General features: G+C 31.5%; 1 protein-coding gene and 1 long non-coding RNA gene across 2 annotated transcripts; one reads left to right on the top strand and one right to left on the bottom strand.

Annotated features, from left to right (window-relative positions):
- Nucleotides 1-35792: 35792 nt before the first annotated feature.
- On the bottom strand, nt 35793-38610 carry LOC139520671 (uncharacterized). The gene is made up of 2 exons (XR_011663937.1): nt 38514-38610; nt 35793-36716 (listed from the first exon to the last, which is right to left on the bottom strand). It is a non-coding gene; the product is annotated as an uncharacterized lncRNA (long non-coding RNA).
- Nucleotides 38611-41891: 3281 nt separating this feature from the next.
- On the top strand, nt 41892-65347 carry LOC139520670 (serine/threonine-protein kinase haspin-like). Its single transcript, XM_071313525.1, has 13 exons — nt 41892-41993; nt 44736-44917; nt 45562-45634; nt 46813-48000; nt 48647-48768; nt 49478-49565; nt 50223-50308; nt 51107-51169; nt 52214-52305; nt 59763-59836; nt 60564-60795; nt 62581-62683; nt 64607-65347. Exons 2-13 carry the CDS (start codon nt 44736-44738, stop codon nt 64809-64811), a joined length of 2508 nt encoding a protein of 835 aa, XP_071169626.1. The 5' UTR covers nt 41892-41993; the 3' UTR covers nt 64812-65347.
- Nucleotides 65348-66148: the final 801 nt, after the last annotated feature.

Raw genomic sequence — 66148 nt, 5'->3', positions numbered from 1 at the left:
GAATTTGATTTGCTTGTAGGAAAAACAGCTTTTGTGTTAGCCATTCTATACATTCTTAAATGTTATATTTATCATCGATACTTTGCAAAACTGTACATAAGGTTGTGGTGCTTCAAGCAGAACCCTTTATAAATAATCCGATTTTATTATCGATCGTATTCTACGATATTTTTTTTCATTTTGGGAACTTATATCACAAAAATTAAGTTTTGAATTGCATGAAAAAAAAATTTCAATGCAGAGAACCCTTGTTAATTGTGAAATGCAGAGAAACTTTTTCGATATTTTAATGTGGAGTGAACAATTTTATCAATACTAGCAATCTCATTAGTATCAAGTGTAACTGTTTCACCGCAAACCATATAAACAAAAACAATAAATGTCACCCCAAGGAATTATTCCAGTATTTCCAAGATTATGACGGAATTAACGTATTTTTATATTTTTGATTTAAAAAATAACAGAAATTTTAGGACATGCAAGATAAAAAACAAGTCATTCAAATGTTCTCAAAACAAATGATATAATATATTCCAAAAAATATGAGAAATATAGAAATAAGAAAATGTGTTACTAAGATTGCCAATGAGACAGCTATTCACCAAAGTTAGATTAAAGCGGATTTAAGCAATTATAGGCACAACTATTAAAATCAATTGAAAAGGGATTATCAAATTGGTACTGAGCACAAAAACAAATAACACACAAAACACAAAGTTAAAATCTTATGTTCAGTTTAAAATTAATTTGACACCTCCCTTGAAGGCGTGCTTCAGCTGGCCCCTAAAAAAACACGTGTACTAGTTCGGTGATGCTGAACGTCATACTAAACTACAAAACATTTTAAAAAAAATATGCGACATAAAGAGTTCGCGCATCTTAAGATGGGAAAATAACCCATTGACAAGAAATCTAGTGTTTTTTATTTGATCCAGTTTCCGTATTCGTATTGGGTCGAGATTTATTTTGATCGAAGAATATCAACAATATCATTATGAATGAAAGAAAGAAAAACTATGAGTCCATGTCATCTGTTATATGAACGCCAAGGAATATTAAGTTGGTTTTTTTTTACCAAAATAGAATTAAATCATTGACTCATCACACCTTATTCAGCAATTAGCTACGAAAAAGTGTTTTTCTTTCGTGTCTTATTTAAATCTGTGTTAGGACAAAGGGGCTGAGGGAAATATCGGTTATTTCAAACTACATTTATGCAACTGTATATATAAAGGATCGTCTTTAAAACACGTAAGACTATGATCTGAACTATTAGAGACATGTATTTCTCTATGTATAACGTTGATTCCTTGTTTGGGTTTCGCTTTACTTCGTCTTTTTTTTTTGGTTATCCAGCTCTTCACGAATTTTGGTTTTCAAATGATTTATCCTCAAACATCACTTAAGAGAAATGTGTTGTCAGAAACGCATCAGCTATACAATTTTAATTAGAAAAACGTTATAATATGTTGTATCTACCTAGGAAGTAAAAACGGGACGGCCAGATCTTGTGCTTGGAAGTTTACAAGTATAGACAGAATAGATAGATAAGTATGCTGTGCAAGATAACTCAACCATGAAATGAATCAAATGAATTGAAACAAATATATATGAACTTTGAAGGGACAATTGACCATGTTTTAATTACGTCTACAATTATTGTACAGAGGCATAGATATCTCAAACAATTATATGTATATCACATTGGTAAATGATGCGTCTATGGTAACTGAAGTATCTGTGCTAACTGAAGTATTTGATTTGCAACTCTAGATTTTTCGTCGTTATTATCTTTGGCCATGGTGCTGTCTGTTTTATTGATTAATTTAGATTCTGTCCTTGGTATATTCTCTCATTTTTTTTAATAATCACAAGGAAATATTCCCAAATAAATGACATCAATTCCTAATATCAAACAGTCAGGAAGAATTTACAGAGACATTCTTCGTCAGACGAATAGTTTGGCAATTGAAGATTAAACGCAATCGGAAGACTTGAATGAATAAATATTGACTCATAAAATTTTCTTGTCCTACAAGAAAATCTTTGGTTGAGCGATGTCTGCTCTACTGTGCTGCGTATAAATAACCATCGTTGTCTAGTCTAACAGAGGATTGCAGGGAGAGTGCTGTTCACCCTTGGTTATCAATTTTCATCAGTTTACGTAATAGAATTTAACCTTTGAAACATGAAATATCAACCTTTGGACCTCAGGCAAACAACAAAACTTAACGAATTCAAATACATGACCTTTTATTTTGAAGATATACAAAAGATATTGATGCATATGATCCCATACCCTAATAGCCTCAGGTTTTATCCTGAAATTTCTCTATATAACATATAAATTGAAAAGTAAACTGTACGACACTCTGACAATTTACTTCAAACAGCATGTATGATTAGAGCGCTCATTTCAAACAAAATTTTAATCAAGCGGATGAATACATAATATGAACTGCATTAGAAATGTAAATAAATGATATGATATCTGTAATGAGTTTAGTGACATGGCAAAACAGATAGATCATAGTTAAAGAATTTAATTTCTAGTTTAAAAACGACATATGTGTTTGCTATTTTTACACATCCGCAAAGGTTATATTTATCATCGATACATTGCATATTTGTGCATACGATTATGGTGTTTTAAGCAGAACACTGATATCAAAAGTGTTCGGATCCATTAAATCGCTAAGTCTTAAAACTATAGTGAATGAATTAACTAACACCAAATCTCAAAGAACAAAAAATTGATGTATAACGCAAAACAACTCCGAACAATACTATCACACGAACATGTTTTGGATTTGAGTTGATTTTTTTAATTCAATCCTTTTGATCTTTTGATGCATGAGGATTTGTACGATTTATTGAACAACATAGAATACATATCAAATCAGAAATTTATTTCCAATACGTTGATTCCGTGGATTCCTATTTTGTCAGTTTTTCTGGACTACCCTTTTTGAATTTGACTTCGGTATGTTTGTTATACTTTTTGTTATCCTCAATATGCATGTATTTGAAGTCATGGATTTAATTTGTAAGATTGTCCATCCTTCTTCAACGTATATTTTGTATTGCTCACTAGGTATCTCTTCACTTTTTAGAATGTCAACAAGTCCTTCTCATGTACTTCTGTTATTTTAGAACTATTCACAGTGCATTGCCATCTTGAAATTTGTCTCAGAATAATAGTTTCTGCCAGTGGCTGTTATAGTTCCAAATGTCGACTTTAATTATTTATTGGCAAATCAACATCTCTATAATTAACGTACAACGACTGTATTGGGATTGATTATAATTGCTTTGCATTTATTGTTTGTGTAATGTTAGGTGGTGAACATTCAAATTTTAAATCGCAAAAAAAATTTAGGCAATCATTTGTATTCAGGGATTGTTTGAATTATAAAAAGATTAGCAAAAATTAATAAATTTTCTGGGAGAATAAAGCTTTAGAGTCAAAGTCAAAGTTAAAGTCAAAGCTTTTTAAAGGTTACAATGCAATCGAGTGTTTTAATAATAATTAAAATACATGGCTTAATAAGGTGTTTTCCTCCATGCTTGGTACTATTTGACCCCTCAGTTCTGATTAGCAGATTACCTTAAAACAATATACATAAATCAGATTGTCAGCAATCAGTAGGGGGTATTTTAATAATATCATGATGTGAAGCAAATTTTTATCAGCCAATTAAGATACCAGTCTCTTCTTTCCGTCAGCCATTTTTTATGATACATCTAAAAACCAAAAATTATATGAGACTCAATCGTTCCAAAAAAAGTTTTAAATACCAATCATGATAGTAGTCACTTTTAACGGTGGACGCTGTTTGTTTAATAAAAAATTGTAGAACTGTCAATTTAAAATAGTGGCTGCCAGCTTGAGTCTGACCACACAAACTAAGTTTAGAATTACATGTTAAAAATATTTAATGCTGAGAAACCTTTTCAATTTCTTAATGCGGAGTGAACAATTTTATCAATACTAGCAATCTCATTAGTATCATTCCGTGTAACTATTTCCCCGCAAACTATATAAACAAAGACAATAAATGTTTCACCCCAAGGAATTGTTCCAATATTTCCAAGATTATTGAGGAATTAACGTATTTTTATTGTTTGATATAGTAAATAAAAGAAATTTTAGGACATGCAAGATTAAAATTAGTCATAAAAATGTTCCAAAAACAAATAATTTAATACTTCCACAAAATATGAGAAATATAGAAATAAGGAGACGTGTTCCTAAGCCGGACTTCTAATGAGACAAATATTCACCCGTTAGATTAAAGCGGATGGAAGCAATAGTAGGCAGCCGAACAAACTCTAAAAGTTAAAAATGGATCACCTAATTGCTTCTAAGCACTGATAAACGAATAATAACAAAAAATACAAAGTACAAATCTTATTTTCAGTCTTACACAAATTTGACACGACACAGCAAAATCCATAAGTATGATTTCAAGGACTATCAACACTAAAAATGTTTGTATACATTTTGTGTACAGAAAATGTCTAGATAAGCAAAACTTTATATGTGAAAATCTATTTTGTAAGTTCAACAATAACACTTTGTATTCTTATCAGAGGTGTATTCCATTTAACAATTTGTTCAAATATTATATGTTTTAAACCTTTTATTGAAATGATCCAACCTTTAGATACAATCACAGTAACGAGATTTCTATTCGACGAAAATAAAACATTTTTTTGAACCCGAAGGACGATAAACCAAAGACAAAAATGTACAGAAACAGAAAATTCCCAAAAGGCTATGCATATGCAGTCTGTTGATTGGTTTAGAAAGAATAAACTGTTGGATGACACCTTTGGAAGATCTTTGATGTATACCTGGTTGTTTGCCAGATCATAAAATATTGTTTTATATACCAAACCCACAAATCGTTTGTTTTTATGTTTCCCTGTTGCATAAATACGAAACAATTTGTTTTTATTCATTTCCAGAATTGTTGATTTGTTTGTTCGGAATTCGTGTGGGCAATTTCTTCCTGTATGTAGACATTAAGGCACTTGTAAAATGTCCCAAGATCAATAAGAGAAGTGAGGTAAATAACATAAAATGGCGAATACAAAAAAATATAAGTAATGGGCCGTTTTAGTGTTTCCTGTTGCTTTCAATTGTACGTGTTTGTCAAGTTTTATCGTTTCATAGTCTTTAAAAGAGGGACGAAAGATACCAAAGGGACAGTCAAACTCATAAATCTAAAACAAACTGACAACGCCATGGCTAAAAATAAAAAAGACAAACAGAAAAACAATAGTACACACGACACAACATAGAAAACTAAAGAATAAACAGCACGAACCCCACCAAAAACTAGGGGTGATCTCAGGTGCTCCGGAAGGGTAAGCAGATCCTGCTCCACATGTGGCACCCGTCGTGTTGCTTAAGTGATTACAAATCCGGTAAATAGTCTAATTCGGTAGGTCATATTCATGAAAGGGAAGGGGATTGTAGTTACGACGTAAGGAACATATCCGATATCATTTGTGAAACGGTTATTCCATAACGGTCAACCAACTCGTGATGGCGTCCGTAAAATTTACGAAGGGATGATTTCAACTTCACCATTTGGAACTCTTGGTTTAATAGCTTCCTTGTGAGCAGCAAACCTCTATCAAGAAAATCATGATAGGAAATGCAAGCACGGGAATATCGTATCAATTGGGAGATATATACCCCGTATGCAGGTGCTGCTGGAATGTTGCTACTTAGAAATGGAAAGTTCACAATTGGAAAGCTGAAATCATCTCTTTTGTCGTAAAGTTTTGTTTTCAACCGACCCTCATTGTCAATTTCTAGATGTAAGTCAAAAGCAGATCCTGCTCCACATGTGGCACCCGTCGTGTTGCTTAAGTGATTACAAATCCGGTAAATAGTCTAATTCGGTAGGTCATATTCATGAAAGGGAAGGGGATTGTAGTTACGACGTAAGGAACATATCCGATATCATTTGTGAAACGGTTATTCCATAACGGTCAACCAACTCGTGATGGCGTCCGTAAAATTTACGAAGGGATGATTTCAACTTCACCATTTGGAACTCTTGGTTTAATAGCTTCCTTGTGAGCAGCAAACCTCTATCAAGAAAATCATGATAGGAAATGCAAGCACGGGAATATCGTATCAATTGGGAGATATATACCCCGTATGCAGGTGCTGCTGGAATGTTGCTACTTAGAAATGGAAAGTTCACAATTGGAAAGCTGAAATCATCTCTTTTGTCGTAAAGTTTTGTTTTCAACCGACCCTCATTGTCAATTTCTAGATGTAAGTCAAGATATGAAGCCGACTTAACTGTATCTGTAGTATCCTTTATCTCTAGTTCGATTGGATAGATGCGTTCCACATAGTCACCAAATTTTGAATTGTTTAGTGAAAGAACATCATCTATATAGCGGAAAGTAGAGTTAAAGGATATTGCTAACTTCTTATCTTTCTTCCTAAGAAGTTCCTGCATGAAGTCAGCCTCATAATAATAAAGAAACAAGTCGGCGAGTAGAGGGGCACAGTTTGTTCCCATTGGAATGCCGACAGTCTGTTGAAAAACACGTCCCCTTTAACTGGTCTTTTGACGTTTCTTTTTGCAATTTGTTATTGACTGTAAATAAATATATCCATTTGATACTCGATTTTTCCTTCATAAATTAAGTTTTCCATTCCATGCATCTTCGTTTTAAGGATTACGTACCCTTGTGTTGATACAGTGCTAAATATAAGGAAATTTCATAAAAACACTCTTCAGCTTTTCCCTCTCCTACTCTCATATTTGGCATTTCGGTGCTTGATAGATGGAGCCTTCACGCTTAACTTTTGCGTCCACAAGCAAGGGGCTAATTTTTTTGAAAATTTCAGTTGGATTCTGTTGGCTTGTTAAGCGGAATTTTCAAGAAAAGAAATTTCACAAGCCAATATGCCGTTGGACTTGTGCTTAAGCGTGAAGACTGGCGATTATTGCATGCAGTGCTAGCAATGATTTCCTTAAAGCAAGTTCATAAATTTACACATTGGTTTAAACAAATATAAATATGAACCAATTCAAGTACATCTTTTAGGGTGCGCTCGTCTTTAGTAACCCAGCACGAAGTTTGGGGGAATTTTTCAAAAATTGTTTAGGACTTTTATAAACAATAAACGCTAGCACATCATTAAAAAACAAATGAGTAATCTATGTTTAAAATTTTGTAACATAAATCTCTGTATTAAAGTCTGTGGGTTTTCTACAAAAATCCTGGTTTTATTTGCCACAATATCCCCTTTTTCTATTAAATGCAATGATACAATAAATAATAATGCTTTGCCCTAAGTTTCCCCTAGTTTATCACACGGCCCAGCTTGTCTGGCAAAACAACCATTGGACGTCAGAGTAATCTCGGACTAAGTTTTCCCATGGTATATGTACAAAACAGTCCATCTCTATTAGTTGTTATCTTTGCTGTTTTGATACTGTTGCAGTTTGAAAATTTCGTAATTCACATGACTACAGAATGGGATATGAACCTTAAGTGATAACGTGGTTGCATAGAAAAACTGTCTGTATCACTTTACATTTTCACATGAAACTATAATTACAGTTTTGCAGAATAGTTGACAATCCTAAGCAAACAACACCTTCCTTCATAAAATGCCCGAATAAGGAGAAGTTTCCACTAAGCAATAATGTGTTATCTTAGTTGTTTTCTTTCGTACATTTTCGTACATTTTCGTACATGGGGTTCGTGTTGTTTATTCTTTAGTTTTCTATGTTGTGTCATGTGTACTATTGTTTTTCTGTTTGTCTTTTTCCCTTTTAGCCATGGCGTTGTCAGTTTGTTTTAGATTTATGAGTTTGACTGTCCCTTTGGTATCTCTCGTCCCTCTTTTTTTATTTTGTTGCTAAGACCTCGTCCGCAGTAACATTTTTGTCTTTTGTTACTTTAATGTTTGACTCATATGAAAAAATGCTTCCTCAATGTTTCCTCAATGTTTTCTTTAATTCCTAAATATATATTACAAATTTTGATTTTTCATCACTTAAAAGATGATATTTATGTCAATCGAAAGTCAAAACACGTGTTTATATAATTGTTGCCCATAGTTGTGTCTGTTAGAACTTTCTTTATCAAAGTTTCATTGCTGAGAGCTGCGTATCATTTTCCAGAATTTACAAATGGTTGCAGTTTCATTAGACATTAAACAATCTTTATTCGTCAATATCAAGTCATCTGAAAATAGTTGTTTGGTTTTTAAATTAATGTACTATAACATAAAACAACTTTTAGTAAAACAGGTTGTTGACTTCTAGATGTCGTTTTGTTTTTCGTATGTTTGGATTTCTGTTTCGTAATGTTTTTATGATTATTTTACTTCACTGTTCCTAAGTCTGAAAAAGTCGAAGATGAATTAACAGAGGATATCAAAGCTCTGCCACCATGACACATTCTCAATTAAAAGAAGGTAGTTTATATGTAAACAAGACAACCCCAATGATGTTCCCGACCTAGCACAGGTATTCCAAGTTCAATAACATAAACTTACTAAGTTGTATATGTGTTTATATTAACACTCTATAATTAACATGACAAATGTAATGTACATTTACGTTGATATAAGATAATTGCGAATGCAATTACTACAAATGCATGATTATTATAAACATCTGAAAAATGTGTTAAAATATATAAGTGACATAACTCCGTTACAAGTCAGGAGCCTGTAATTCAGTGGTTGTCGTTAGTTTCTATCTGTTATACATCTTTCTATTGTTTTTCATGAATCAGATCGTTATTTGTTTCACATTTTGTCGTTTCTTGGCTTTTTAAATCTGGCTTTACGGTATGCCTTATTGTTCATTTCTAAAAACTACAAGGTGACATATAATTGCTTCAATCCATATTAGTTTGGCTCTGTTCTATTGTTGTCTTATTGGCAATTTCTCAGATCTCATTTTTTTTTTACACAAATCATAGTTGTGCCAAACGACGTTTTTTGTGTGAACAAACACATGGTTACAGGCATTTACATTAAGCTGAAACAACTGTATCGAATCTCTTGGTAATACAGTTTATCATACTTAGTCATTTTATCAGATCTGTCTTTTCTCATTAACATTCTTATATCGACCACCTGTCAAAATCCTTTCATGTTTATCAATACCTAATTTTGTCATTATTTCAACACGAACTGGACGGTCTCCGTAATAGTCTAGATATGTTTGATCTTACTGACTCCGACTTTTTCATTAACTCTTGAGCGTGCTCGAAAGGAAGCGACGCGAACAATATACCCCGAATTACGATCGTTTTAGGTTAATTGGTATAAAATGGGAAGAGCTGATTATACTCGAACTGGAATTGATACTGATGTGATTTCAATGTCGTTTTCTAATACCGCTGATTTGACGTTAAATGCAGACGCAGTAACAATAATACAACTCGAAGTTGGCAATAAATACAATCGTTTAAAGTTTAACAACCTTAATGGTAAGATGCACCAATAACTGAACACAATTGCTTACAATTAATGAAGTGTATTATATAGATCTATAAACATTCGACAGGCAAAACAAATTTCATTTTTCTTATGGGAAAAGTAGAAACAAAATACCAATAGGAATTGAATAACAATTTGTTTTATTGGAATTTAGAGATTGAATCTAATATTGAGGTCTAATATTTTGTTCAAATTGATTGAAGTAAATGCATTTCTAATCATTCCTTCTCATATGTGATTTTATTTCTTTAATACAATTCGTATTGCAGAATATCATGTTTTAAAACTTCATTTCTAATCTCTATATTTCTATAACATTGCATTCAAGTATTCGAAAGACTTATCCCTTCATAGTACATATGAGCTCAACTGTTTTTTAAGATTCAGGTTGAAATGATTTCTTCAATGAGAATAACTTGTGAAAAGTTTAATCTCATTGCCACTGAAAAGTAAGTGCAGTGTAAAAGATACCAAAGGGACTTTCAAACGAATTAGTCGGGGAAAATATACAATGCCATGGTAAGAAAAAAAATCAAACAACAGTATACAAAACACAATATAGAAAACCAACACGAACCCCACCTCCACTTGGTCGAACAATAAGTAATTCGTCTTTGCACAAAATTCGGTGCCAGTTCCTCGAAATTCAGACTGACGATGCATGACATCATTGAAGTCATGCCATTTGTGAACGTAGATAAAAATAAACAAGAATGTGTCCATAATACACGGATGCCCCACTCGCACTATCAATTTCTATGTTTAGTGGACCGTGAAATTGGGGTAAAAACTCTAATTTGGCATTTAAATTAGAAAGATAATATCATAGGGAACATGTATGCTAAGTTTCAACTTGATCGGACTTCAACTTCATCAAAAATAACCTTGACCAAAAACTTTAACCTGAAACTTGCACTATCATTTGCTATGTTCAGTTGACCGTGAAATTGGGGTCAAAACTCTAATTAGGCATTAAAATTAGAAAGATCATATCATTGGGAACATGTGAACTAAGTTTGAAGTTGATTGGACTTCAACTTCATTAAAAACTACCTTGACCAAAAACTTTAACCTGATACGGGACGAACGGACGCACAGGCCAGAAAACATATACCCATCTACTATCGTAGGTGGGACATAATAAAAAATAGATCAACATAAAGTCATACTGGCAAAAAATCAGCGTTTGCTTCGGACTGTCTAGGTGGATATTTCCAAAGTTCTGGGATAAGACGTAGACAATATGGTTGAAGAAGAGCACATGAAAATACTTCTCTTGGATTTGTGTAGTGATGCTTCACCTTCCACTTCAAGGTTGATCTTGGGCTGATTCAGTTTGGTTTTTATCTCTGTCAACCATATGAAAATCTGCATTTTGGTTTGTGAAATTGTCGAGCTATTATTTTTATATTCTCTTGCAACCTCTATTGTCCAGGTCTTAAAAAAAAACACTTGGGGAGAAATTGTTCGTACCGGTATGTATTTAATTGAAATATTTATTTATTTATGATGAACTCTATTTGAAAAAGATTCAGACCTATGCAGTGAAGTGTACACATATAATGAAAAAAATAGGAGATATATTAGTTAAGTGATGATAAGTGTAAATATTTGTAAATAAAAAGTTTTAATTTACAAAATAGTAAGCAGTACTCCTTTACCTTTTATCTGACAAAAAAAGCCTATATCTGCTAGATAAAATTCGTTGTATCAACATTTTATCAATAAATGTATGGTCATAATGAAAAACAAAACGCTATGATAATATCATAAAAGCATCAAGTAAATTAGAACGCATTAGGAATTATATTAAAAACGTCAAGTTTCATCACCGGAAGTATAACTCCCCAGCATAGGAGATAGAATTGCTATTTTTGTAAGATATAGAATGACACCAACGGAGCTTCATGTCATCTTCCATCATATAGACAAAAGGAGATTTATACACCAATGTACATAAAAAACGCGAAATTGCTATTTTGTGAAAAACAGGAAACCTTACGGAATAGTTCTAACCTTAAATAAAAGTTATGTATGAGAACACTGCTGTGAAGGATAAACAGAACTTAGTTTTTACATTACTGACATTAATGTAATATTGAACCATAACAATATATATACTTAACAACATCAAAACATATCATAAATAAATATCAGGATTATTCTTTTTAATCAGCAGAATGGAAGATATCCTATAATAGATGTCCTTTGGGTAAACATAAGATAGAATAATCAAAAGTACATTTTAAACTTAAAATTAAAATGTAATCTCTCTGTTTTCTATGAATTTATAGTTTTTTTGTATGTATATAATATATGTTTGTACTATGTTATTGGGACAGCAGCCCAACGATACATGAAGCTAAAAGACTAAGCTTTACCAGATATATATATATAAAAAAAAGAAGCTGTGGTATGATTGCCAATGAGACAACTCTTCACAAGAGACCAAATAACACAGAAATTAACAACTATAGGTCACCGTACAGCCTTCAATAATGAGCAAAGCCCATACCGCATAGTCAGCTATAAAAGGCATCGAAATAACAATATAAAACAATTCAAACGAGAAAACTAACGGCCTAATTGAGAATGGTCTTGTTCCATTATAATAGCTTATATTATAATGGCACACTAGTAACAAATGTGTGCATAATTGATACTTTAAGTTTTGTCATATACTGGTTGTTAATATTTTTCTTTCGATCTATCAATACGAAAATTTTGTCAAATCCTGGTTGTTTGTGCTTTTCTTTCAGTCTATTGCCATTGTTGTGCAGTTCTTCATAATATATCTATTCTTCCTTTTATTCAATTGTTGTTCAGATGCAAACACAATAGACCCGTTCATAACCATATTAGTCATGTGGACCATTGGTATTTCCATTGGACATTCCAAATCGATTTTGTTATTTCAACGATTGAAAAACGATTACTACAGTAGCTAATGGAAGGTTTATCAAGGAGATTCAATTGTTATTACATAATGGAAACCAAAAATCAGTGCAAAATATATATGCATTGATGCAACCGTTCAAAACTTATTGTTGTTGTTGTTAAACATTTAAATAAATGGTGGGTTAATGTCCTAACGAAGCACATGTCAACAGTGCACATGCTACTTGTGAACATTTGTTTTTGTTTTCATTTAGATCAAAGCAATATCAATTGTGTGCATGTATGTGCTCAGAATTCAGATAACATAAAAACCCAGTTGAACCATTAAATAACCATCTTAAAATATATTACTGTTATGATATAAAGATCTTTTGGTAACAAAAATTAATCAAAAGATTATAAGAAATATGAAAGTGTGTGTTTTATTTGCCCCATTAATCCCAAAGTATGTGTAAATTCATCTAAAAAGAGGCGGGATATACCAAAAAGAGAATCACAACTCATTGGAGACCGACGGAATTTTCGCAAAAACGAAAACAGTTCATTTCCAATATATATGCACTGACCATGTTGTGCAGCAATATTAGCTGTTTATGACTTATCAAGTTAATTCGTCTAGTTTATTTAATAATTTCGATGTCTTTTCCAGAAATTACTACTATATCGGTGATCTATGTTGTAAACTATTCTGTCATTTGGTTCTTTGTGGAGAGTTGTACTTTTGGCAATCATACCACATCTTCTTACTTTTATATATCAAACATGCTTTCGATATATTATCTGAAATCAGCTTACTATTTATCAAACGGAAAAGAGCTGTTGATGACTTGTAATTATTTGTCTATTAAAATGTAGTAAAGATCCATATCATATCAATAGAAATACCTCCATATAGTTTTCCTATCATCTTTAATAAACTTGTATCTTTTATCAATGGGAACTTGACACTTTGAATCATATGAAAAGCCAGATATTCACCACCAGAAGAAGTGGTAACGATTGTTGCTAGCGTCCAATTATAACTTAATAATACATGTAAATCATTACGAGTTAATTGTGAGACTATAGATATAGGAAGATGTGGTATGAGTGCCAATGAGACAACTCTTCATCCAAGTAACAATTTATAAAAGTAAACCATTATAGGTCAAAGTAAGTCCTTTTTTATTTAAAGCAAGTAAAAATAACAAATAACACAGATTTCCGACAACACGTGCGTTTTTCTGGACTTACATTCAGCAGGTACGTTCGATGTTAAACGACTACAAAAGCAACATGTAACGTGTGAACCCCAAGGGTGACTGGGTATAGAAATATGGTCACTTGGTCTTCTCCCGACCGGCAGTAAAACGCTTGCTGAAGTGGGGCGTCCGTTTGGCTGTACGGGATGTATCAAGTTCGCAGTCACGTCCGTTAGAAGGGGACGTTAAATCCGATGCCTCGTGTAAAGAGAGTGCCACGCTCTTTGCACGTTAAGAACCCTTGCAACAACTCTTTGAGGGGTTCGTAGGTGGCCTGTTGCAAGGCAAAATTTCTGTCCCTATCCAATATACCCTCATTTTCCAGTGGCAGTCCAAATTTCCTCGACCATCATTCTAGATGGCCTCTATTACAACAACCTACCTATTGTATTTATTGTGAACTTGTTCTCGTCCTGAATATGCATTAAATATTTGCCACTGTACGTTAAGCAACCAACAATCAATCAATCAATGTAACGTGTGCAAGTATAAAACAAAAAGTACCTGTACAGAACAGCAAAAACAGTCTAAATCTATATCAATTTGTAGTCATTTCAATAGTGCAATTACATAAATATGCCAGTACCTTAGAATATTGACTTATATGTTAATTTTGTGTGCACGAAACCTGTTTCTGGAATATTCTTTACGCTGTAGATCAAAAGTTAATGGAAGGTCAATAGATGCCTGAGAGCACAATAAAACAAATTGCCAAAGCGAATTAAGATGACAAAATAAAAAAAAACCAGCTACAACAGAAAAAAAATATCAACACGTAAAAATCTCCTCCGTCTATCCCCTGCTCAAAATCTATTTTTTTGTGTGTCAAGAGCAATTAGAAATAAGTTAACTCTAAGATCGATAGTATTTTGATATGAGAAGCATCTCGTTAATCATAAGATCCCCTTTTCAGTTCCGAGAGTAAGAAGTCAGGATTACTCACACAAAACAATGCTACATTACAAAGACAAAAGCATATTCAAATGTTACCGATGATGATTTTGGACGATTTTGTTATAATCTCATCTGCTTTTCTGATATACAAGGGAATGATATCAAATAGATTATACCATACCGACTACATGTTCTAAAGTAAAAAATCAAAAAATCATTTCTGTTTTAAATGCAATTTTTTATATTGATAACGTCTGCTGATATAAAAAAAAATGCCACTATAGTAAATTGCAACAGGGGATCTTCATGTTAAATACTATATTTTCAAAGGCACGTGAAAGGAATAGAGGTTTACTGTCTGGGTTTTTTTCTTCATCGAGTATATCCTTATGTAATATAACATTTCGTAACTAAAATATATGTTCCGTTGAATAAATGACTTAATTTAATCATAACTGGTTCCATCGAAAAACTTAAATGCATACTCACTTTACAGAAAGACCAAATCTATATAAAGAAGTTGGGTTTAAATTTTAACTATGATCCACAAATTTAAAAGCTCTTTTTTAGAATATACATAAACTCATCATAGATACCAGGACTAAAGACGCGCGTTTCGTCTACAAAAGACTCATCAGTGACGCTCGAATCCAAAAGAGTTAAAAAGGCCAAATTAAGTACGAAGTTGAAGAGCATTGAGGACCAAAATTCCTAAAAGTATTACCAAATCCAGCTAAGGTAATCTATGCCAGAGGTAGAAAAGTCTTAGTATTTCAAAAATTCTAAATTTTGTAAACAGTTAATTTATACATATAACCATATCAATGATAATTCATGTCAGCACAAAAAGTGATGACTACTGGGCTGGTGATACAACCTTTGTAAGCAGAAACAAATGCATTGATTCTTACGTCAATAATTGAAAATACATTAAGCATTATGCAATAAGCATATCGCATCATTGTGTTTATAGTACAAATACCTTGATTGATTCCCTCCTATAGCAAAGTGACACTGCAGTTGAATTAAAGTATCATATTTTGTTTTTCTGTATCTACGGTTGTCTGACAACAGCAATTCCAAATACTATAAAAACGTAAACGTGACGAGAATTCTACCATTCTATTGCATACGGGATTTTTTTCCAGATGAATCTCAATCTTCCATGGTTTTTTTTCAAAATGCTGAGAATTTTATTCCTAAAACGCAATTTGCTCAAATTAAAATAGAATCTAAAAATCGCAAATTACAAATGTCTATGATCAACATTTCTTGTTGGAATGAGGAGCATGTTTTGTATATATTTTTGTTGATATTACCTCGAAGACTCACCATGTATTTAATTCGAAATTAAATGACTTTCCACCAGTGAGTAACACTTTAAAAATGACATTCTACCAGCAGGCTTATAAAAATGAAGATGTGGTATGATTGCCAATGAGACAACTCTCCACAAGAGACCAAATTACACAGAAACTAACAACTATAGGTCGCCGTAACGCCTTCAACAATGAGCAATGCCCATACCGCATAGTCAGCTATAAAAGGTCCCAAAATGACAATGTAAAATAATTCAAACGAGAAAACTAACAACCTATTTATCTTTAAAAAAATGACGGAAAAACACATCATTGAATATGAATGAATTTAAAACAAATAAAGTACTATGATTTGAAATAATTTTAAACGTGACATGCTAACGAATAAGGCTTAACCGATTCAAGAACTACCAAATCTTACTTTGGTTCAAATGTATAATTGCGATCAATTAAAGAAATGTAGCTCAATATGCACTATAGGTGTAATCGAAACACAAAAATTTCAAGTTTGCGAACTTTCTTAAGCCTACGTGCATGTCATACGTTTCTGTATTTACGATGTAAAACCAATGACGAACTCATCGCAGTGTGATCGTTTAGATTATAGCTTGTTTAGAAAATCCGAACAAATGATTGCTTTCCATTTAACCAACTTGTTACATATGTTTTTAATAGAAAAGGTAGATTTTGGACGCTATGACTACAGGTACAAGATAGCGCAGTGTTCTATATTTTTACCGTCCAATAAGCAAGCAAGCACATCTTAGTACTTGAAAATCAGACGACGCCATGGTTTTTTTTCAATTACTAGCGACGTCATAAAACCTTAGGATGTATTTGACATCAAACTTCATATAATTTTCCTGTTGTTTTCTTTGTTGAAAATGAATCGAAAGACAAATTAAATCTATATTCAAGCATTGTTAAGAATATAGACAATGTTAGTACTATTAAACTTGAGGATAAATGTTAATAAAAACACACTGACCATTGTAAACGGAAGTCAATACGATGAAACGTGTTTTTATTGAAAGGTATCATTTGAAGACTATTGTGAATATTTCACTACATCACAAATCCATTTTACTTATTTTCCCTTCGTAAATCGTCATGTTTGTCTGTCGTACAATAGTTCATCTATGTAATACGGTACTCAATTTTGGGTAATTTAAAGGATGATAAATCTTTTCTGTGATGAGACGATCAAATTGTTAGACTGCTTCTTCTGGTTTTGTATTAATGTATTGGTGTTATTACACATGTAATAAATCATTTGTTTGATCATTCGTGTTGTAAAGACGTATATAGTTATCTGTATTCTGCTTAACAAAATAAACGAAATTTTGTCGCTTCTTATACTACTGAGGTTTATTTGCATCTTGTCTTTTTTAGATGTTATTTGGTCTCTCTCTGATGGAGAGCTGTCTCATTTCCAATTAAAATAATACTTCTTATTTTGTTTATACATTATATTTTTATAGTTAAGCGGTATATTTCTTTGTTTGGTTGTATGAAACATTATATAATGTCTTACGTTTTTCATACTATTATATTATCTGTGAGACAATATCCCTTGAATATCTTGCCAAAAACCGTAAATGAATTTGGACGTGTTCACGTGTTGGCCTATCACAAAAGAACATAAAATGGGAATGTTCATTAACTAACGGAGAGATTTTTATCCAGATGTCTGTCCTGAATGTCCTTGCATTTATTTGTAATATATTCCTGTCATGTAATGGTGTTATTTTAGTGTTATATTTAACATTGCAATAAAAGTGCGAGGTTGGCTAGCCACAAAACCAGGTTCAACACATCATTTTTTCTTAAAATGTCAGGTACCAAGTCGGGAAAAAGTTGTTATCCTATAATCTATAATATAGTAGTTCGTTTCTGTTTATGTTGCATTGTCGTTTGTTTTTTGTTCACTTCAGTGTTTCTGTTTTTTCTGTGTTTTCTTTGGTTTTATTGCGTAACCAGGGTTTGGTTTTTGTCCCAATCGATTTATGACTTTCGAACAGCGGTATACTACTGTTACCTTTATTTTGCATGTCTGTCTTATGGGCATTGATCTAAAACTTCTATATTGCTCGATGCTAAGTAGAAATTTATAACAGCGCATATAAACTTTAAATTTCTGAATTTTAATTTTTTTTTCGGTTCTCTTTTTTGTAACTTTCGGAGTAATATGCAACATAACAAGGAATTTACAAGTGCATGTTAATATTATAAAATATTACGCAGAGGTTAATTTCTATCCTGGAAAAAATAAATTATCACGGGTCCCACATATTGAGCGCGATCTTCTTATCCCAAAATCCAGAACCTGGGATCACTCCTTTATTTGATAGGGTTCATCTTGTTTAGTCTCTAGTTTTCTATGTTGTGTTTTGTGTATAATTGCTTGTCTGTTTGTCTGTTTCTTTATTAACCATAGCGTTGTCCGTTAATTTTCAACTTGAGTTTGAAAGTCCCTTTTGTATCCTTCGCCTCTCTTTTATTTCATAAGTTTTCGGTTGCGATGATTATTAATTGATGGTCACAACGTGACAGAGAAATTTTTATTTTGTAATAAGTGCCTCGTGTCCATTATCTAACATATGTTCATTGGTTGCACTTCAATGCACTGCTTCAGTAAAAAGGGTAATGCATCATTTGTTAAAGCTATGAAAACAACGCCTTTAACAATTGATAATCAACAAATGGTAGAAAACCTTATTTGTTATTATGGTGTTCGAAAACAAATGTTCTCAAACAACTCTATATATAAATGTCTTCTTCTTATTACTCCCATGTTAATTTCCTTGTATCTGGATATCTTATTTTTCAAAAAGCATCGGTATACACTCTTCATACTTGTCATTACATACTTTGGAGTGTTCAAAAGGTACCGGGAGCTCAAAGACTTGTGCAAATCACAGCACATTTGCATCTGGTAGTACAAAACTGACAATGAAGATATTTTTTTTAATGTTTTTAAATAATTTAAATAGACCAAAGGTTCCTTGTTAAATTCGTATACTCTGAATATAAAGATCTTCCCAGAAACATTCATATTTTTTCTCTTCCTATTGTTGGATTAACTCATGCATAATCCTTTTTGTGATCTTTTGCAAAATAAATAATTTTTAATCTAAAACACTGGAAGTAAGCATGTCTCATCCTTGCCAAACTAACTCCCTAATTCCTTATTCCTTGGTAAATTGAGAGCATAATATTGAAACTGTCTTTAAGAGATTTTCGCATAAACGACAAAAGGTCAGTTGAATGCAATCTCATATTGTGAACGTGTAAATCATTTAGTTTTGTACAGCTTATTCAGATCATTTATGCTCTCTGAGTAACTTTTTTAAACTTAACATTTAAAATACAAAAAATAATCAGTAAAAATAAGGTAAGTAGTTAAAGTTCATAGAACGAGAAGTCGACACTAAGATGAACTGCCGTATTCATAAATAATGAACTGCTATGTTAAGTTACAAATCAAATAATCAATTGTTAATGAATCTTTCGTGCATTACATTGGTTCAGTTGTATGGCTATTCCTTTTTGTATAGCGTATAAGAAGAAAACGATAGTTAATAGGTGATTGAGAAAGATACATTTCTATGAGTTATTTGTGATTTTAAACTAGAACATAAACTTTCGGTAAATTATATTTATTAATATTGTCCTATAATTATAAAAGCGCGTCATTTAAACGGATATAAAGATTCTATCAGTTATTGGTACACGGCCAACTACGAGTAACCAAAAGAAGTAAAATCAAAAATATATAAACGGTGTAATTTGTGGGTAAAGTTTACTGCTTTTTGGTGGTTTTTTCATGTATAGAAAGCATTACACAGAACTTTCGCACAAAATTGTACCGATTAAAATTTTGAATTTACTTATTTGCGTTGATCTTGCTTGACCGAGTACCAGGATGTCCAACCACAGTGACGGTAACCTGTCGACAAAAATATAAATTCCGGAGTCAAAAGTCGGTGATATGAAAGTGGTCTATTACATACTAAGTATGCCAGTACCGAAAAGAATTGACTAATATGCCAATTGTGTGAGTGTTCGAAACATGTTTCTAGGATATCCTTCATCGGTAACGCTGGAGATTCAAAGTTATTAAAGCTCAAGAGATGCTCAAGAGCACAACGAAACAAAATGTCAAAGCCGATTAACATGCAGATGTAAATAAAAAACCCAAAATAACTCCTCCGTCTATCCCTTGCTCAAGTTCGATTTTTTTTTTTGGCAAGAGCTGCTCGAAATGTGTCTATACAATTATAAATGTGTTAACTGTAATGATGCAACAGTCATATAAGTGAGAGGTTTAGCGTTATAAAGCCAGGTTCAGTCCACCATTTTCTACATTTGAAAATGCCTGTATCAATTTAGGAATATGACAGTTGTTGTCTATTCGTTTGATGTGTTTTGTCATTTGATTTTGTCATTTGATTAGGGACTTTACTTATGATATTTTTCGTAGATCAGTATTTTTGTGATTTTTAATTATAACATGTCAATATGAGAAGCATCTCATTAATCATAAGATCCCTCTTTCGGTTCTGTTAGTATCTAATTCCATAAGGAAGTCAGAAATACTTACAAACATAATGCTATTTCAAAGACAAACTCATCTTCAAATGTTACCGATGCTGATTTTGGACGATTTTGTTATAATCCCATCTGCTTTTCTCATATACAAGGTAATGATATCAAATAGATTATATCATACCAACTACATGTTCTAAAATAAAAAATCAAAAAATCATTTCTGTTTCAAATGCAAATTTTGATATTGATAACGTCTGCTGATATAAAAAAAATAATGTTTCTATTGCAAATTGCAACAGGTGATCTTCATTCTAAATACTATATTTTCAAAGGCACGTGAAATGGATAGTGTCTGGTTTTTTTTTCTTCATTGTGTATATCGTAATGTAATATAACATTTCGTAACTAAAATATCTGTTTATACGAATAAATGACTTACAATTATACATTACTGGTTCACAAAAAGAAACTCTTTACATACTCACTATACAGAAAGTCCAAATCTATATAGTTGGATTTAAATGTTGCCATTCACAAATTTAAAAGTGTTTTGTAGAATTTAAACCTTTGTAAGCAGAAACAAATGCATGGATTTTTACGTCAATAGTTAAAAATACATTAAGCATTTGGCAATATCATATTGTACAATTGTTTTTATAGAAAAAATACCTGAATTGATTCTCTCCTTTAGTGTATTGGAATGACACTGCAGTTCGTTCTCTCCTTTAGTGTATTGTAATGACACTGCAGTTGAATTAAAGTATCTTATTTTCTTTTCCTATGTGTATGTCTGACAACAGCAAATCCGAATCCTTATTGTAAACGTGACGAGAAAACTTTTCAGGATGAATCTTAATTCTGCAGGGTTTTTTTTCAAAATGTTGAGAATTTTACACCTAAAACGTAATTTGCATAAATTGAATTAGCATTGGAAAATCGCAAATAATAATTTTTTTTATCAACTCCTCTTGTTGGAAACATGCTTAGCTATGGCTCAGCATATATTTAAAACGAAATTAAGCGACCACCCGTGAATAACACTGTAAAAATTTAATTTTACATGTACCAGCAGCTTACACCTATATATTAGTGAATTCGAAACAAAAAGATCCATTTGTACTATTTTTGAAAATGGTCTTTATCGTACAAGTGCATAGTCGAAACTGTGACATTCAAAAATGAAGACTTAGCTCAGAACTGCCAACTCTTGGTTTGGGAAGAAAGTGGCATTACTAGATATATTTTTTTGTTGTAAGTATCTAAGAAATCATGCACAAGGCATTGATAGTTGTATGGATAGTTTCAAAATTTGATAGTTTACAGAATGACGTGTTTAGAAAGACTAGACAAATATAGGTGGCCTTCCATATAACCAACTCATTACAGATGTTTTAAATAGAAATAGTAGATTATGACTAGGTACACGATAGAGTAATGTTCTAATTTAGTACCGTTTAAAAACCAAGCACATCTTAGAACTTGAAAATCAGACGACGCCATATGGCATTTCAGTTACTAGCGACATTCTGAAACCTTCAGATGTAATAGAAATCAAATTTCAAATAATTTTCCTGTTGTTTTCTTTGTAGAAAATGAATCAAAAGACAAATGAAATCTATACATATCAAACATTGTTAAGAAAATAGACAATGCTAGTGCTATCGAACTTGCGGACAGAAGAAAAATACAACACTTAACGGTGTTAGTGAGAGTCGATGTGATTTATTAAAATCATGTTTTCATTTTTAAATAGTACAAACGATGTGATGGTGAAGTTGGTATCTTTACTGAAATGTAACATTTTAAGACTATTGTGCATACTTCACTACATAACAAATTCATTTTACTTAACTTTGCTCAATATATCATGATGTTTGTCTTTACAACCATAATGGTTTGCCGTACCATAATTCATTTGTGTTGACCGGTTCTCAATTTATGATAATTTGAAGGGTAATAACTCTTTTCTGTGATAATACGATCGAATTGTTTGACTGCTTCTACTGATTTTTAATTAATGCATTTGTGTTATTATACTTGTAGTCATACATTTGTTCGATCATTCGTGTTGTTAAGACTTCTGCATTCTGCTTATTAAACTTATCGACATGTTGTCACTTTTTTTATTACAACAATCGTTTCCTATTTGTATCTTGATTTTTAAGAAAGTATGTTAACTTGTATGTTATTTTGTCTCTACGGTGGAGAGTTGTATCCTTTGCAGTTATACCACATCTTCTTATTTTTTTATTTATGTTTTATGTTTTTTAAAGTAAGTACTTTTTCTTTCCTTGGTTTTAAGAAACATAACATAATTACTTCAGTTTTTCCATATGTAATCAAGATATTGTGCTGTGAAACAATCCCTGTAATACCTTGCCTTAATAAGTAAATGAAATAGACGTGTTCACGTGTTGGCATATCACAAACTAACATAAAATAGAAATAATTATTAATTAAAGGAAAGAATTTTATTTAGATGTTTGCATGTCTGTCTTATGGGCATTCAGATTGAAAACTTCATTTCTCGATGCTAAGTAAAAATGTATTACAGCAACTATATAAATTTAATTATCTAAATGTTCGTTCATTTTCAGTTCTCTTTTTTTTTTTTGCAGCTTCCGGAGTAATCTGAAAAATTACAAGGAAGTTACATGTACATTTATAATATTATAAAATATCACGCAGAACTGAAAAATGTTCCTTTGTTGTAAAAAAAAATAGAAAGTGGTAATATGAATTAAATTATTATTATTTCACAAGTTTTCGGTCGCGATGACTAACTAATTGGTGGCCAGAGAAGTTTTTACTTCGTCATAAATCCCTCATGTCCATTATTGTTAATTTAACTGCCATATGATCATTGGTCTCTTAGCAGATCTTGTTGGACACATCTAGACGCACTCCATTTCACTGCTTCAGAATAGAGGACTATACATTCTTGTTAATATTTCCAAAGAAGAATAAATCAAACATTGTCAAAACGTCTAAAACGATGGATAATCGACAAAATGTCTAACTTTATTTTTATTTGGGTGTACGAAAACAAATATTCTCAAATGTTTGAACTTACTCAATTGCTAATTTGTTTGTATCTGAATGTCTTATTTGTCAACAGAAATTGGTATACCATGTACCTCCATACTTGTTTTGGAACTGGATCACAACGATTTGCATGTACAACGCACTGCGCACTGGGATCTGGTAGTATAAATATGACAAATGAGTAAAATAAAGTTATTTATAGAAATGTTTTTGATTATATTAAAAATACAAAAAGGTTCATTGTATATCTAGTGAATAATCTAAAAGTAGAGATCTACACAGACACATTCATCTTAAAGTAGAGATCTACACAGACACATTCATCTTAAAGTAGAGATCTACACAGACACATGCATCTTAAAGTAGAGATCTACACAGACACATTCATCTTAAAGTAGAGATCTACACAGACACATTCATCTTAAAGTAGAGATCTACACGGACACATTCATCTTAAAGTAGAGATCTACACAGACACATTCATATGTTTCTGTTCTCATTGGATCTACACAGACACATTCATATGTTTCTGTTCTCATTGGATCTGCACAGACACATTCATATGTTTCTGTTCTCATTGGATCTACACAGACACATTCATATGTTTCTGTTCTCATTGGATTTACCCAGACACATTCATATGTTTCTGTTCTCATTGGATCTACACAGACACATTCATATGTTTCTGTTCTCATTGGATCTACACAGACACATTCATATGTTTCTGTTCTCATTGGATCTACACAGACACATTCATATAGACACAGACACATTCATATAGAGATCTTCACAGACACAGTCATATGTTTCTCTTCTCATTGTTTGATTAACTTGTGTTTAATCCTATTCGTGAATTCGAAGGAAATTGAATATGTTTAAACTAAAAACACTAACAGTAATCAAGACTCACATTTGCATAACTAACTCCCTAATTCTTTGGTAAATTGAGAGCATAATATTGAAATTTTCATTAAGAGATTTGCGCATTTACGACAAAATGCTAGTAGAACTCATATTGTGAATGTTTAATTTTTTCTAAATTATTGCTATGTAGCTACATACGCTTATATTCGTACTATTTCTGCGCTGAGTAATATTTTGAAACTTAAGATTCAAAATACCAAACAAATCTGTAAAAATAAGGTAAATAGTAAATAGTTCAGTTAAAGTGCACAGAACGAGAAATCGACTTTAAGATGAACTGTATATAATCATTAAAATCTACTGATATCTTCTGTTTCGAATCACATTGCTAATCAATTGTTAATGAATCTTTCGTGCATAACATTGATTCAGTTGTGTGGCTATTCCTCATTGTATAGCGTTTAAGGAGAGCACGAGAGTTAATAGGTGATTGAAAAAGATAAACCAACATTTCTATGAGTTATTTATGATCCTAAACTATAGCATTAGCTTTCACTAAATCAAATTTATTAATAATTGTCCTATAATTATAAAAGCATGTCATTTTAAAGAATTTAAAGATTCTATCAGTTCTTCGTGAAATTGTTCCAATTTATTTACGACGTTGAGTTCATTAGGGTTTAATTCACATCGTATATAAAGTCCATAATATCCTGAGAATTAGAAACCAAATTTATTGTAAAACATTTATTCGTAAAAAATCGACGTTTTCTATTGAAAGCTAAAATGTTCTAGGTCTAATTTAAACATACTGGACTAGTTCAACTTGTTTATTCTGAATAAAAAATGAAATATGATTTATTGGTTACTGTCAAAAGAACACTGATGTACACAGTTAATTCCAAAAAATGTTTTATTGGAAATCCCACAGCTTTAATTTCTGATTTCAAAACTAAGCCAGGAAGTTCGAAGTAAAAAACTCTTAAAAGTTTATTTTAATTTTAATGGTATATTGTATATTGATTAATTGAAAGAAAAATTATATTTTTCATTAACAAAGCAACTGAGCGAAACTGTTTATTAATGTATGGCGGTCAATGTAGTGCATGTCAAATGCTTTTCTGGACTTAAGTTCATTAGAAATCCTAAATGCTTGCAGTTTATTGAAATGAAAAAATCATCAATAATACTTAAAAATAAAATCTGAGAAACCAACATAAAAAAGACCTTATAATGAATTAAAAAAAGATTTCTTAACTTAACATTGTAACACAGTTAAGATTCAAAGTATTTTGACCATACTTCGAATGATATTATATTTAACAAATGATGAAAGATATCCAACCAAACAACTTAAAAAAAAAAAAAAAAAAAAAAAAAAAAAAAAAACACTTTTTAAAAATTATGAAAAGTCGGAATAATAGTAACAGTAGATACAAACATGTTCGTAAATGTGCTATAAATTCTGTTACCATTAGTTAAGTGAGATAGATCTGAGTGAAGTGAGTTGACATCATGTAAAGCTCTAGTGAGTTCCCCATAACCTTCATTTGTCATTCAATAGTTATATGACATTATCATCCAACGATGTTTGATTGGTGTCTTCCTCCTATTCCCACTTTTTAAAAATTCTATTCCTTCTATTCCCACTTGCAAATAACAATAGATGTTTTGATAAATAATTTGTTTTTATAACAATCAGGGTTAATTAGAATTTCACCTAAGATTTACCTGTATTTTTTGTTTTAAAGCATAACATATTTGGTACACTGTTTGGGTATAATACCTTGTTTATTTGTAATATGTTTCTTTCTTCATCAAATTGATACTTAAAAATAGAGAAAAATTATGATAAATAGATTGGAGTTAGATTTATTTTTAAACTTTTGAATTTGTACTTAAAAATGAAGAAAAATTATGATAAATAGATTGGAGTCAGATTTATTTTTAAATCTTTGAATTTGTAACTTTAAAAAATTGTCTGCTTTACTAATAAATCATGATATAAATAATATTATAACCAAGTATAATCTTATATGTATATATATATATCTTTATTCTCACAAACCAAATTACAGAAAGGTATAGAGATAATTATACATATTTCAATACAATTACATAAATAAATAATGTATGAATGTAGATAGAGGCATTCACAATTGTTCACTCAGAAAAGTTCAATTTGTTATTGATCTCCTTAATAAGTTTACAAAGTTCGTTCAGTTCTGTACATTTTGGGGAATTCATGATCATTAAGGTAGTTACATGGTATACCGCCATCTTGGATTGTACAATCACAGTAAAAAGTCGGTCTAGTTATTTGCCTAAATCTGCAAATTTGGAGACAGATTTGCAATTTAAAGGTTAGACTGTTAATGATTTAAAGAAAACTTGGTAATTTTTTGTATAATTAAAAATATTTAAACAAATATCATTTTTTTTGTTTTTAGAATCATTTTTTTCAAATGGGCCATTTAAGGGAAGATAACTCTTTTAGTAAAAAATTTATACTGGACTGATAGGGAAATTTTTTCTTTTTACTTTTAGCAAGAAAACAAGTTCAGTGACACCATTTTTTCTTTTTATTTTCTTAAAATATATTACAAAAACTATCTTTTCACAATTTATTTCAAAATTCTATCTCATAGAATTTTTTTTATGCACACAAATGTGTTTTTCCATGAACAATCTAACCAAATTTAGGCAATTTTCAACGACATATAGCTTGAAAAATAGCACGGTGACCCATACTTTTTATTATATTTTTGAAAAGAGCATAGTAAAATCTTCATTTTGGCTAAGTATAAGAAAATTCTGTTTCAAAAAATATTTACTTATGATCTACCTTAAGTCATAAAACTTCAATGTGTTTGTTCTATTTCTATAATAATAATTGTAAAATATAATACATTGTTTTCTATAATTATCGAAAGCTGAACAATTAAAAATGTAATGGTATTCATCACCAATGGCATCTGAATTACACAACACACATTTTCTGTTTTCTCTTTCTATGTTTTGCCATCTTCCAGTTTCTTTTGGAGATTTCATGTTCAAAGTTCCAAATTTAAGAAATAAGGATATCTGCCGGTCATCCAAAATAAATGTTTCTCAAACTCCAAAGTAACTTTAAATAAACGATAATTTAATGCTTTTGGTGATTCCTGTTGGCTTAAGATGTGGAATAAAAGTATACTTTAAAATATAATTACTTGGACCAATAATCAAAGATGTAAAATAATGGGTGAAAACTGTTAACTTTACTTCATTATTTATCTTGTTTAAAAAAAAACCAGAATTTAAACAGATGCAAAAATAACTTATTACCTGTTCTAATAAAAAAAACCTGGTCAATTAACAGTTGATTAAAAAATGTTTGTACAGTATAATCCTTTGTTTGCACAAGTTTTCCTTCTATTCCCACATGAAATTTTACCTTTTCTTACCAGATTTATAAAAAGTGGGAATAGAGGGAATGAACCTAATTGGTCAATCTCTGTTATAAAACTGCATGTTTGCCGTGTATTAATTACTTTCGATAAAGCGAAGATAATGCAATTATACAAGCTGTACTAAATCCATAAAACAGCCGATTTTTCTGTAACTGTTTAGTCAGATTTTTTTTTTTCAGACAGGCTTCTGACGTACTCATTTTAGATGATAGAGCTAAAACAATGTGATACCTAACCAATGAACGTAGAAGTTTCATTCGTCAGTAAGATTTAAAATGGTCCCTCTGTTTACATGAAGACGAAACTGTTATGCGATTTTTTGTTATCTAACATTAACTAAATACGGTATGTGTAATTTGCCATGCAACTCTTTGGGAAATGAGGGCATCCGATGAAGTTGAATACATAACACGTGTCGTTTCATTTATTTCATTTACAGTTTTTTTTTAAATGTTTGAATAATTATCCAAATCGTTGCTATCATTGCATTTAAAAATGACATGAATTTGCTGTCGTAATTGATTTTATGCACCTTTTGAGCATGTTTTAGTGAATTTTATGCACCTTTGAGCATGCTTTAGTGAATTTTATGCACCTATTAGCATGTGTTAGTGAATTATTGTTCTAGGTCAGTAATTGACTGTACCACAACTGATGAAAACGAACATTACAAATCAATGTCAGTATAAGATAAGCATGCATGTCCGTCTTTCTTCATCCTTATGTGCAGACAGATCTTCTAATAATTTCATCAGACTTGTTATAAATAAAAGCTCGAAGTTATTTTATTTATTAACGCCAATACCTTAGAGAGGAAACTCATTTAGATTTATAGATAAAGTAATCAACTATTTGATGCGTTATATAATCATCTTCATACGGTTAACATATCAAAGCAGGAATGTTCCGTGTCAATAGCCATTGCCTTACGCCATTTATATAGAAATGTTCCGTGTCAATAGCCATTGCCTTACGCCGTTTATATTGACTTTTGATTCCCAAGACTGCTGTTATGATCTGAATATATTTTTTTCAAAACTGCCAATTAGCACTTTTCTATAGCCATTTTCATCGAATTTGTGTTTTATATAATATTCTAACAAGTTGTATTGACATTCACTCTTCATCTGAAATGATAATTGCATGCCATTAAGTAACAGCATTTCAAATGATAAACAATATCAATTAGAGCTCAAGTCTTGTTCTTTTTTATGGCGTTGTCAGTTTCTTTTCGACTTTTGAATTTTGATTGCCAGTTTGGTACCCTCTCCTCCACACACACAAATACCCACAAGAAAATAAAATAAAGGGCTGCGCTTTAGCGCATGATACGCCCGTTGCTCTTTTAACTTGTCTTTTATGCTTTAAATGAATTTATATGATCAACTAGAAATATATATACAAATCAAAAGGGATGTTACATTAATATATTCACCAACGTTTCATAAAATCCCCCTTTTTTAGGTATAAAAATTCATTACTTAAGAAAACGTAAAATCTAAAATTTATAAAAATGGAAAGGGAGCTTATGTCAATAGATATAAACAATTTATCAACGTTGCATAAACTTTTGTGAAAGTGTTAGTTATTGTCCCAAAATTCGAAAAGCCCCCCTTTTTTAAGCATAAAAATTCATAACACGGAAATGTAAAATCTGAAATTTATAAAAATTGAAAGGGAGCTTACATCAATAGATATAAACAATTCACCAAAGTTTCATGGACATTGGTGAAAGCCTTTTTGAGTTATTGTCCGAAGTGTTGAAAATCCCCCTTTTTTTATGAATAAAGCCCCATAAATCCAAAACTTAAAATCTGAAATTTATAAAAATTAAAAGGGAGCTTACATCAGTAGATATAAACAATTTTCCAAAGTTTCATGGACATTGGTGAAAGCCTTTTTGAGTTATTGTCCGAAGTGTTGAAAATCCCCCTTTTTTTTATGAATAAAGCCCCATAAATCCAAAACTTAAAATCTGAAATTTATAAAAATTGAAAGGGAGCTTACATCAATAGATATAAACAATTCACCAAAGTTTCATGGACATTGGTGAAAGCCTTTTTGAGTTATTGTCCGAAGTGTTGAAAATCCCCCTTTTTATGAATAAAGCCCCACAAATCCAAAACTTAAAAACTGAAATTTATAAAATTTGAAAGGGATCTTACATCAGTAGATATAAACAATTCACCAAAGTTTCATGGACATTGGTGAAAGCCTTTTTGAGTTATTGTCCGAAGTGTTGAAAATTCCCCCTTTTTTATGAATAAAGCCCCATAAATCAAAAACTTAAAATCTGAAATTAAAAAAAAACGAAAGGGAGCTTACGTCAATAGATATAAACAATTCACTTAAGTTTCATGGAAATTGGTGAAAGTGTTTTTGAGTTATTGTCCGAAGTGTGGACGACGGACGGACGGACGGACGGTACGACGGACGGACGGACAGACGGATGGACGGACAACGGTATACCATAATACGTCCCGTCTAAAAGACGACGGGCGTATAAAAACCCAATATACATCAGCTGAACAATGCTAATTCCAAATATCACCGTTCATATCCATGTACGATAACATATCCGGGACACTCGACACGTATTTCTTGTTAAAAATACCAATGCAGACCAAACTTTTAAGCCAAATAGGTTTTTAACACATCGACATTCTAAAATATCAACTGCAAGTCACATTATATATGACGCGGTTTGTCAAGTGAACACGCTCGGTGTAACTTAAAATATAGGATATTTTTACTAGTGTCTACAAATTGAAAATTAGCGTTGATAGAGACAAAAGATATACATTCACTTAGTCTATAATTGTGAACTATCTATTATTTATAGTATATAAAAACATTCCAGCAACTCCTGCAAAAAAGGGACGAAAGATACCAGAGGGACAGGTCAAACTCATAAATCGAAAATAAACTGACAACGCCATGGCTAAAAATGAAAAACAAAACCAACAGACAAACAATAGTACACATAACACAACATAAAAAACTAAAGAATAAGCAACACGAACCCCACCAAAAACTAGGGGTGATCTCAGGTGTTCCGGAAGGGTCAGCAGATCCTACTCCACATGTGGCACCCGTCGTGTTGCTTATGTAATAACAAATCAACACTGCAACAATACCATGCCCGTTCTCTCTCTCATTGCGACATCGTTGAATGCATGCACAACGGATGCCGCTACTACTGCAATTGGAACATTTGACCCTTCCAGTGCACAAAAAGTCACTCAAGGATTTTGATGGGGTTCGTGTTGTTCTGTCTTTGGTTATCTGTGTAGTGATTTTAACTGTTGTTTCTCTTTTTGTCGTTTTTACGTCGTGCAATGGTGATGTCTGGTTTACTTCTAAGAAGTTGTATATTTTTGGTTTATTATGAATAGTTATGAATGTAAGCTGAATAACTTTGCTTTAAAGCTCCGCGCGTATAAAAAAAGGTATAACAATAAATAAATAAATCCTGAAAGTTATAAAGCTTTTTAAAATATTGTAAATACACTAAAAGAACCTAACGAAACTATTGTCTTTACAATCTAAAAAGTGGTTCGTACTAAAACGTTCAAACTAAAACATAATTAGTCACTTAAAAAGACTACTTCTAATAGTTTGTAAAATGAAATTATTTCTACTAATGCTTATATTCTTATTTATTATCATTGCGATTCATTGTAACTCAGAAGAAACCCAATTATAAAAGCATACTAGATAAAACAATGTAAGTATCTTGGCAGTGCTGATTAACTCGGCAATAGAATAACTTCTATGACCACTTGTTCAGTAGAAATATTTTGTAATCGGTGAAAGGCAATAAATGTATAAATCCGTAACATTAATCTGTCTACCATGTCCTTCTCTATCATACTTTATGCCATAATGATATTTCTACAGGTTGATACTGCTAACTTTAATCGTCCTACCATGTTGTATTTAATCAATCTCTATTACGTAAACTGCATGTCAGTCGTGCATATATTGCTTAATATCGATAAGCAAAGAAATATTATTCCTTCTAGAATTACTGATTATTATGTATATTGGATGTAAATTGTCATTTCATATGCCACTTTAAAAGATTCAAAGGAAATTGTAAATATCATATAGTGATAATAAATGTTTATGAATTTTATTATTCTTGTGTCATCTCTGATTTTTTTTTTTGGTGCACAGTACTAATTAACAAGACTAAACATGTGTTTTAGTTGTTCATTAAAAAGTTGAAGCCTATATGCAATAGGTTATTTACGGATTGTCAGAAGCACAATTTTGTGTTTAACGTACCAGACATATAGTTGCAGCATAAATTCTGAATCATATAATAGAAAGTAGAAATTTTAAGGATGCAATGAAAACCATGGGAATATGTATTTATAAATGAATGTAGTGTATTTATGTCTTTATCGTATCTTTATATATTTGCTAATCAAGAATGCGTATTACTGCATGATTTCTCATCCGGAAACATGGATCGCCACGACCTAGATATGATTACGGGTGAATGACCTAGATCAATATAGTGTTTCGTTTGACAGTTTAGAGTTTAACCTTAAAACGAATGCACTGAAATCCATAGTAAAGTAGAAGATAATTCTGAATTATTCTGCTTCTGAAATCAAAGATACAATATGTCAGAATAAAATTGTAAACTTGTAAGTAAACAACAAGTCACAGGTTGAAAATGTATGTAGACATGATTGTCCTAGTAAGCTTCAATGCTTACATTTTCGTCATTTGAACTCTAGTTGATGAAATAATATCACATCTCCATTTTTATATTGAAGTTTTACCAGTGATTTGTAATTTTTTTCGATTATTTGTTTTTATTCATTTTCTCGTAAAGTAGTTGAAATAATGTACATGACGGCTTCGCAAAATATAAGAGTAAAAATGAAAAAAAATAACCAAATACTAGTATTAATTAAGTACTTTTATCATGCAGTAGTGAAATTGTTTACAGAAAACATAAAAACTGAACGCTGAATTATGAGACGAACATGAAATTAATGGTGAAGTTAAAATTGAAAATAAAAAGTTATCCAAAGGATGAACTTTTCTATAATGATCTCCCGTCCATTCAATTTAATTGCACTGCGGCAGATATTTCAACGAAATCTCATCATTAATGCCTTTTACCTGGCATAAACATTGTATTGTAGTATTTTATGGTAATACATTTTCTGATTCTTGTAAAAAGAACTATAGAAATCTGCTTTTTGATTTTGGATGTTTTTCCGTTGTATAAACCAAAAAAATAAGGCATCCATTACATCAAGTCTCCATGGACTGGAACATAATCAACATGTTTTTTTTATACCACAATAAAGCACTTTTTACAAATGATAATGTCATTTGTGAGCTTGTTTTATTTATTACAGCTATACCAATATCTTTCCTTTTTATAATCGAATTTCTTTTTCCAATGGGAACTGCATGTTATCAGAATTTAGAGTCACTTATATTTTTTTATGAATAGTAATTTGCATGAGTTTGAGGACCAAAAAATGAGACGTGTATTTTTATACATTCATTTCCAATTGTTCATTTATGTATTAATAACTGTATCAATATGATTGTTCGCTACCTCAGCAGTTTCCTTTATTTCCACTTCGTGATAAATTACAAGTCAAAACCTATATTTTTTTCCCATAAACTACAATTTTAAAAGATATTTTGGTGTTATGCTCGCCCAACCTCCAACATAAATCCCATCTCTGAAAATGTTGAAAAAGATTAATATATAAAGCACATGTCATTTCCAAATGTTTCCTCAAAAATGAAAATGAAGCATTTCTCAATTGACCAAGCACATTCTGTTTAGTCTTCTTTTTGGGAAGTCACACATTGTTGTTCGTATACACAGGCACTTGTCTCAGATTTGTTCCCCTTATATACCTGTTATATTAAGGTATATATGCAAATGTATATGGGGAAAAAATCTGAGACGAGTGCCTGTGTTTCTATACTATGTATTACTATGTATTGAATGACATTACAATGCTAGCCAGTGTTTTAAAGTACATGTATTCCATCGATTGCCGTTGCATGCAAGGCGATGATGTATGACATCAATTTAGTTTAAAGCTTCATCAGTTCAGAAATGACCACTTAATGTCAATATGTCATTAGGTGAATCACGCGCCTGCAGGTAAAGTACTACACGTGCATAATTAAAAACATGAATCATCGACGACACCTGAGAATAATGGTGACGTTGATTGATAGTTAAATGATTAAGCAAAATTGATTTTTCGGAATAATCATCTTGGGACGGGTCATCTTTACGTCTATAAATATGTTTTTCCATAATTGAATTGTGCACACAATGCAAATTATACTGTTGTAATAGAAATATTTAGCATCAAATTCCGAAAGATTTTTCTATTAAAACGACCAACTATCGTGTCTGTCATGCAAATGATATTGTAATTATTTTTCCTGGTATTTTCCAAGTAATGAACAAGTAAAAAAACCGGTATGACAAATGTCAAAGTCAAAAACTAGCTGAGATTTAAAGATTGGCTGAATAAGCTTAGAAAATATAAAATACGTGGGTTCATAACTAAAATTGTCAAGACTTCATAAAATATATCCACGTCCACTTGTATTTTTGTTCATCTGATTATTTAAGCCTTTTTCAACTGATTTTTATAGTTCGTTCTTATGTTGTACTGTTATACCACTGTCCCAGGTTAGGGGGATGGTTGGGATCCCGCGAACATGTTTGATTCCGCTAACATGTTTAACCCCGCCACATTATTTATGTATGTGCCTGTCCCAAGTCAGGAGCCTGTAATTCAGTGGTTGTCGTTTGTTTTTTGTGTTACATATTTGTTTTTTGTTCATTTTATTTATTTAAATAAGGCCGTTTGTTTTCTCGTTTGAATTGTTTAACATTGTCATATCGGGGCCTTTAATAGCTGACTATGCGGTATGGGCCTTGCTCATTGTTGAAGGCCGTACGGTGACCTATAGTTGTTAATGTCTGTGTCATTTTGGTCTCTTGTGGACAGTTGTCTCATTGGCAATCATACCACATCTTCTTTTTTTATATTAAAACAAGTGACCAGATGTCCATACAATAAAAATGTTCAGCGGAACAACAAGCTTTTGATAGATTGATTTCTGCATGTTTTGTCAAAGAGAACATTATCCACTATGAAGGATTCTTGGTTCTTGCCATAACAAAATTGCTTTACGTCCAGTGATAATTATTTCATGCGTATTCAAGACGAGATAAAATAATGCATGCTTTTGAAGAATGAAGACATGTTGATACATAGTTACATGTTTAAGAAATATATAAGGTGGCCAAACCAGTTCTTGAGGTGAACACTAAATAAAAAATAATAATCTGGCAGCCTGCTAGACGACTTAATTTGTTTAAAATTGGTAAGGATGAATACTGTTACATACTAATTATTGTAATGCAGTACAAGCTAATGCAAATATTTGCCACTGGATGTTAAGCAATCAACAATCAATTTATTGATTGGATGCACTCACAAAAAATACTATCAGTATCTTGTTAATTGCTGCGGACAAAAAAGACGCACAGGTCAAAAACTACCTGCAATTCCAGAGGCGTATTTAGGGGGGCAGGGGACCCGGGCCCCCCTTTGAGAAAAAATGTTGGTTGATTATATAGAGAATCACTGAAGCGTCACAGGAGCGGGCCCCTCTTAGGCAGCCAGTGGGCCCCCACTTGTGAAAAATTCTAGATCCGCCACTGAATTCAGTACGGACGTATATGCAAACAAAATCATACTGCAAAGAAATTCTCTTAAAATGATATTTCTCAACATTTTTGTTCAATAGAAAACCAAAAAAACATTTGGAATAAGACATGTTCTTAAACAGATCTGATTATCAAGTAACAATAATAATGTAACTTTCATCTCCAAAATTATACTTATTTACCGAGTGCCTCCGAATTCCTACAGATTTTCAAAGATGGAGGTGAATGTCCGACAATAATTGATACAAGAAATGCGGACGTATAAAGAAATGAAATAAAAAGAAATAGAGAATATATTTTAATCTTTTTGAAACAATTTAAATCAAACGATCAACACCAGTATCATGTACGGACAAAAATTGTATTTTTCAAGAAATGATTAACTCTCAGTGGTTATTGTTCATGTGGTAATCTAAATTGGACTTTTGATGGAATTTCTTTCCACAAAGAGAACATTGCCAAGGTGTTTCCCCACTATGAAGTCTTTCATGGTTCTTGACATGACTCAGCTGCTTAAATCTATAGTTGCAATATTTGCATTTGTAGGGTCTTTGATTGGAATGAATGCGCATATGCGCGGCCAAGTTATTCCGACCGCTAACAGAACGATAACATATTTTGCATCTAACGCGTGCTTTTTTGGTTGATGTTCCTCTCTTTTTGTCAGCTGCTGGTACACAGTATTTTTTCTTATTAGTTTCCTTCTTGTATTCAAATCTGTTTGGAACGTCCATATCTTTTTGTTGATTCTGTTTAAGCCCAGATTCTGATTTTATATTTAGGATTTGACTATTTTCGGAGTCCTCTGTTACATTTTCCTTTGACACACAATTGACGTCTTCATTTTTGTTCCCAATGACAAATGCAGGTCTGGTGATTGCTCGATGGCCATGCGATTCCTGAATAGCAGAAAAATAGGTATGGAACGATGTATGACGACAAAACACTGACCAGCGATTAAATAATTCTCCGCAGATTGGACATGAAAACATTTCAAGTTTCCTGGTGGTCACATTAACACGTGGTTTGTCATCATTGTTATTCATGTCCTTGCAGTTGGTCAAAGTCATACATAGTTTATGATTGTACAGATCGGCACGTCTAGAGAAACCTCGTTTACAAAATGGACAGCTCAGAATGTATTGTCCAAGACGGATGTGCATTATTTCTTCTTTTGTTTCCATCTTTTATCTTAAAATATGTTCGATTCTAAAACAAAATACATTCTGTTATTACAAAAAAAATTATGGCACCACACCATGTGTTGTGTACAATAAAGCTATACCTACTATATACGATAGTATACATTCAGTTGAATCTAATGGAAGTTATTTGGGTTTAGTTTTAAAGTTACAACTTTGTATTAAACTAAATTAATTATGAACCAGATATCTGTTAAATTGTGAGTTCATTGGACCTTCTTATAGGTAAAAAATGATAAATCAGTGCCTAATTTTTCAAAAATAAATCACAAATTGAATATCTAATTTTCAAAATCTTTTAATAAGTTAAATATGTTTCCCGTTTAAATTAGAAATGTCCAGAGATAAATATGTAAAGTTTGTCGTTTGGTTGCTCATTTGAGTTATTCCTTTCTGATAAATATTTGCCTAGTACCATATAATTTAATATGCCTCAAAGAAAGATTCAACTATTGTATTCTATTACATTACAATTACATAATATTTTCTGTAAGAACAATAATCTTTAATAATTTAATAATGTATGAATTAGGATTACATAGTTGCTTTATTGGATGGATGGGCTGACTGTTTTGGGATAGATCACACAATGTTCAATGGTAATTTGTGTTGTGATTTCTTTCCTTTAACAATATTAAATTTCAGTTGCAAGAATATTTACGTTCTGCAAGAGATTGGCATCATGTTTACTTCTATATGCATAACTTGAGGTGTAAACTGCTGCCCTTAGAGTGTGTAAGACTCGTTTGGCGTTTTAAACATAACTAAAAGTTTACGTAATGTGCAAAAACTTACTCTTGGAAAATTAAAAAATTGTGTGCGTGATTGAGGGTAAGAGAAAAAAAAGCAAAACATGGTTACATATGTATTTTCGATACTGAAATAAAAATATAACTTTTTTTTCAATTCTGTTGAATGCTTATGTACAAACAGATTATTTCAATTCATTTTAATGACTTTGAAGGATCGAACTCCTTTTATATATACTCAATGCAATGCAATTAAGGTTCATCATAACCTTTTTCGTAAATTTGGCCGTATTTACACCACAAATTTTATTCCCGAGTACAGACACATTTTTTTGTGTGCACCTCGAAATTTGAGCATGGCTGGACCTCGATAAATGAAATTCAAATACATTTAAGAATATTTAAAATTTAACTAGATTTTGTTTTTTCTTTTCATTCCTGCAAATAAAGTAAGTTGAGAAAGGGGTTCGAGAAGCACGTCTCATAACATGGATATTGCTTTAGTTTAAATGGACGATAGATGGACAATATACAACTCCAAACAATGAAATTGTGTGTTATCTTATTTTGCCATCTTCTTCAAACTGAAAAAAAATGCACGTCAAAATCCAGGTACATTTTTAAAGTTAACTTTTTTATATCTAGGTCCAGCTATGCTTTAAAACTTTCACAGATTTTACAGGTTGTCTGTACTCAGAATAGAACACGACAATATTTGTTAATTCTTTCAGATGAACCTTGCTTCATCTATTCTTGAATTTTCACTTGTTTGTGCTTTAAAGATGTATAATCTTGTGTGTTCCTGCGTTTTGCGTTTATCTTGTAATGTTTGGTTGTATGGTGAAACAATATGTGGTATTTGTGTCAATAATGTGTGTGTTTGAAAAAAGATCCAATACAGAAATTTCATTACAAACAGCTAGTATGTACAAAACATAACTGATATATCTAAATTAAACTATGTTTCTCTCTATTTAGGAGTCAACATATCATTAAGTTCGTTGCTGGTGCAGGTTTTTTAATTAAAGTAGTTCAATAAATTACATTATACATACCAGTTATCACGTACGAAATGTCAACTGAAATCAAAACAGGGTCAACTCGATTAAGTTTACTGTCAAAGTCAACAAAATGTTTTAATATATAAAAAAATAGGTTTCCTGTTTTCTATTCAGCTTCACAAGGACTCGGTTAGCAGATTAAAAATTTGTTTATCAATGGGTTTTTTAAAGATTTTTTACGATACGGATATGGATAGTAAACTGCACATAGCTAGAAAACAAAGAAATATTTATACCAATGTTAAAAACGTTAATAATTTAATGAGGCCCCTCATGGGGGGGGGGGGGGGTCCTAGTAATCACATAATCACAATTTTTTTGACAATATAATCACATAATCATTAAATATTTGCTTATCTTTAGTAATCAAATAATCATAAACTAAAAATACAGCCCTAGGTAATCAAATAATCATGAAATATATGGCTTAATAATCAAATAATCATTAAAAAAACGGCCAAGTAATCACATAATCAAAAACCCCATGAGGGCCCTCTTTAATACAAATAGACAGGTATTATACGGAAAAAACAACAACATTGTCAGATAAGCAAATTTTAATCTGCTAAACGAGTCCTTGTGTTCAGCGTTTTTATATTGTTTTTAGTTTTGCTTTTTATAGATGGCTGAATTCAATAAAAAAAGAAAAAGAAAAATGTCGAAACTCAAAAAGACAATGCGAATTCGTTTGTTATAGGAATACGCCCTTGCTATCTATTCCATCAAAAGATATATTGTTAAGGGACGATATATATATATTGTTATTCAATTTGCATCTACAGTTTGTTCAAACTTGAAGCCATTTAAACATCTGTCAAAAGCATACCTAGCTATCCTAGCTTAGGACAGAGTCTCTGCTTAGGATTGCCTAAAGTAAAACAATAGTACAAAATAGAATGAATAACCATTTCAAGTGCGGTAATTTTTTTATCTCTTTTTACAGAAATGCTGAATTATTTACTTAACATGTAGAGACTGTGATAACGAGACTTCTGTTTTATCCCATTCCATTGCTGATTTGTCTCTCAGAAGGGAAAATAACAAACCTGGAAACTTAGTAGTAAACTGATAATAATTTAGTAACTCCTATAATAAGTTTGGTGCATATTAAACAATATTGTATAAAGATAATATCAACTTATTGCATAATGCGAAGAAATTGAAATTGTAGAGCTCTTCAACAGTTTTATGCCAGATGCAAAAAAAAACCGGTTGATTATTTATGAAATACTGATCTAATATTGTATTTATACTGCAGAAGTTATGTATAAGTCTACGATTACTCGTATACTTGTTTTACATTCCCTTTTCCTCGTGATGAACATGAAATTGGTAGTTCCAGCTGCACGATAGGAATGGATGAATTTTCACACTGTTCAAAGGGAAATAACTTTAGAACTTCTTTTTATAAAAGAATACAATAAACTACTTTAATATTAAGACCACAACACAAACTCAAGCTCGTGTTTTATTGATTCCCTTGGGTGTTGTTTTGTATAGATAATAAACTATGAAACAATGAAAATAGATCAGCAAGAAAATGAACTCTCTGTCAGCAGGAAAATGAACTATATGTGCTTTAATTAACAGTACAATAGAGGACGAAATGGTGAGCTTATAAAATATATAAAAGACATATGTACCCTTGAAAGTGTTTCTGTCAAAATTTGTATCTGTAATCTTAATGTCGAAAATAAACGAACTACCAAACACAAGCATATATACATGAATATATATAGTATTTGGATTAGATGTAAGATATTTTGAGCAAACGTGCAGCGAAAAATATTTCAAGATAAATATAGATATAAGATGTGCATGTGGAACTGATTTGCTATATGTGTAGTGCGTTAAGCTTATCTATCAGTCTGGTATTCGAAGCGTTACTAAATAGTTTTCTAAAGAATTCATTGGGACACAAATGACAATAATAGACAATCAAGTAGTAGAGAAGATAGTCGAGCAGTCTATTAACAAGGCTGGTAGTGAGATTTGTCAAGGTTATTGTAAATTGGGTGTAATATACTTAAATAAGTTTAACGCACTACACAGAGCAAATCATTTGTCGCCGTTGCAAACTAAATGATGGAGTGTGGCCCAGCATTGGAATGTTTAGGTAATTACAACATCATGCTTATAATTTTGCCGCATATATAGCTATTATTTTTTCAAACTAGCTAAAATTATCCGTTTAGGAATATACAGAGAGACGTTTGGTACACGTCAATGATGGACAGCAACCACCGGTAAACATAATACATTGCTGCGGTTTAAGCAAAACATGAAAGACACATGTATCGTCTTTATTAAAAGGCAAGACAATCAACAATTTTTTGTCTTCAGTTTTCATTGAGAGTACACTACACAATATATATCGCGGTAATTGAAGCTAACGCTAATTATTATTAATTATTAAAATTGAAACCAACACAATTGAAGGAGAACTTCTTTACTTAAATGGCTTTTTTGGAACTTTCCGATAGAAGTTCGAACGTAGAGAATGGTTAAGACTTTAAGAAATGTTGTTCTCCATCATTATAATTGCAATAGTCAAAATACCGTTAGCTTTAAAACATGTTTAGTATTTTCATTCAACATTCACTGTTACGCCACGGTGTAGTTAGTGCGTTGAATATAAAAATCACAGGTTATTGCGAAATTATCCAGCAGAGGGGCACCACATATAAAGTTTAGAAACAGCTTCGAAAGTATGATTATATTAGTTTTGTTTCAAACAAATATATAAATATTGAATAAGACGGGAAGACGCGAAAATTATAAGAAAGGAATCATTGACTAAACTATATCTGTAACAAATCGGGACAAGTCCTGGAACGTCTGTGGGACCATTCACTTAAATCAGAGACATGTAGTACAATAATTGTATTATTTCATGTCTCTGCTTAGATGGACGAGGCCCATCTTTACTATGTACAGTTACCGGGACTGTGCGTGCAGTCATATATATTTCTTTTTAATAAAATATAAAAACCGTTGAAGTACTTATAGACAAAATTAATATCAATGTGAACATATATTATGCACAAAAATTAAAGATTGATTAATCGACCGAATAGAAAATCATTGGCAGATGAAATTGATAATAGAAAAATGAAAAAAAACTAAAAATGCTGAAAGCGAATAATTTTAAAACCGGGTGATTAATATAAAGAAACTGACTTTTGTTTTAAATAAAGAATAATAGCAAAAATTAATAACTGAGAAATAATTTTCTATTTTGTATTATTTATTCTACTTCACTGTTGTTTTTCCGCAGTCAATGCATAACATTTATTTGATAAAAACGCTGATTAAATTCCGGAAACAAATGCGGTCTCCGGTCTTGATTTTCATAATAGAAAATAGTAGCCAATCGCAATCAACTTTACATCGGGTTTGAAGCATAGGGCGCCATATTTGATATTTACAATTTGAAATTTTACAGAAAAATGGAAAGATTTATGATTTAAAAATGTAAATTGTACAAGAAAAACTTTAAATTGTGTTAAACAACTTACATTATAAAAAGAAAATGACAATAAGACACATTCAAAACCATAAAAATGAAGAAAAAAAAACCCCAGCAAAAATGATTTCGTTACAAAATTATGACTGAATGTTAAATACATGTGTAGGGACATGTCATCCTCGATTTAGAAAAACTAGGACGAGGCAATATCTAATCTTGCTTTAGACAATGTTATACATGTAATATAATTTTAATATTTCTTTCATAAGCATATAAGATTTATAATTTTCAAAATTTAAGTAACATCAGTAGCTTTCGGGTCGATCCGGCCCCACGTCGATCCGGCCCACGTCGATCCGGCCCAAGTCGATCCGTCCCACGTCGAACCGGCCCCACGTCAATCCGGCCCACATGTAAAGTCGATCCGGCCCCAATAAGAAAAAATATTTCTAAGGAATAAAAATAAATATATATATTAATTGTAATTCAGAAATGTTTATTATTTTTATTATAATGTTAAAGATGTACGGTAAAAAAAGTAAAAAAGGCCTTTGAAAAATATGTTCTTTAGATGAGTATAAAACAAATAGGTTGATTATGTCTTTATTACAAGTTTTCAAGATAATTGGGTATAATTATATTAAAGCGTATATAAAAGAATTCAGGCATCAACATTAATCAGCAGTAATTAGCATTTTCTTGTTGAAAAACAGATTACGTAACTTTTATTAATCAGCATTGGACTGAATTAAGTGATTACGAGTGGCATTACCTTAGTTCACAATCATCAGACAATTGTTGAATAAACAAACCAATTATAGACTTATGATTTGATTAAATAAGTCATTATTATGCGTTAAATTTTATAAGTTCCATTGGACTGTAAATATTTATTTAGCTATTCTGTGTGTGAACTTAATAAATTAAAATCGCCATGAAATTCAAAGTAAAAGTTATCAGTGAAAATAACTTCATAATTTAAAAATGTAGAAACTGCGATACAACCAGACACAATAACACTAATTTTCGTATGGATTTAAAATAGTTCGTTAATTGGTACTCCAATACTTCACTGACCTGTTGTCACCATCATCGATCGGACACTTTTTTCAAATTCCATTTATACTGTTAAAGTTTGTGACAAATTCCTCCAAAATCTAGTTAATTCATATTTTATTATGGGGCCGGATCGACTTGGGGACGGATCGACGTGGGCCGGATCGACTTGGGCCGGATCGACTTTGGGCCGGATTGACTTGGGGCCGGATCGGTTTGGGGCCGGAACGACCGGATACCACATCAGTACATCATGTACATTTACTCCAAATGGTTGATTTCTAGTGACATAAAGTTCACATTCCAGACTAGACCTTCCAAATAAAAAAAATGGTCTAAATGACAGTGTTTGGTTGACTGATATATACTTTCATTTCTTTTTGCTATAGAAATAAATGCTCTATATTGTAATTGATAGCTATTGTACATAAAACCAGTTATGAGGGTAGGCATAAACAAATATAAACATGATAAAGGCATATAGAAATATAGTTCCTATGGAAAACGTATCATACATGTGATGGACTGTAAAATTCAGATCAGGAGATTTGGAAATTTTGGTCAGGAGATTGGACCTCAGATCAGGAGGTTTTTTATCGACATATTTTTCGTCGTAAAACTAACCGTATGATGTTTTTTTTTCTTCAATCTTCCTTGTGAATGGCATTAGTTAAAGTCTGCATATATTAAGGAATAATTGAGAAGAATCTTTTTTTCTTTTATTTTACGATGAGAATATTTTTTTCTTTTGTTTTACATTGTCGATTGCTGATGAGAATATTTTTTTCTTTTGTTTTACATTGTTGATTGCTGATGAGAATCTTTTTTTATTTGTTTTTCATTGGCATTGGCTTGAGATATAAGAGAGATTTATGCTATACATTTATTACATAATAAATAAATAATAAATTAACAAACATTGTTGATCTTTGTCAAATATTTCTGTTGTTTTGAAACTGGTGTCTTTGAAGACGGAGATAACTGTCGTTTTGGCATTTTGAACACATAATGGTGTACAAAATAATGAATTTGCTTATATAATTTTTCAGTCAGCTTGTGTAGCAAACAGCTCACATTGAGCTGAAACCATTCCTTTTTCCAGTATTTTCATCTCGAGATTTTCATATACAATAAGTGTTTTTCTTGGCATCAAAAAACTTCCGATAAATTTTTGGACAACAACATTCCATTTTCCATCAATGCCGGTATTTATCGGTATTTGCCTTTAATCATCCTTGGCGTGTGCCATAAACAGAAGCCACATCGAGTAATTGATATACAAACACCTTATGATTGTTCAATCAAACTATTATCACTTGTTAATTAGCCTTTAGCGAGAAATAAAATCTCCACATGTTGCGTAATCAGGTAATGTCAGTTACACCGGATACGTTCGATAAACCTCCTGTTTTTACGACTTAAAAAATCTCGGGTTTTTACGATCTCAATGATAAATTTTGTAAACAAAATAGTAAAAATGGCGACTGAAAATTATCATTCATGAAATTTTTTCTACACGGGATTTTTTTCTCTTCGACGGGAGGACGGGAGGGGACCCCTGAAAACGGGAGTTTTGTACTCCCGTCGGGAGGTTCACATGTATGACGTATGCTTTTTAAAATTTTTTTTTGCCTTGTAATGATGGTTAACGTTCAGGTTGTAGCTTTATATTTGTTCATTTCATTATTCAGATGGGACGGGAAAGAAAAGTAAAGACCTACAGTAGACATCATGGGAGCAGAGTGGTTACAGTTGACAAAGAATTATGGGAATCATCAGGAGACGAACAGCAGAAGCATTTGTTTAGTTTGAGCTCCTCTAGTATCAACACATCAGACAGTTTTAAAAAAGCAGGGGTTTCTAAAAGGAACAGGTATTGTTGTAAAAGATCTTGATTGATTTTGGAACAGTCACAACAAAATAAAAGATGAATTTGTGTTTGTTTTCTAAGCTTTATAGCAACAACTTTAAAACAATTACAGACTTTGCATACAGATATTTTCAACAGAAAAAGTTTAACAGGTGTATTGATATTCATTTGCATGAGGTGGGTATCTATCTGATGCAACTCATATACATGTTGTCACCTGCAGCAGCAGGGAAATGAAGACAAGTCTTACAAGAATACTGGGTGTCACTCCATTCATGTTATGGGTCTCACAGGTTCAATTCTTGACATACTGTACTTCATTAAAAGTTTACATCGGTTATTTTTCAGATGAGTTTAAAAGCAGTGCTGATCAATTATTTGAAAAGAAATAGCAAATATGGATTGTATGAAAAATTACAAAGTGAGCACTCCAGAGTCATGAAAGTCATAATTGTTATTGAATTTAAACGAATATCTTAGACATGTTAAAAAATCAGTGCAGATAAATAAATATTTATAACCTAGATCATTGGAAAAGTACTGGTCAGTAGTTCACTAAATAGAAGTTCTCTAAAGAAGAAAATAAAAAAAAATAGAACAATATACATTATCTGTGATAACAGTTAATTTTGATCTTTTTTTTTAAGCTCGAATAAAGAAAATGGATATACCAGACAAAAGAGAAGAATTTTGCCAAGAAAGCGATATGGATCAGAAATGGTATTTATGTCTACATTTATTAGTTGTTTTCCCTGTGATTTAAACTGGAAAATTATCTGTTTTTATGACAATTTACTTTGCTAGTCAATGGTCATGATGGTATAACAGCTTGTATGTCTGCATGCTGATGCAGTCTTTGGCTGAATGCTATCCGTTTGGTGTTTTACAATATGAAAATTCATCAGCAAGTTCAAAGCATAAAACATAGATGATATGTGTTTTTATATGAAATAGATATGCAAAAAGACAAAATGTCTCTAGCTTTTTATGTCCTGCCTGCAGTGGAGGTGGCAATAAGTTTGACCCTTGTCAGTATTTATGCCTATCTGTATGTCCAAAATTAGTTTCCGTGCTATCAGACTTTTACACAATGCTAATTACCACCAAAATCAAGTTTGAATTCAGGTGGCATCAAATTCACTGTTCTTCATTTATGTCCCTTTTTTAATGGAAAATTGGAAAATTTGCAACTTCCGCAACTTAGCTTTATTTTCTGCAAGACTGCAACCAAATGAATACGAAATGCTTATAACCACCTGACACAGATCAAGATCAAATTTTAATGGCAATTATTTTTGTTGTTGTTGAGTTATTTCCCATTTTCAATTGAAAAATTGCAGAATCTGTTTTATATTTAAACCTGCACTGTCCCATGGACACAGTAACCGACACACATTCTCCATTTTTATGCCCCACCTACGATAGTAGAGGGGCATTAAGTTTTCTGGTCTGTGGGTCCGTCTGTTTGTTTGTCTGTTCGTCCTTCCGTTCGTTCGTCCCGCTCCAGGTTAAAGTTAGGTAGTTTTTGATGAAGTTGAAGTCTAATCAACTTGAAACTTAGTACACATGTTCCCTATGATATGATCTTTCTAATTTTAATGCCAAACTTTTACCCCAATTTCACGGTCCACTGAACATAGAAAACGATAGTGTGAGTGGGGCATCCATATACTTGGGACACATTCTTGTTTTTACAATGTCCATGCTCTTAGTGTTAATTTTTGCAGCTTTCCTAAATTGCTCACAAATAGCAGCATTCTTTAAGTTAGATGTTTATTATGTCATGTTCTTGAATTTTTCATTTTGTTTACATACATTTATGACCAAATATATTCGCTAAAACAATTGTAAAAAAATATGATGTATTAATGTGCCTATTGCAAAAACTTTCATTGCAGGATAGTACTGGGAGTACAGGAAATGAAAGTTTATTCAAGACACACAGACCAAAAAGAGCCCTCAGAGATCGTAGTAATCTGAATTATAATGATAATCAGAAAAGTAATGCTGTAACAGGAAAAAGAAAAAGACAACCTAAATCGCCTGCTGTTACCAAAACAGTTGTTCAAAAACCAGATTTTTCATGTAATTTTAGTGAATTTGATGATTATAGTTTATGTATTTCTGGTTCTCCACCAAGAGGAACTAATAAGGATAAATCAGTACCAAATCATAGCTCAATTAATCAAACAAATAATAAGAGCTCAAACATTATTGAAACAAGTACACCATTAGCTAAACGAACTAGGTCTTATGTCTCATTTTCAAAAGAAGATACAGGTTCTTGTACTGATATTTCATATATAGATGCTATTGAGGACAGTCCATCCTCTTGCTCAGAATTAGAAATATCTAGTATGATAGATAGTCCTGTTTCAGTGCAATCAGCTAAAAATTTAAAATCTGAGAAACTGAAATCAGATAGAGATGATAAAATCAGTCCTGTGGTTGATTGTCAAATTCAGTTAAAAAAATTACGGACTAGTCTTTTGTTAATGCATATATCAGGGCGCAGGGGAAGAAAATCAATTTCAATCAGTAATAATTTTGATCACTCTGCAAGTCTTTTCAGTGATATATCTGACATTAAGCAAGATAAGAGTGTAAAAGATGATATTGATAGTATCGATGAAGAGGCTTCTGAATATTTACCTGAGGAGGAAGATGAAGATGAAAGTGACACGAGTAATGAAGAAAGTGAAAATTTAAGTGATATTGATGAAGATGAAGAAGGTGTTGATGATGACGAAGAAGAAGAAGAAGATGATGGAAAAGAAGAAAGCTCTTCTTCTGATAACACCAGGGAGAACGAGGAAAATGAATCAAACGATAATACTAACGAGAGTAACAAAAGCAGAAATTCAACAAGATATATGCTAAATGAGGACTGTTGTCTCTCAGAATATGATACTGCTCACTCCACTGCATCAGATCGCTCTTATCATACAGCTCAAGATACCTCTGGACGACAGAGCTTAGATGGTGTGTCGTCATTGTCTTATCAAAAGTTAAAAACACCTACTGCTACACCCGTTCTTCAAAACAAAAGTATTGGCAATTTGAAATCCCTGAATGAATCACTGATAGTAAGTTTATCTATATAATATGTTGAATCTGACAGGATCATCTAAACTATAAAATAATTTGCTTGTACTTAAAAAAGACTAGGGGAACCTATTTCTTTAATTTCAGAATTTACGGTATTGTGTCACCTGACAGCATTTATATTTTTCATAACATGATATAAAGAAAGTTGTACACTGAAGATTTCTTTTACAGAAGATGAAACATATAAATGCTTGGAGTAGAAAGAAATATCAAATTATAGATGAAATTAGTACTAGTGGTTTTACATGTATCACTGTTCTTAATTTCAAAGTTACAATGAGACCTCCTGACAAAGAGAAAAATATCACATGTAACTCAAAGTCAGTTTGATAGGCAATTCTTTAATAGATGTCAATCCATTACACTGTGTATTTGAGAAAAACAGCTACCAAGAAAAATGAAAAAATTATAAACGACATGTACATGGAACAAAAAACTGCAATTAATTTCCAGGCTATATTTCTCAACAAAATGACAAACTAAAGGAACATTACAACTCTTTTATAAACAATAATGGGGCACAATTAGATATATATATAAAAGATGACTTGTTTGGAAATAATGTATACTATTTGATATAAGTTATAGCCACATACTAATGTACCCATATGATTTATTTCAAAGGTAATGCTGACACCAGTAAAAAAGAAAGATCAGCCTAGAGTTGTGATGTCTCCAATGTCTAAAGTGTTTCAGATTTGTCAACAAGATGACCCAATGTCTTTCCAGTCATGTATTCCACCGAGGTCATTACCTTTTTGTCGAGCCTTCTACTTTAGTCAAAAAAGCCAGACTAAGCGATCCTACATTCCGTCGTCGTCATCCACAAATATTCACTCTGTGGTTAAAGTTTTTGAAATTTTAATATAACTTTCTTAAACTATACTGAATTTCTACCAAACTTGGACAGAAGCTTGTTTATGATCATAAGAAAGTATCCAGAAGTAAATTTTGTAAAAATAAAATTCCATTTTTTCCGTATTTTACTTATAAATGGACTTTTTCTGCGAGGAAACATTACATTCACTCTGTGGTTAAAGTTTTTAAAATTTTAATAACTTTCATAAACTATCCTTGATTTGTACCAAACTTAGACAGAATCTTGTTTATGATCATAAGATAGATGGAACCCTTACGATTTTTTTTTTTTAGATTCATGACGTTTTATTATTTTATTGCAAGCAAGCAATTTATTTCTTTTTTCTGCTAATTTGAATTAAACACACATGTATGATGTGCAGAATTTTCTATTTTTGCTTTATTATGTTTATTTCATTTGCAACATTAAGAATAAGATTGAAATACATTACAAAATTTTAAACATTCAATAAGCTTAACGTAAAATATAACCTTAAGTGATCTTTCTGTGCAATCTTGTCCTTGTGACGTTGATTTATGTATAGCATGTATAGCTTCATATAAAGCATATTTGTATATAATTTTTAATTTTTCCAGCATGATGAAAATTTGTAAGAAAGTTGGAGAGGGTGTTTATGGTGAAGTGTTCAGAACTCAAAACAGTGGACAATCTGTTGCTTTGAAGGTAAATATCTTAAGATATCTTGGTAAGATTTTAATCTTTGTATCATATGTCACTGATAATGGACATTTCTAAAGATCATTTAGATAAGTCTTAGAGCCTCAAATTTTTATGGGGCTACTTTATAATCAAGAGATCTAGGTAAAATTTAAATATTTTGTCCATTTATCTGAATTTTTGTTGGTAGTCCAGTACTAATGAATGGACTTATATTTTATAACAGGTTGTCGGAATTTGTAATTTTGGGTGAAATTAGACATGAAGGGTACATGGTTTGTGCAGCTTATTCAGTTTTCAAGCTCAAACTTTTATTTATGCTTGTTTGTGAAAAAATTAGGTGTACAATTATTAAGGGTATCACCTTTCACTGATTATTTTTATTTATAATTTTACATTGTCAACATTAAGGAACATTCTGGTATCCAGAACTTAAAACTTAAATTACTTGTCAAACCTTCATAGAATTTCCAAAACTTGGACAGATGAATAGATGCTATTTGTAATTAAGAAAAAGCTGTAAAGTAAATAAAATCAAAATGAAAGTGTGCAAAACATGAAAAAAGTCTTTTACCAAACATTTGAATAGACAAATAACATTGTTATAAAGAGTATTAACCACTTATATTTCATTAATATTCATTTTAAACTACTACTTTCTAGGTTATACCAATCGAGGGAGACTTTGAAGTAAACGACGAACCACAGAAAACATTTGAAGGGATGTTACCAGAAATTGTAATTTCAAAGTACGATGGTTTGTTTGATAAATGGGAAGAGAGTTTAAATATATAATGGGGTACAAATAAACAATAAATTGATGTTCTTTTTGAAGGGAAATAAGAGAAGAGCAATTATTTGATACTTAAAATTACCAAAGAAAGAATTTTGATAATTTGTATTGCCAAAGGATTGTTTATTGCATGTACAATTTTGACAAAAATATATGTAAGCAAATTCTGTGCACTTAATGATATTTCAGTCCATTCAAAGTTGTAAATTAAAAATCTTGAAACAAAGATCTGATAAGAAAATAAATGTCACATCTACCATATTTGATAAGATGTCAGTTATGCATTTTTTTGCATTTTTCCTTATTATTTTGAAATTGGAGGACGAAATGCAAAAATTACTATTGATATTTAATTACACTTTTTTTCAGCCCTAACAGTTCACTATTCTGTTATTCATTTAATGAAAAATTCATAATTATTTTTAAAAAAAAAGAGAGCGGGGAAATATACCAATCGCAATTCGAAATTTTTAAGATGAAAATAAACTGATAATGCCATGTCAACAAAAAAACTTTGCCATCAAAACTTATCAGATAACATAATTAACTATAATATGATATCACATGCACAAGCTGTGTAAAAAGGGTTTGTAAAATAACATTGTAAATGCAAATTTTCAGTAATGTTTGCAAGTTGGTAGGGCACATATTTACTCATTGGATTCTTTGAGTGTAAAAATAAATGAAACGCTAGCATGCAAGTTATAATGCAGTACATAAAAGGAGATTATGAATGTTATGATTTATATTTCAGAGAACTGAGTTTATTAAGAACCAGTAAAGATTCACAGACAGATAATTTTTGTGAGGTCAATAGGTGAGGTTTACTTCAGTGCTTCTACATCATGCACATTAAATCCAGATTATTTTTTTTTAATCTATAGCTTCTTCTTTTGTGTTTCATAAACATGATTCAGGTTGGTTGAACTGGATTGATTGGGAGAAAAAGATCGTATAAATTTAAAGGTTAAAGGTAAAGGTCACCAGTTGGTTTGAGGATTACATCCTTTGAACCCTGTATCCATTGATTAAAAATTAAGTTTGACATTGGCCCATAAGATGAAGAAGACCCCTAATGATTTTAATGACGATTGATCAAATGTCAAGCTTATAGGAGTAAGTGATGACTATCAACTTGAAATTCAAATGTCAAGCTCACAGCATTTACTGATTTTAAATGAGATTTTTTAGCATCCTTCAGAAACTATTCTGGATTTTTAAATATTTTTTTTTACTTAATAGTCATTAAGGTGGATCGGGACTATTAGACTGCGCATAATTTCACGCATGAATTACAAAAGTATTTGTCGTAAATTCAACATAATTTTTTTAAATATTTTGATTGATTAGAAATGTTTTATCATTGTAGTTATGTTACTAATAGAATATTTTCGTTATAATCCGTATTTGTTAAAGGGTCAAAATGACATTTCACCCATTTTCCCGCCAAAATTTGGGTTTCAAGGCAAAATAAACTTTTTTCCTTATCGGTCACCTATGTTTTTTATTGGCTCATTCTTTAAAGCTATATTCCAGCTTTTCATATTACAGTTTTGGACAAATTGTCATAGAACGTTTTTTTGATATTCCGATAAAAATATGTCAACACCTGTATTTTCCCTATCATTTCATTGAAAAATGGTCCCTTTTACATACCTGTTTAAAAGTAAAATTTTGAGCTTAAATGGTCCGTGACCCCCTATTTTTTTTTCGACCAATTTGATTCATTTTCTTTAAAGAATAAAATAACCAAAAATACGACACTTCTGATAGAAACTTCGAATAGGCCCGAGCCACCTTAAATGATCTTAATTCGGTTTGCATAATACTATCAATATATGTGATATATTTACTTTTTCAGTGTTTCATGTGTAAAAGGAAAGTATCCAAGAGAACTATTAAAGCAGTGGGATACATTCCACACAGAAAAAGAATCACAGAATGATAGACCTGGTTTGTGTTTATTTTAAGATTCCTTTCAGTTACATGTACAACTTTGTAGAAAAGCACCCTGGTAGTAAAAGTTATTTACATTTTTGTGAAGTTTTATTGATATGTTATTTGGATCAATTTACCCACAAACTATTATATATAAATTAGTGATGTCAAATTGAACATTCTAACATGACGGACTTCAAACGCTTTGAGTACACACCCGTGGTAAAATATGAATATATTGTTTGGGCTGTTCTGATCTTACCCCCACAACATATGCTTTTTTCAATGAATGAGCTACCTGATGTCATAGAACTATGAATGAAGTCAGAATATAAGCATTTTACGGGATAAAACATGCTTGTGAAACCGATAATCATCACAAACAAGGTCAAGGAAACGTAAACAAACGATGCTAAAATGTATTATTAAAGCTATGTTTGTATACTTATAAGACATATAAGTACAATTATCATTTAGATTCATCCAAACCTATCTTTCAGTTTGCTCCGTTCTTTTACGTCAATTTAAAAGTGCATTTATTTATGTGAACGGCAAATAATTCATGGGGGCTTCAATATATCGTGATTTTACCATGGGTTATCCCTTTATGTCGATATTTTACCCTTCGCTTTTGCTCAGGGTAAAATATTTGTCATAAAGGGCCAACCTGTGGTAAAATCACAATATATTGAAGCCCCCATGACTTATTTCTTAAATTATGCCTAACTGGTTACTAGTGTAATCTTTTGACAGATTTACCAGTTAATCAGTACATGAAGATCTGTTGATTTTTCAAACCTTACATACAATACTCTACAAATGCACATTTTTGTGGTACAATAAAACTGAGGTTCATCCTTGGTCGTTGTAAGGCTACGCTTTGAGCATTCCTAGTGAAGTTTGACTTCTAATAATTCAATACTACCATATCTAATATTAAATGCAGCGTTGTCTTTGAGCTTATTAATTTGGTAAAATGAGAATGTTTTTAAGGTTAACAATTTTATAGCAATCAAAACAATGGCCCTTTGATCTGTCAAATTAACTACCTTGTTGATTTTTTTAATATTTTACCAAAAGTGTTAATGATTTTAATACACATTTATATCAAATCTATTAAAACTAAAAAAAAAAGGTTGGGTAAACTGGTTAGCAAATTTGGTATTCGATATTCCGTCCTTTCAAGGGTTAACTGGTTAAAGACCAAGCAGCCTATTTATATATGTAGGACTCTGAACCGCGATGGTACTCCGAACCGCGATGGTCACGCTGAAGTGCGATGGTCAACGCTGAAGTGCGATGGTTAACACGCTGAAGAGCGATGGTGGCATTGTGACGCTAACTTGTTGTTAGATACGCTGTGCGTTGGTTGGTACGCTGAAGTGCGATGGTCTAACTGTGACGTCGTGTATACTAGCCAAATGCGATGGTCTGAAGTTAAATCCCATTTAAGGGCATACGATACAGTTACAGGGGGGTTAATGACGTTGCTAATGTAAAATGTTATTTTCGCAACGTCAAACTGTGACATATCGGGAAAAGATGCATTTTTCGACTGATTTTTATCATTCAAACTGATTTAATTTGAAAACGAGTGCATGGACCCCTATCTTTTTTAGGATAATTATAAAATACAGAAATTAAAAATTATTTAACAAAAAACAATTTGTGTTTATCTTTTAAAACAAAAAAGTTATGTCTTTCTTTCGAAAGAAATAATACGAACCAAATTCGAATTTTGAGCAAATATACAAATTTTCGACCTCATTTAACTCAAAAAGTAGCACATGAAGGTATATTTTTTATTACATATTTGATTTAATCAGACAAAAAATAGCCTATATGGAAATTTTTATCAAACTGTAAATACATGTAGGTTCAAAACAGTGTAGTGGTTAGCGTGCTAGTCTCGCATTTTCGGAAATCGGGTTTTATTTCTGGTTAATAGGTCAAACCAAAGACTTTAATTTGTAATTTGCTACTTATTCGCTTAGCACACACTAGTATGGAGTCAGAAAATAGACTGGATGGCTCAAATTAAGTATAAGGGATTCGAGTTGGAGGACATGTTTGTACTTTGAGTGTTCAAGTGCGATAAAAAAAAAAAAAAAAAAAAACAGCTGCGCCATGAGCGCATGATACGCCCGACGTCTTGTGTGGAAGTTTTATGCAATAATCATAAATAGTTTCAGAGAAAGTTTTAAGCAATAAACATTTATTGTTTTTGAGACACGGCGGGACATGTGAACCCCCCCCACCCCCCCCACCCCCTGTTTTTTTTTTTTACAAAAAACTAAATATAACTAAAATAAAATTTTGAATCAAACCAAAAAGTATACAGATCTTTAGATTAGTATAACAAAGAAGTGTGTACAGTTTCAAGCAATAATCATAAATTGTTTTTGAGATACAGCGTGACATGTAAAAAAAAACCTCCCCTTTTTTACAAAATACTCAATAACTCAAAAATGAAATTTTGAATCATCACCAAAAAGTATACAGATATTAAGATTAGGCCAAATAAAAAAGCATGTGTGTTTCCTGTTTCCCTACCTACCCTATATTTTAAGCTTAGAAATAGCCTACCCTAAAGTTTTTTTGGTCATTTTTCAATAAGCACTGTTAAAGTCAGGATTTCTCTCCCATAGACTCAATGTAAAAAAAAATTGGTAAAATAAAAAAAAATCCCTACCTACCTACCCTATTTTTTTCAAAGATGAAACAGGAAACACACATATTATTTTATTTGGCCTTAATATAACTAAGAAGTGTGTAAAGTTTTAAGCAATAATCAAGAATCGTTTTTGAGATACGGTGCGACATGTGAAAAAAAACCCAGCACACCCCTGTTTTAGTTACAAAGTACCGTAACTCAAAAAGTATAAATCTTATTTTCACCAAAAAGTATACAGATCATTTGACCATCATAAGAAACAACTATATTAAGTTTGATGAAATTTAGATAAGTCGTTCTCAAGTTACGGTGCGACATGTTTACGCCGGACAGACTGACAGACGGACAGACAGACTGACGGACACCAGACATTTGTATACCATAATATGTCCCGTCAAAATTTTGATGGGCGTATAACAACTGGTTCAGTGCGGCGGTCTATAGTACTTACTAAGCAGGATACATTTAGTTTTATCAAATATACTAGTAACTTGTTCTTGTCATGTCATAGATAATAAATTGCTCTCAACACTCATTCGTCTATTTATCTGTATCATAACAGTTTTTAAGAAATAAAAACCACCATTTATGCTTGACTCATAGTGAGACTTGACGCTTGTTCTGTCAAGAGCTTGAGAATTAGCCGCTTCTCCGCTGAGCAGCAGAAATTGAAAAGTACACCAAGTTGAGACCATTCGGGTTTATTTTAGCCTAACACACGGCAGAAGATTAATACTGTAATCACAATAAATTACTAAGATTGCGTGTTTTCTTACACAGCAGGATTCATCTTAGAATAAAACAAAAGTATCGATCCTTGATTTTACGAAAACATTGCTAATAATTTATTTTATTTTATAGATATAGGAAGATGTGGTGTGAGCACCAATGAGACAACTCTCCATCCAAATAACAATTTATAAAAGTAAACCATTATAGGTCAATGTACGGCCTTCAACACGGAGCCTTGGCTCACACCGAACAAAAAGCTATTGCTATTTTTGTTGTCTTCACAAAATCATGTGATGTATACTTGAAGAGAAGTCAAAATTAATATTAAGATCAAGACATTGTATTTGTCGAACAAAATGTTTGCAGCATACATTATACATGCTTCCGAACACTGGTTAGCCTATCTGCAGATCAAGATAATCTTTTAGCCGCCTTGTTCCCCATGGTTTGCTGTCTGACTTAGTTTTACACATTTTTGTAACCACCACCTCTAATGCTCAAAACTGTTTAGGACTTGAATCGTTCGTTTCATTCTGTTTCCTTTCCTTTGTACGCATGAAACCTTCATCTACAAATTTTATTCTCCTGCCTGTGAATCCACTCAGTTTAATAACATTGTATTTGAAAACGTCACAATATCCAAACATCATAAAAAACCATCGCAATTCAGTAAAAAAGACCATCGCACTTCGGCGTAGACCATCGCACTTCAGCGTCCCCATCGCACCTCCGAGTCCTACATATCTACCAGTGATTTTTCCTTAAAATTTTGTGTGAAGGTATTTCATGATTTGAGGAACAAAATATGATGAAAAAAATTGGGGGTCACCGACATAGTTTTGTTGCTATAGCAACCTCAGTTTCGTGTTTTCCCGAATATTAACATAATATTTGCTTGTTATATAAACTCTCCAAAAAATCTTTTATATCAAACCTACAAGCACAATTCTTGTTTCACATTAAACAGTAGATTTGTATCTATCAAATACAGGTTCAAGAGTTTAAGACTCATATTGTTTTGATCTTTAAAAATATGATTTATTTCATTCCCGCCAAAAAAACCCGTAAAAATGAAAAACATTTCCAGTATTAAAAAATATCTACCGGTGATTTCTACATAATAATTTCAAGAAGGAAAGTGCCATGTGTACTCTTCAAAATAAAGTAAAAAAAAGTGTATGTCACCGACTTTTCAAAAAAGTTATGAGTAATTTTCATGTTTTTTTCTCGTTCTTTTTGAAGAAAAGAGTTGTCTTTCTTCAGAACATTGCATCTGACGTCATAGTACAAACTTTCCTTGCTGGCGCACTATTTGAAAACAATCGCAAATTTGACATTTGAAACCCACATTTAAATTTCCAAGACTAACAACTATATTCACCTTCTTTATTATCCGGTAATACAAGAGATTAAATGCACGTGTCAGTATCAGATCTTATGTTGTTGTTGCAGCACAATAATAACCTTCAGAAACCCCATCCGTCGGAATGGAAAATTGTTTCAAATAACCTTTCTCACCACTTTTGTTAGGAAATTCTGTTTTTGTCCTCTGCCCCTCATTAGAAAAATTATTGAAAAAAAAGAAATGAAAGATAGCACTGGCTAACTACAGAGTATTTGACTATATAAGACTATATGTGTGTGTGGTTTTTTTTCGCGTCAATTTCAGAAATTTGCCATTACGAACTCATTTACTACTGTTGACAGACGGACATACAAAAGCATGGAAGGACTTCTTTATTTCATTATATTTGCCGACTAAGACGAACGTATAGAAAATATTATACTTTATAGAAATTATTCCTTTTAGTTTGTGAACTCATTATTTCTGAATATTTAATATTTAAATTAAAATTATAGGTATGATATATGAATTAAAGTTTCTGATTCTAAAACGTTATACATCTATCATAAAATACAATCCCTGTTATTACTACCTCACGTGTTTTGAATAAACCAGACAGTAATATAAATTACAAAAAGTTTTAATTCAAAAATTAATTTAGAAATAATTTTCTGTTGAAAACTACAAAGTAAGATTTCTCCAATAGGATAAAATATTATAAATCTAAACTGGTAATTTTGGAAATTAAAAAAAAAATCAAAATTGTTGGCGGCATTGAAAATCGAAATTTGTTTTCAATCGTTCCGGTCATAGTTTTAGTTAAATAAAAGGGAGGGATTTTATGTTGGATATTATCCTTGGCGCAATTGTTTTTGTCATATAAAGTTAAATTTACAACTATTTTATATGTTTTGCCTTACAGCTAATTTCCTAATGCATGTAGGGTGAAACTTTGGTTGGCTTCCTTGCTTTGTTTGTATCAATGTTTATTCAGCTTTGTAATTAATATTATTTTCATATATAGGTATGTAAACCTTATATGATATTTAAATTCAATTGGACATCATCACAAAATATACAAACAAAGCAAGCAACTAACTTAAGTGTTGATCTACTTACATTAGGCAATTAGCTGTAATCTTCAGTGAGATCAGGCGAAATGTTTACCATTACTTCTTAAGACAATTTGAAATGATACAAATGACATACGACAATGACCCTTTGTCATAATTATAAGATTTTGTCAAATAAGCAGTATAAATAAATTTTAAATTCATTGCAAGATCTGACATTATTTTACGATAATCATCCAGACATCAGTTACATGCATACGTTGCCAGTATGTCAAAACTTCTAGGAATAATTTTTTATCGGCCTTACCTTCTGAATACTCAATTTTTGAAAATTTTGAAAATTGACATTAAAATTAAAAGGATCAAATCATAGGGAACATGTGTACTAAGTTTTAAGTTGATATGACTTCAACTTTATCAAAAACTACCTTAACCAAAATCTTTAACCTGAAGCGGGACAGACGGAGGGACGAACGAACGAACGGACGCACAGACCAGAAAACATAAATTGGACATAAAAAAACTTTCACCTATCTAATAACCCCGGTACCCTGTACACAATCGGCGCAAATGAAAGACAAAATCTACACAATTGAAAGAATTAAAAAAAAATGAAATGCAGATCGGGGCAAAAAAGTCGAGATCAAAATTTATATTTTATTGTTTTTATTAGAACGAAGGTTAAATATGGAGTATCTTCTGTGTCCATTTGTGTTAAATTTCCACAAGGTATCAGCTCGACGTTTAATTCCTCTTTTCTTGGGAGACGTATTTTTAAGCGTACACCATGTTGGAATCCGTGAAAAATGCAAAATAGGACGTTATAATTTGATGTTTTTTCATTGCTAGAAACAACGTCACAGTGCTTTTATGTCACTACCAAGTTGCGTTAGTTGATGCGCATAAACAATAGGCTGTTTGGTCTTTAACTGATTAACCTTGTAAAACACTAATATAAATATAAAATTGATTGATTGATTGATTGGTGTTTACGCTACTTTCAGCATTATTGTGCTATTTTGTGGCAGTTAGTTTTATTGGTGGAGGAAGCCAGAGTGCCTTGAGAATCACAGAACTTTGATAGGAAAACTGTTTGAATCCTATCATTATAAAAGATTCTTAATTTTTTAAAATCATATATAAATTACTATTTTTATAATCCATTTTTGTGTGTGTGTATACACGTACAGAGCCAAATTTTACTGAACAATTAAATAGGTCACTAAGGAGAACTTTTCACGCTAGGGTAACTTTTTAAAGTTTTATGGTTTTATAAGCCTACTTCTCAGATTACTTTAAAGTTCACAATGTGTTAATAAATTATGATAGTAGTGGTGCTATATCTATACATGATAATTACTCTACCTGGTACAGTCTACAATACTGTGGATTCACTTATTTTTCTTGGGTATCAATTTTTTGTGAGTTGAGAAAAAGTTGCATTTTCAGACATTTGATTTCATGGTTATTACAAAGTCTGCTTAAAATCTTGTATAGAAATTTTGGATTTGTGGTACATTTAAAATATCTGGTTCACCTGCACCCACAAAATCCACAGAAATTGTTATTCAACAAATAATAATGAAAAAACTGAATTCTTATTGCTGATATTATATTTTTTTACTTATATAAAATGATATTTTTATAGACATGTTCACAGACCAACAGCTATTTATTGTGTTTGAGTTTGCTGATGGTGGAAAAGATGTTGAATCTGCTATGGTGAGGATAGTTTCAGATATGAATCTAAGCAAGATGAGTTCATAGTAAACATTTGATATCCCCCTTAAGTTAGTGTCCTCATGTTAATCATAGATCAAATTAAAAATGTAACACTAGGATACCAAATGGTAGGATTTCATGTATCTGTCTTGTACTAGCAAATTAGCACAACCATATGAGCACAGTGGGGGAGTGTCTGTTTATTTATTGGTATTAGGGTACAGGCATCATGCTGAGCTTCTCTTATGTCGCCAAATTTTATGTGTGCAGAAAAACATATCAATTTTTAGAAATTAAAACAAAAATTGTATAACTTGTAGGATCTACTTGTATTTATTTAAGCATGATGCCATTTTTTCCTGCTATAAAGTTTTTATGTTTCAATAAATATAAATATAAGAATAAAGAATGATATTTTTATGAATATGACTGATTTTGAGGAACAGAAATGATACTTCAATTGTACAACATTATTTGAAAATTGTGTGCTACTTGCATCATCTTTTATACAGCTTTTTCTGATATAGAATATTTTGTCATTAAATGAATCTACACATGAATTCAGATAAACGGTTATTTACCAGTTTTTCAGTTTCAGTAATTATATATATATAAATAAACAGATAGACAGATGATTTGTTTTAGATATCAAGATTTAGTATTTTTTGAATACATAAAAGCTATCAAAGTATTAAGAAAGTTATCATGTTTTCTTTTTGCTTTTCAGTTCCACAATATATTTGAAGCAAAAAGTGTTTTAGTTCAAGTTGCCTTTTCTTTGGCTGTGGCAGAAGAAGCATTACAGTTTGAACACAGAGATTTACATTGGGGAAATGTACTAGTACAAAAAACAAAGAAAACTCATTTAAAATATAAACTGATGGGTCAGCTTTATAAACTAGAATGTCACAATATTCATGTCAGCATCATAGATTTTACATTATCAAGATTACATACAGGTAAAAAAAGCTATTTTATGTATGTGGTGTCTAGGGAGAAATAAATAGTGTAAGCATTTAGATACAAATTTTTATTTCAGATTTCAATTAAAAGGAAAATAATCAAGTATGTGTCCTTCAACAATAAGAAAAACCAATGCTGTATAGTCAGCTATGAAATACTCATTTATAGAATACAATTTATGAAAAACAAATGTGGCAGACATGAACCAACTACAACCACTGAATTACAGGCTACTGACTTGGGACAGACAATTAAAGAATGTGGTGGAATTAAACATGTTTGGGAGAGTTCAACCCTCCCCCTTCCCTGGACAGTGGTGTTACTCCACAACATAGAAACAAATTGTAAAAATCTGTTGTAATTAAAACTGATAAGCAAATCATATTCTCCCAGACTAAAGTATCAATCAATACACATCCAATAGATTAAGTGTACTGATGTCATAGAGGTTCTATTATATAATGTGTATGCCATATGATAGTTTCTTAATTTAGGCTTAAAATTAAATATTGTTTGTTTGCCCTTTACCGACCGATCCTATAAATTCGTTCCGCTTGAAAATCTTTTATTTGTATTTACCAGCAAGTTATTATTTTATTTTATTTTTTCATTCCTACCAAAAATCTTATATTTGTCATTCCCGCTCAAAACTTTTTTACCGGAATCCTCGAGTCTTATCCATTTGGAATCACTTGAGCGTTTGACGCAAACACATGCATTTAGAGTTTCAAAGCATTTGTTTGAAATTGATGTTGAAAGTTTTGAAATCATGATATGACGAACATATGATAAGAGATTTTCTTTTTAATTTTGAGGTTATATATTGGGACAAAGATAAAGTTACACATCAGTACACATATATCTTTATACTTGAAGAGCAGGGTTCATTAAAAAAAGTTTGTCCAATATAAAATTATCAGCGTGTGTACAAAATATTTTGTAAACTGACGTTGTATCCTATGTATCCTGGTGATCCGTAGATCAGGATGATTATGTTAACGATGCCTTTGACCAGCATTGATATATTATGTATATCTGACATGAACCAAATGTCTGTAAAGTGGAGAATATTTGGGAGTAAAATCGCCAAGTTTTTCCATACAGATCATTTATAAATGTGATGTAAAATACTAGACAATTGAGTTTCAAGTCTTGTAGCATTTTTTGAAACACTGGCACACACGAAAATTTAATCACTCTTGGGACATTTTCTACTAGTAATGAATTTCTGCCTGGACATATTTTACCAGGACAAAGTTATCTCTTACAAAAAACCTTTAGGTCGAGGTAAGCGTACAATGTACGTAGTACAGAATATTAGTGTAAGTTAAAACTCTAAAAAGTTCCAGGCATATAAACGTTGAAAATATGCCACACAGCCCCATATTTTGATATTTGAAAACAAAATAGTAGTGCATAGGAATAAACTTCACATTCTACATGATAATTTTTTTTTAAACTTCCTGGGACTATTTTTTTCTTATACATGTAGTCCCAGAAACTTATTAGCGAAAGCATACTTAAACAAAAGCAATACAGGCAAAAATGACATCATGCAGATTTTGTATCTATAAAATAGAGCATTATACCTACCTGCCTACCCATGACAAAAAATGTACCGAGCTAAGTTATTTTTTGGGAAAGAAAAAGAAAATATTTTACCTACCTACCAACCCTGTATCAAAAAATATGATCGGAAAAGGGCAAACAAACAATATTTTAATTTAGTCCTTACTTGCTTTTATATGTAGTAATTTTAAAAAGTATACTTTTATTTTTAGAGGGAGTAACAACATACAATGATTTGTCAACAGATGATACATTGTTTGAAGGGACAGGAGATTATCAGTTTGAGATTTACAGAAAAATGAAGGAAGAAAATGGGTATGTTGATCAGTAATCATGTCCCATATATTATCATCATTATAGAAAGTTTGTTGGCTGTGGGGGGATTTTCTTTTGAAATAACTGAACATTTATTATTTTTGATGGGAAACCAATTTTTTTGGATTGTTTGATTATTTACACATGGAAAAAAGTATTGCAACACCAAATTGAAATTGAAATTAAAAAAACACTTTTTATTTTTTTGTGATATAATTTGGTAAAATAGAACTACTTAAACATTATTCAAGTATCACCTGAGTTTAATCAATAAATATCGACTCGGTAAGTTTTTATCTGCACATGCAGCTACTGTACCCATAAACAGCAAAACAGGTGTTTTCATCCTCATTGTTTTCAACACTTTAAATAACCAAAATTTTAAAGTTATGTGATTGACACCTTGTAATGGGTCATCGACAACTCTTAACTGCAGCAAGATGACAGATTATCAGCATGAGTGAAGCAGGAGGTCGCTGTAATAACTGCACGTATTGTTGGTCATCACCATTCCACTAGAAGTCGTTTTGAGAATTAAAAATGGCACTAAACGATGTTAAAGACCTTCCGAAATAAAGAAGACCCTCTATACCATTTGCTAGTGAAAATCAAGCATAAAAAAGGTTGGTCAGAAGGAAACCCCTTGCATACAATACAATCCAAAAAAGAGAGTGTTTGGCATACAGGGACCTTTTAACAAGAACTGTTCGAGATTGACTCATCGCTACTGGTTATCGTGCGATAAGACCATTTCGGAGACCTTTGTTCACAAACAGACACACAGTTTTCCGTATCCAATGTAGTGCAGAGCTCGCTAAAATTGAAAATTAGCATCATGGAGGAAGATTCATTGTTCCAATGGAATTCGGGTCATCTTCCGTGGACGGATCGTAGCCCAGATTTGAACCATATCGAGCATATATGGGACACTTTTGGGCGGGAAGTGCGCGAAAGGACACCCCAGTTCAAACACATCATGAAATAAACAATGCCCTTCATCAGAAATGGTTGCTGCTACCTTAGCAACAAATTAGTTGATTTTTGGCAGGAATCAGAAGACGTTAAGATGCGGTTATCCGTTTGAATGGAGGCTGCGCACAAAGTACTAATTCTTTGGCGTATAACGATCAACCATGATGTGAACAGTCATCTGAAGATTAATTTTGAAATGTCTGACATTGTAAAGTTCGACTACAGTCAAAGTTGTAAAATGCATTTTTTTGTACAAAAAACGCTTCATTTTGTTATTAAAATTGTGGTTATATAAATCATTTTTTTTAAACATTTTTTGTTCGTTTCAATGCCAATGTTATCATAAACTATGTTTCAATAATATTATACAAATATCTTATTATATATCATCCAAAAAAAGAGGCTGATTTTTCAATTTTTGAAAAATCAAGGTGTTGCAATACTTTTTTCCATGTGTATAGAAAAACTGTGATTTAAAATGAGCAGACAGGCAAAACCTCACAATTAAATATCAACAAATATCAATTTTTCCTCAATCAATGAAAGAGAAAAGATACAGAGTATTGAGTTTTTTGGCCTAATTAGTTCCAATGACCTCAAATCAGAGTATTTTAATATCTAAAAATGATTAGAAAAGTATGCATATGACATGTATGATCAAGGTTATTACAGAACATGGGTTTTTGCAAACTAAAAATAATACCATATATGCTTGAAAAATATTTAATAGAACAAATTAATTCTCCATTGGTATGTTACAGTGTCTCAACTAGTTTATCATTGTACAAATATTAACACCATGCATTGGACTACTTATTGTTACAAAAGTTTAAAATATGTTTTTTAGAGTGATATTACAAATTTGAAAAAAAACTTGAATATTATAATTATGAATGAACATGATGAAGTGTATTTTGTTTTGCAACTGTACTATTGTATATTTATTTTTAGGAATAACTGGGAAAAGTTTAACCCTAAATCCAACATCTGGTGGTTGCATTACTTGACAGATAAATTAGTGAAATGTAAAAGATATTCACGGAACACCAAAGAAGATCAAAACATGTTTAGGCAATTGAGACTTTTTATGAAAGAGATTCCTAGTTATAGTAGTGCTTGTGAACTTGTAACATGTTCTGAATTTTTATATTCATAGCATAGGCAGATTGCTGAAATGTAAAAAGTTGGTGCTTTTAAAATGTTAAATCATATTTTTATGTCTCACCATAAAGTCAAAGCCTGTATTATACTGGCAACATTTTATTTGTCAAAAGTAACACGATCTTTAGTTAATATTTATGGCTACCCTGCTCAAATATTACAATTCAGTCTTGAAAAATGTTTGCAATATTATTTCTCTACTGTTTTTCACAATACACAACAGATCCTAAATTTTTACATTTGTATTTTTGTAAAACAACTTTATTATCATTATTAATAATATTGAAAATGTTTGTTTATTGTCACCCTAAAAGGTATCATGCTAAATGCCTGAATATCTGCGATTAAGATCAGTCAGTTTAAGGTCAAGTTACAGTCAATGGGCAATGTTTCAAATATTTCTAGATGAAAAATACCACAAAATGTTCAGATAAGCGTAATGACATTGTGTTGTAAGTCATAAAAGAGTATTTTGATGTTTTTCACAACCCACTCGGTATAAACAGGTGGTTATTACCGGTACACCAAAAACACAATCAGTGACCATATGATTATTTTCTATCATTAAAATAGAAATTCATGTATCAACAACATTGATCGGTCATTTCTCGTCTATATTGTCAAATTCATGTATTTCTTTGACTTGTACATGTAACAGCCATGTGTAATTTTTTTTTTATCACACTTGCTTCAACAACAAAAAACTCAGAAATTAAGGATATTTGGTTAAATTTTTTTTTTAATTTCTTTTCAATGTATGATATATATTTTATTGTCAAATTCCTGTTTGCCAAATACTTGTATGTTATTTTAACTTGTATCACACAAGTAAAATAATCTGGTCAAGTTTTTCTTATTAACTTCTAGTTATAGCTTACTTTACTTATATTATTTATGAAGCTTTATATGAATAAGTTTGAAGAAGAATTTCCTTCATAATAAAAACAAGATACTTTGTTTATATTTAAAGGGAACAACAATGCCCTTTTAAAAACATTTTTTTTTGTTTGTTATTGCCTACTCGTACCTTGCAGTGGTGGGTAGGTAAGTAGGTATTTTCTTTTGGCCAGCAAAATGAATTACTTGTAAAGACAAGAAGACAACATTAGAGCATTAAAGAACTTTGTATCTTGTTATTTTAGTATTGTGTATAACTGAAATTTTATCATGTTGATTTTAGATATGATATGTTTTTCTAAGTAACGGATGAAGGTATATATGATTGAAAGTGTGAATGATTGTTTTTTTGGAGAAAGGGAATGAATGAATTGATTGGTTGTATGAGTTAAGGAATGGATGGTACATGTAGTATGAATGCATCTTTTAAATTGT

Source organism: Mytilus edulis, chromosome 4, assembly GCF_963676685.1.
Source record: "Mytilus edulis chromosome 4, xbMytEdul2.2, whole genome shotgun sequence".
Taxonomy (NCBI): domain Eukaryota; kingdom Metazoa; phylum Mollusca; class Bivalvia; order Mytilida; family Mytilidae; genus Mytilus; species Mytilus edulis.
Note: the sequence above shows the minus strand (reverse complement) of the source record. Positions and strands in the feature narration are given on the sequence as shown.

Excerpts from the sequence above, each read along its gene's own strand:
- LOC139520670 (XM_071313525.1), top strand. The coding sequence starts at position 44,736 with ATGGGACGGGAAAGAAAAGTAAAGACCTACAGTAGACATCATGGGAGC. Across the intron at positions 44,918-45,561 it reads GGGGTTTCTAAAAGGAACAG|CTCGAATAAAGAAAATGGAT; the intron begins GTATTGTTGTAA and ends TTTTTTTTTAAG. Across the intron at positions 62,684-64,606 it reads AAAATGAAGGAAGAAAATGG|GAATAACTGGGAAAAGTTTA; the intron begins GTATGTTGATCA and ends ATTTATTTTTAG.